This window comes from Carassius gibelio, chromosome B25 (assembly GCF_023724105.1).
Source record: "Carassius gibelio isolate Cgi1373 ecotype wild population from Czech Republic chromosome B25, carGib1.2-hapl.c, whole genome shotgun sequence".
NCBI classification, from domain to species: Eukaryota; Metazoa; Chordata; class Actinopteri; order Cypriniformes; family Cyprinidae; genus Carassius; species Carassius gibelio.
Window position 1 is genome coordinate 19,368,945 of NC_068420.1, and position 70,209 is coordinate 19,439,153.

Sequence of the window (70,209 nt, forward strand, 5' to 3'; positions counted from 1 at the left end):
TCGGTTAGGTGGGGAGCTGGTGGTTACAGGGGAATTATAAAGGTGAGGATAATGGAAGATGTAAAAACCACCAAAGGGAACGAATAGATAATTAAGTATCGCTCTGATTCTGACAAGAATACTGATCTGCTCGTCTGGATCACTTCCCTTAGGTCTTGCCTACCTTCCCATGTCCCACGATTCCTTTTACCCTTACCCACATGTGGGAGGGGAGCGTGAGTCGCCACACTAGCCTTCTGTGAGGTTCAGAGATGGACAAGCCTTTTCTTTCTTCCCAATGTCTGCCTGGTTCACTCACAGATGTTCCATTTTGCAGTTTATACGTGATCCATTACCACCATGGCCACCACAGACATGCCTATTGCTGAGGCGGCCTGCTAGGTAGCACAGAAAGAAGGATCTGTGGTGTGGTGCGGCTCATGCTGATCAGGAAAAACACTCCCAATGCAGGCAGTTTTCCCTCTTCAACCAACAAATGACGCGTCAAATAACACCAGCTCAGATGAACACACTGTCTAAATGCTTTGCTAGTGATATGACAGAAAAAGATCACTCTTACCAGTTCTTTCAGATGCATGCTTCAAACAGAACAGTCAGTGAAGACGAAGAAGAGAATGATGTGTTTTCCAGGTCGTCCCTGACACGGGTCACGATGAGGTTTTCCCCATAGCAACCCCTAGAGGACACAGTTCGAAGTTTCCTTCAAAGGGAACTCTGTTTCTTTGTTTGTTAAGCCATTTGCAAGCTTAAGTTTAAATTAATTATTTAATTAAAAAAATATATTGCATTTTTATGCTTATATTCAATAATGTAATACTCATATTATGGCACAACTGAAATGTTCTACAAATGGTTAAAAAGAACTCCGTCATAGCATTTCAGTAATCTTTCATTTATTATGTATTTTTTGGTATTAAGATATTATATATGCTGCTGTACTTTTTAATGTACTCATTATTTCTGCACCTTTATACCATTTTTAATACCAGAAAAAAGCAACTTAATAATAAACTAATATTGCAATGCTAATGCATTTCTAATCAGCTAAAATGCTATTGAAATGTTATTGAATCCCATAAGAATAATATTTTATATTAATTAAAATGCAAATAGCTAAAAACTGATCTTAAACATGTCTTGAAATATGCTTATTTTTTTCAAAATAATATATTTGATATGCATTTAGTATCATACATATAATTTAAATATAGGTATGCCATATAAAACTATTTAAATACATATTACACCTGGGCTGCTGGACTATAGCAGAAGTGAAACTGGTGTGTTTCGGTCCAGATCATGTAACCAATCAAACAGTGACTTTGGGAGTGTGAGCTGAAAATCTCATTTGCATTGTCAGGGTGGAATGATTGTGATCCTCTCAGAATAGAGCAGCTCTGTCTCCAGAGACCATGTTCAAACCCCAAGAGCTTTATTTGACTAGATTTACTGCTACTGATCGAGCTCCTGAAAAACACCTGGACAAACACTACATGCATCTTCATCTGTTAGTTGAATGATGTTGTCAGACACAATTGGAGTTTGTTGAGAAGCTTTATTGAATGTTGCAGCAAACACAGCAGATTGAAAGATCAGCCAGTGCTTTGACACTAGAGCTCTCTTTCAGTATTGAGTTGTAAATGACTACAGCTGCAGCACTAGACTCATGTGAATCCTGCCTGACACAGGACACTCAGATACGCTCATCTTCAGGAGAGAGCAGCGCTCACTGGAGAAACATCAGCACTGCGAGCGACTAACAGCGACTCTTGTGGAACGAGGCCTCATGAGGAGCTCCATCATGTGTTACTCTGCAGACGTACTGCTCTCCCGCTTCCCAGCGTGCTTTGCTGAGGGTCAGGACACTACTGCGGCTGTAGCGGCCGTCCTGCTCGCTCTCTGCGCTGGTCACAACCCCCTCGGTGACCTCTGAGCCGTCCAGTGTCCAGCTCACCAGCGCCCCCTGTGGAGAGTAAGAGCTGAGCAGGCAGAGCAGTGCGGCTGAGTCTCCAGAGATCTGCAGAGAAGAGGGCGGCAGCAGAGACACTGAGGGCTTCACTGTGGGACCAGCTGCAGGAGACAAACACAACACATTCACAAACACAGAGAAAACACACTGCAGCTCCAGCACTCTTCTGCCCTGCAGCATTCACAGCATTTCAACTGGACTTTCAGCAGCAGACGTGAGGAGTGCAGTCAAAATTACACAATCTCAACATTCATGTTATTCATCATCACTACAGCTGATATATGTTTTATCACTATACAAGCTACAAAACCAATATATACAATATACACATTAAAGCAAACCTCCTAAATGAAAGTAAACATACTAAGACACAGATTGCTTTAATACCAGTACTTGTTATATCCTAACATTGCAGTTTGTGTATATGAGATATTCATCTCATCTTTTTTAGACTTTTCAGATTTCATTTTAAATACACATTGTCTGACTACAAGTTAAAATATATTACTGTTTATAATTAGAAAGGAACTTAATCAAATGATTTTTTTAAATGTACCTGTAAGCAATGTCAAATGTTCAAAATCATATTGATCTACAGAAAATTGCCACATAAATTTTTTAACATCAAATCTAAATTTTCCATGTGTAACGCATACATTAAATAGGTTAGCTATATGTGAACAAAGAGTAGACATGAATGAAATAAAAAACTGATAAACTGATGAAACTCATAGTGAGATATGAAAGTCTAAAAAATGTTTAGACAGGATTTTTATTGCTCAGACTAATTGTTCAGACTAATTTTATATTCTTCAGACTAATTGTTCAGAATGTTCAGAATAATTCAGTTCTACTCCATATCAAAACAATCCAAAAGTTTTAGAGTAAATATTTGCTAACACTTTATTTTGATAGTCCACTTTAGACATTCTACTAACAGTTAGTAACTTTGCACCTACATGTCAACTAAGAGTCATTAGAGTATTACTAGACTGTCTGCTTAATATTTATCTTTTTTTTTCTATTTATGTATTTTTATTTATCTAACACTTTATTTTGATGGGTCCACAACATAAAGACTTTGAGAAACTTTGCAAATATGGGTCATCTTATTCTACTAAATCTAAAGCTACCCAACAGTCTAATCTGAGAGGTAGTGGACATGTAGTTAGTAGAATGTCTAAAGTGGACCATCAAAAACCAAATATTTATTATAAATATAATTGTGTTAATTGTTATTAAAAAAATACTGTACGCTATTATTTTGTTGTTGTTGTTTTTTTCAAAACATTATTATTATTTTTAAATAGAGAACTAAATAGACAGACCACTCATCTATATATAATGACCATTCTCTATTATAGATAAGTGAGACAGACTTACATTTCACCACAAGTTTAGTTCCTCCACCGAAAGTCCACCACAGTGATACAATCTAATGAAACACTCGTACAAAAACCTCTATTCCACTCGAGTGAACACACACTCCAGCAGAGAGAGAAACACTTCAACACACTGAGAGTAGAAACATCTCAGCTGTTGACAAAAACAAACAGTTTACTTATAATTTGTTTTAAAACATAAAATGTGTTGTAACAATGTGTCGATATGTATGAGATAGGTAAGCTGACCGCTTTTTATGAAATATCATATTTTTAGGACAATTTTTTTCTTGTTCAAGGTAAGCCCAAAAGGCAATGCTAAATATTTTGTCCAGTACAGATGTTAATTTTAGGCAGAAATATGGTGGATAATTAGACACATCTGCAGGAACAGTTTAAGTTTTTGACCAAGACTTTGGGATCTGTCTCTCTAGAGATCAGTATGGCTGAGATTACTTGTTAACATTTATTGTTGTAAGACCTCATCAATTCAATGTATGACTATTTGGCCTTTAAGGATTAATAATGTAACATTTAAGACAGTAACAGACTTTAAACTGCAAGAAAACACAATGCTTTAGCAAAGTTGTTTAACCCTTAAACACATGAATGTTGCACCAGTCATTACATATCGGGAATGTGAAACTCTCCTGATATTTTAATAACAATTACAAATGAATAAAATAAAGCATATTCTGTTACCTTTTAAAACTTGGCAGGGTTAGGTCTGAGCAGATGATTTTACCATCACTATCATCATCAGAGCACACTAGTCAACATCTGGCTCATATTCACGATCACAACTATATTCTCAAAACTATCATTTTCAGTGTCTTCAAAAACATTTTGATTGCTATTCACCACATCAAATGACCGTGACACTTATATTTCTTTGCATACAGTAATTGCTCTGCAGTAAAGCAATATGAGTTAGTTCAGTTTTGGCCAATGATTTATATATATATATATATATATATATATATATATATATATATATATATATATATATATATATATATATATATATATATATATATATATATATATTAATTCTTTGGTCATTTTGAGTGAAACATTAGATCATTAAATTACCTTAGTTGTCATTCACAACTTTGAAATATAAAAAAAAAAAATTCCTGCAGAGCAGTCCAGCTACACGACAAAGAAAGTTGACCCTGATTGGTCCTCTTGTGTGCTTTCGAAGTGCTGATTGGCTCACAGATAGAACCATACAGAACCAAGATAGATTACGACTTTTTATATAGAACCTTTTTCTAAATAAAAAGTCCCAAAATGTAAAAAAAAAAAAAAAAAAAAAAAAAAACTTCCATCACATATCTTAAATATGTTGTCACAGAATATGAATGTGGATAATTCAGTTTTGACAAATGTCAGATAGAATCTTATAATTCCAAGGTGACGAAAAGCTTTTCAAAAGGACAGAATAAAACTTTCATATGAAATGCCTTCAAAATGTTTGTTATTAATGGAAAAACAATTAGTTTTTCCACTCCCATTAACAATAGGCATGATTTATATTTACTTTGTTTCATTCATTCTCTTGTGACATGTTATTACATATTATAAAGAAATGTTTTGATGAGTTTTACCTTTGACCTCTTTTATCATGGATGGTGTTGTGGAGTTTCTCATGCTGATGTTTCTGTTTTTTTTTCATATGTAGCTCAATCAACATGATTCACAGTAAAACCTGTGGCTGCAAAGAAACTGACCAAAAAGTGTATTTAGAGTCCTGATGATCTTTATATATGACCTTTTTTAAGGAAATTGGCAGCAATTTAGGAAACACACTCACACAGTCATTTTCAGACCTTCTTAATGTTTGTGAATTAAACAGAAATGTAAAAAATACAGTGTCACATAGTATTGAGTGTACAACAGTCATTAATCTTTGTTTGAAACTATTGAAGTGATTGGATGCTGCTAAGTCTCAGCTCTGTTGAATTACAGTAACTGGGGCAGCCGAATCTTCTGTTTCTCTATAGTGGAAGACATGATGAGATCACATGACCAGCTGAATGTTGTTCTCCTTTATCTCATTCTCTATTATTAAACACTGCTGTCTGCAGAATGAATAAGTGAGAGCTACTGTATGCCTGTGAAGAGGGAATTTGGTAACACTTTATTTTAAGGTGTCCTTGTGAGACATGTTACATTATGCATAATTACAGGCAAGTAACCCTAAGTCAAACCCTAATCCTATCCCGTAACCATATAGTTAGCACATGTAGCTAATTAATATTACACAGTACTTACATATATAATTACACTGTAACAAAGACACCTTTAAAAAAGGTCTAAACGGATATTTCTGTATATGTGTCATGGTTCATGAATTCTCTCTCTCTCTCGTCTAGCGTGCTGTTGTGTGTGTGTCTGTGGGCGTGGTCACTGATCAGCAATGATCAGCAGCGCCAGCTGGTTTCAATTGTTTGTCTCCTATATTAGTTCAGTAACTTGTGTTACATGTTGTCAGATCGTTGTTTCTCCCGGGTGTGCTCCCGTACCTGTTCCTGTGTCCCTAGTACCTGCCTGAGTCTTCCTGTTTCATTGTTGTTTCTGGATCTTCACCCAGCACTGGATCACCGAGAACCGTCACGAGGATTATACATGCACCGGGATCATCACGGGACCGAGCACCATCATCTGTTGTCCACCGAAGTCCCTGTGTCACCGTTCCATCAGCCTTGTGTCCGCCCACCTGTGTTTTCCCTGTGATTCATCGTGCTTTTCTGACCTTTTGTTGTTTGTCAATAAACACGCCTTGCGATTACATCCTGTCTCTGTGTTACGTAACAGAACGATCTGACCATCATGGATGTAGCAGGTGCTTCCACGTGGGACGAGTTTGCGGCTCGAAGCATCGCTAGAATGGACACCCAGGAGGAGAACATCTCAATCACAGGGAGGGCGGTCCAAGCGCTTGTGACGCAGGTGTCCGAGCTCACCCAGCAGATATAACAGCTACGAGTCTCCACTAAACCACCCACACCGCCGATTCCACCCCCCCCCTTCCAGAGCCGCAGCCGCGGCGAGAAACGAGACTGCCGACACCAGAAGGTTATTCAGGTGAATCAGAGTTTTGCTGAGCTTATCTGACCCACTGTTCTATGCACTTTGCATTACAGCCTCAGACGTTCAACCAAGAACGATCCAAGGTGGCGTTTGTGCTGACGCTACTTTCCAGCAGGGCGGCTCTCTGGGGAACAGCGGTGTGGGAAAATCAAGACCCATACTGCGCCTCGTTCCAGGCACTCTCCGAAGAGATGAGGAGGGTTTTCGATGGGGTGGCGATGGGTAGGGAGGCGGCCAGACTACTCGCCGATCTCCGCCAAGGTCACGAGTGCCTGGCTGCAGAGTGCCGATGGAACGAGGAGGCTCAGTGGGACAGATTCCTGAATGGCTTGGCTGATCCAGAGGGAGATTTATATGCTGGACCTTCCCCCTAGTCTCAATGGACTTATAGAATTAGCACTTCGAGTGGATGCTCGCCTGAGCAAAATTGGCCGTTTCCAACAAGACCATCCAGTTCGTGGCATGGAGACCAGACGTCCGGAATTCCTGGATACGGTCAGTCCCTCTTACGATCTGGAGCCCATGCAGGTGGGTAGAGCTCGGCTTTCCCGGGAGGAGAGAGAATGGTTTATCACCTGCCAAACGTAATTATGACATTGGTAACAGAGAGTTGTTGGCAGTCAAGTTAGCACTGGAGGAATGGCGGCACTGGTTAGAAGGGGTCAGGGGTACCTTTTATCGTTTGGACCGATCAGAAGAACCTAGAATACATTAGAACTGCTAAAAGACGCATCTCGGTGGGGACTTTTTTTTTGGTCATTTTGACTTTTCTCTTTCGTACTGCCCGGGTTCCAAAAACATCAAACACGATTCTTTATCTCGTGTTTTTGACCATTCCGAACGCCCGTCCAGTGTATTTTACCCGAGACATGAATGGTCTCCACTCTCAGATGGGAGGTCAAATCGAAGGTCATGAATGCCATAGAAGGGGTGACGCCTCCGCCCAATTGCCCACCGAACAGGTTATTTGTGCCTGAGAAGTATCGGTCTGAAGTCATTCAGTGGGGTCATTGCTCCAGTATAGCTTGTCATCCAGGAGTTAATCGTACCAGTTTTTTGGTTAAGCAACGATTCTGGTGGCCGTTAATGGCTCGTTTTATCCGTAGTTTTGTTTTGGCTTGCTCTGTTTGTGCCACTGGTAAGACGTCCAACCGACCCCCTGATGGGTTACTACAACCGATGTCAGTCCCTTCGAGACCCTGGTCCCATATCGCGCTAGATTTTGTTACCGCCCTCCTGCCCTCCCAGGGCAAGACTGTCGTTTTGACGGTCGTGGACAGGTTCTCGAAGGAGGCTCATTTTATCGCCTTGCCCAAATTACCTTCAGCCAAGGAGACAGCGGTTGCTGTCATAGATCACATAGATCATTGGGGGCAACGGTTAGTCTCTCTTCGGGGTTTCATCCCCAAAGCAATGGTCAAGCAGAGAGGGGCAACCAAGATCTGGAGAGAGTATTTCGATGTTTGGTTTGCAAGAATCCTTCCTCTTGGAGCCAACAACTTTCTATGGTGGAGTATGCACACAACTCGTTACCAGTGTCAGCTACGGGCCTTACTCCGTTTGAGTGTAGTTTAGGTTACCAGCCACCAGTTTTTGCCAGTACGGAATCCGAAGTCGCGGTCCCCTCCGCTCACGCCTTCGTCCAGAGGTGTCACCACACTTGGACTACAGCACGTGAGACTCTTCTCCAAGTGGGGGGGCGCGCCGAGGCCAAGGCCTATCGCCACCGGTCAAAGCCTCCCGTATACATCATTGGTCAAAAAGTGTGGCTTTCTGCTAAGAACATTCCTCTCCACTCCATCTCTAATAAGCTTGCTCCCAAATTTATTGGCCCGTTTCCTGTCACCAATATCATTAGCCCGGTGGCAGTCCGCCTCAAACTTCCTCCTATGTACAGGAGAATTCACCCGGACTTCCATGTTTCAAAGATCAAACCCGTGTTTTGGGCACCTATTAATCCACCTGTCCCAGTTCCTCCCCCGGTGCGTCTCATGGATGGGGAACCTACTTATTTGGTTAGTCGTATTCTGGACTCGAGAAGGAGGGGACACGGATTTCAGTACCTGGTGGACTGGGAGGGTTACGGTCCGGAGGAGAGAAGTTGGGTTCCTGCTAGAGACATTCTGGTTTACTCTCTGAACGATGATTACAATCGTCAGGTAAGTCCGCCAGGGAACGGACTTTTGATAGAGATTAATTGACCATTTGTAATAGAATTTGATTTTACCTAGTTTAATAAAAATGTACTGAATTTTATTTTACTTGTTTTACTAAATACACTGTATAGTTAGGGTTCTGATTAAAACAGTGTAACTGGGGTCTCTGAAAACACTGCTTGTGAATAATCTGTTGATATTGTAAACTTTCATTTCTATACATTAAATAAGTGTTTAATGAATAGTGTTGTGCACTGTCTCAACCCCACTGTTACTGAACTGTAAAGTGAAAATATTTTACCCTTGGGTTGTGTCTCTAAGACCCCAGTTATAAACGTGATTAAATGTCCTTTTGACAGCCCTCAAACCTTTTTATGAACCAGGTTGTATCATGAAGCACAAGTTTTTTCAACCAGCTGTATTGACCTTCGATACTGCATGACGTTCAAAGCATTAAACGTCATCAATCACATGGTGTTGATCAGCACGGTGTGTGATGCAATTGTGCTTTGAAAACTGCGTCTGAGCATCTGAGCTGCGGTAACAATTGTACCATCACTAGTTAAATGTGCTCATTGCATGTGTGTTCCCGTGGTAGCAATTTTACAAGCTTATATATAACTAATAAATTCATTTACATTTATCCAAAGTGACTTACAGTATATTAAGGCTAACAATTATTATTTTAATTTTTTTATCTACCTAAATCCTGCCCACTTCTTTGCATCGTCAGCTCATGCTTCAGTGCTCTGAGAGTGTTTTTAAAGCTGTGAGTTTAACACTTCATGACTGAGAGCAGAACAGAACACAATCTTCATCATCACACAAGACACAACAACAACAATGAACAACATCATCATCCTCATCTGGATCACTGCAGCTTTTATTCAAGGTAAGAAATAAACAATTTGAAACTAATTTTGCTGTTTTGTAAATATATATATATATATATATATATATATATATATATATATATATATATATATATATATATATATATATATATATATATATAAAATGTGATGTAGTTTTAAACACTAACTGATTTTATTTTCTCTTCTTCAGAATCCAGAGGAGTCACTCTGACTCAACCTGAAGTTATAACTGTCCAGCTAGGTCAAACAGTGATAATAGAGTGTCGTATAGATGTAGGAATATACAGCAATTACTTATCCTGGTATCAGCAGAAACCTGGAGAAAAGCCTAAACTCATCATAGATGGCATAAACAGCCTCCAGTCAGGAACTCCATCTAGATTCATTGGCAGTGGAACTTCCATTGTTTTAACTCTGACCATCATAGGAGTCCAGCCTGAAGATACAGGAGATTATTACTGTCAGAGTTACCACTACATGGGTACTAGGCTGTTCGCACAGTGATAAAGAGTCATACAAAAACCTGCGTCAGTCAGAGTCACAGTGACTGCACCGATACAGCTAAGAGACACTGCAGCTGCTGATGAGAGGATCACAAACAACACAATAAATGACAGTGTATCAAATATATATATATATATATATATATATATATATATATATATATATATATATATATATATATATATATATATATATATATATATATATTTGTCTCATTGTTTATACATACCTATAAATACATAGCATTTACAAGCGCAAAAAGTTCATTTTTGGTTTTATTGATGCTAAAACATACAATTTACACATATTTCAACATTTAAAACATAGAAATCATTACATATTTTTAGCTAAAAATATTTACGTATATTTATATAATTAAGAGTTTTGTATCAATGCTTTTATCATTTGGCAAGGCGAGGCAAGTTTATTTATATAGCAAATTTCGTACACAATGTTAATTCAAAGTGCTTTACTTAAAAGAAAGTAAAATAATCATGAATATCAAAAATAAAACAAGCAATTTTAAAACTTTGAAAATTATAAAAAAAAAAAAAAGATTTAGATCTAGAGTCAAGGTATGCATTCACCTTGAAAACGTAATCTTTGTTTCCAAATGCAATGACTTCAGTGTTTTTCTTGTTTATCTGAAGACAATTCTGGCACATCCAACTATTAATTTCATCAATGCATTGGCAGAGGGAGTCAATGGGGCTGTAGTCATTTGGAGATAATGCTAATGCTACTATGACCTGAACCATTTGAGTACCATCCCAGAAAGCCCGACCCAGTTTTCCAGTCTCTCTAGTAGTATGTTATGATCGACAGTGTCAAACGCAGCATTGAGATCTCGCAAGATCAGCACCGATATTTTGCCAGAGTCGCAATTTAAGCGAATATCATTTATTATCTTAATGAGTGCTGTCTCTGTGCTCTGATTCAGTCAAAAACCAGATTTAAAATTTTCCAGGTATCCATTTGAGTTTAAGTATTTATTCAGCTGATTAAAAACGACCTTTTCTATAATTTTACCTATAAAACGAAGATTAGATATTGGTCTATAATTGCTCAAAATTGTGTTATCAAGATTGCTCTTTTTCAGGAGGGGCTTAACAACTGCAGTTTTTAAGGAGTTTGGAAATGTCCCAGAAAGAAGTGAGGCATTCACCACTTCTAAAAGATCTGCTTCTAAACAGTTAAGCACACTTTTGAAAAAAGATGTGGGAAGTGTTCCAAGACAGCAGGTTGACGATTTTAGTTGCTGCACTATGTCTTTTTTTTATTTTATTTTTTTTGCTATCAATTGCTTCAAAAATAGACATAGTATCTTGTTAACTTTGATATTTTGGCTGAATCTGTCTGACCTCTGCATTACTTTAAGGGTATGCTAATCGCCTTCCTGATATTGACGATCTTCTCAGAAAAGAAGGAAGCAAACTCATTGCATATGGAGTCTGAGAACATTTCACTGGGAATCTGACTTGGGGGGTTTGTCAGTCTCTCAACAGTGGCAAAAAGAGTATGAGTGTTATTTAAGTTACTGTTTATAAGGTTTGAGAAGAAGTTCTGTCTAGCTGTGGCTAGTTTCAAATTAAAATCATGAAGGATGTCTTTATAGATGCTATAGTGAATTTCAAGTTTTGTCTTCCTCCACATCCGCTCTGCTTTTCTGCATTGTTTCTTCAAAGTCTGAACTGTTGTTGATCTTCTCCAAACTGATTTCTGTCTGTTTGTTTTCTTACTGACTATTATCGGAGCAATATCATCAATAGCATTCTTAACTTTTGATTTTAAGGAATCAAGGAGAATATCAACAGAGTCTACAGAAATGCTTTATGTTGAAGATATAGCCTCCGTTATCGTTGATGCATCTTCTTCTGACAGAGACAGATCTAGTGTGAATAATAATGAATGCAGATTAGATGAGTTTGCCCTTCGGCTTGAGATGGCTTTAACTTTCTATCACGTAAGCTCTTGGTTTACAGCTTGCTTCTTTTTAAGTCCTGTTAATTTTATTTTTTTATTTTTTTTTGCATATCATTTTAAAAACCAATCATTATACAATTTATATGAGAATTTTTTTTTTTTTGATAATGGTGATTGGTCAGTTAAGCATTTGTAAAAAAGAAAAAAAAAATATATATATATAAAGGTAATAAAGATCTATGATTTTTGTATGGGGTAAGCTTATGTTAAAATATAAGCATTTTAGAAACAAGATAATTTAATGAATATTGCTGTAAAACAACATGAGTTGTTTTAAAGGTATGATCACAACAGACTGATGTTGTGCTAATTGTGTATAGTGTTTTGCAAAATGTGACTACAGATTGAACAAAGGGATGTTAGCAATTGATATATACAATTGATTGGTGATTACTTGGAGTTTTATAAGAACTGCATACTTCAAAGTTGTTAAAACTTAGTTGAACATTTGCTTACATTTCTACAGTTAAATGAACATCAACAGTAAATAATAATAATTATAAATTATACATTTTATAAATGTGGGATTGTCAGGATTTTACTAGCAAAGAAGTTGGCAATAAAATACTTCTAATCATTCTAATTTCTGTAAAATCAATTACAATATTATACAGCAAAACAAATGACATGTAATTGCTTTACACTAAGTAGACATCGAAAACGCCTCTTTTACCGCCGCGGGTACCGCCGCCGCAGCGTTTGTAAAGTGCATTTGCAGCTTTTGACCGCTGAGTGGCGCTTTAACCACAAGTTATCAAACAAGCCATCAAAGCACATTTTCGCAAATAGACGTCAGTTTTGCCTTGCTGATGTGTTACATTTTACTGCTTCAGTCACGGAAAATAAAAAAAAACACTATAGTTTAAATATTTAATATATTTAATATTTAATATTCACAAGTTTGGTATTTATGAAGTTATGTGCATTTCTTAGAACATATTCAAGCAGGATAAATGTCAAGCCTGTGCCTGAGTCTGTGCTTATATTTTCTAAGCTACATGGTATTAAACCATATTTTAGATTTGACACATTTAAAAGGTGTGCAGAATTATTTATATTATATTAATTACGCGTTATATTATTCAAAAGAAATTGTGGATTACTTTGCATCGGAGCATAAAAAGTGGGAGCCTATTTTAGGGGGGTAGGCTACATGGATTAATATGCAAAATGTCAATATTTTAATATATCATGCCTATATTTTAATTTAAATTTAAAATATAAATATATTTTTTCCTTTAATAAAACAACATGCATTTATGTTATTCGTTACCTGTCCTTTATTTTGACATAACTTATTGGCAAATTATTTTGACTTAACTTATTTGTCTGTAAACTGATTAAGAAATTGTTGCATGTTTAATTGTGAAATACTGTATAATTTCGTTCCCATTATTTAGGCCTAATTTGCCTAAAACAATAAACAAATAAAATTAAACAGGCACAATTAAATCTTTGAATCTCTAAAGAATTAATACAACATCCTCACGATTAAACTCAAGTTCTCTCATTATAATCAACAACATTCACACGATGTAAAAAAAAGCTTTAGTAATTGACAACTTAAGTGATTTTAAAGGGAACCTTCTTTACTTGCTTTTAAATAAATCAATATTAAAATGACGAAGACATTTTACAAAACAAGTTTTAATATACAGTAGTTCTTTATCATTCATTTAGCAGTCAAATTTATAACTGCAACAAAATAATAAAAAAAAAACAGTACTGTTATACCTAAATGCTGGAAAGACCTTTATTTTTTTATTTTTTTTTATTTTTTTAAAACTAGCCCATCATGCATCTAACCACTGTGTCAGTGTCATGGACGGAGGACCTGTTAATATATTTTCTAGTTTATATTTCCATCTCGTTATGCCACTGGTTTAGATTTTTTATTTATTTTAATTTTATAATATTTTTTTTTTGAACTTGTTTGTAAATAGAGCAGAAACTTTCTGTGTGTCTACACCGGACGCAAAAGTCGTCATCTGTGCCCCACAGCGAAAAGTGTGTCTAAACTTGATGACATCACACTATAGTGTCAAATCATCTGAACACAGTGTCAGAACATTTCATCATAAACAGAATGAGCATCAGTTCACTGATGGGGATCGTGTCCAGTGTATCCATCACTGTGTTTTGTCGTCTTTTGTTGGATCGCTCCACTCGTGTCCGGTGTAGACCTGGCGTGCATTTATTAATGGGTTATGTTACAGCCCTGTTTGTTTTAATGTTTTTATTAAATATCTGTATTGACGGTCATATTATCAAATTATTTACTGTCATGCAACCAACAAAAGTAAAGCTTGGCGAGTCGATGAACGAGCATTGCTGCAGGTTGATTTTTGGCGGATGTGCTGTGCTTGTGTTCCCTCGGTCGTCTTCATTTCGTCGGGTGAAACATCTCTCTCACTCGCAGCAGAGTCTGTGAGCAGCAACAACTTCCCCTCCGCGCGCACTGATACCAGAAACACGCTCCGCCTTCACTCCGTGAATAAAGTATTTCAGTATGTTTGAAATGTTATGTTCATAACATAGCATATAAAATAATAATAATAATTTAAAAAAATAACAGGTTTCAAAGTGGCTTAAGTTTTTCCCTATATCACATGCCAAACTAATAACTGTCAGGGTTTGCAAGGGAGGAACTCAAGTGCAGACAGGGATCGGGTTACACACAGGATTTATTAATACAAAAAGGGGAAAACAAAACCCACGAGGGGGAAAACAAGGACTAGGGCAGATACAAAAATAACTAAACAGGACTGATTAGACAAGATAAACAAAGACTCAAAACTAGAGAACACTAACTACAAGTAAACACTCACGGTTTTACAGGACACAATATCTCAAAGGGGTTACCAGGGTATAATCACAAGTGAGGAACAATCACAATGAACCGACGCAAGACAGAGCACACTAGGAGATCTAAATAGGGGGAACAATTAAGACACGACAGGTGACACAGATAGGACAATCACGACACGACTAGGATAACAAGGGGGGCGGGGCAAGGGAACGAGACAACACAAGCACATGGCCCAAAGACAAGGCCATGTGCTTGTACACAAAACACGGGTCTGTCATGATCCTGCCTCAAGACTAGGAAAAATCAAGGACACGAGGGCAGAATCATGACAGAACTCCTCCCTTAAGGAGCGCCTTCCAGACGCTCCTCAAGGGAACATCAAACACGGGACATGACAGACTGGGACACAGACACAAACCAACAAGACATGACAAATAATAACAACGGCAAACATGAGTGCACAACGGCAGGGTTAGGGTGACAAATCAAAAAAAACAAACAGGGAAGGCGAGGGGGCGGGACCACAAAGTTCATGGGGGACAGACCAGGGTGGGTGGGTGGGGCAGGAGTTTTAGGAGGGCGGGCCGAAGGCTGACGACAAGGGGTCCGGGCAGGTCTGGGTGGTGAGGGGTGGGAAGGGGTCTTGGGACAACTGACAGAGGACATGACAGGAGGGGTCACAGGACGAGGGACGACAACAGCTGGACGAGGGACGACTATATCAACGGGACGCGGGGGGACAACAGGACACAAGACAACATCAGCTGGGCACGGGGGGACAACAGGACACGGGGGGACAACATCTACTGGGCACGGGGGGACAACGGCTGGACACTCGGGACTTCTGGGGACAGGGTCTGGGGACAAGACAGGACTGACGGGGACTTCTAGGATCCGGACAAGACTAGACAAATAATCTGAAAAGGCTTTAGCAGCTAGGATAATTGGCATCTCCTTACGAGATGAGACAGACTGTACTAGAGTCTTTGCTGCAGAGTCGGCCGCGGCACTCTCCTCCGCTCTCACGACTGCAGACTTGCATACAGCTCTCTTCTTTGCCGGCTCGGGCACGCCAGCGCTCACCGCTGCTGGCTCGGGCACGCTCACCGCTGCTGGCTCGGGCACGCTCACCGCTGCTGGCTCGGGCACGCTCACCGCTGCTGGCTCGGGCACGCCAGCGCTCACCGCTGCTGGCACGGGCACGCCAGCGCTCACCGCTGCTGGCACGGGCACGCCAGCGCTCACCGCTGCTGGAGGCGACAGAGTCGCAGGACCGGGAGACCCCTTCTTCCTCCTCTTCCTTCTAGGCCCCCAGGGTTGCCACGGCCAGGACACGACCCTCTGGAATCGTTGGCAGGTGGGTAGGTGGAGGGGACCTCTGTGGCTCCTCCTCTCGACCGCTTGCTCCGGAGCGACCTCCCCTGGTCCCCCGGAACACCACTAGGCGAGAGCCCTCAAAACCATCCAGCTTGCTGGCTGATGACATCCAGCATTGCCTCCTGTCTGCTGAGTTCCCTTTTGGTCGGTTCATTCTGTCAGGGTTTGGTAAGGGAGGAACTCAAGTGCAGACAGGATTCTCAACACAAAAGGGTTTATTTACAAAAGGGGAAAACAAAACCCACGAGGGGGAAAACAATAGCTAGGGAAAAGACTAAATAACAAAACAAGACAGGGCAGACAAGATAAAGACACTTAACACTAACTATAAACAAACACTCACGGTATTACAAAAACTTCTTCAGGGATGACAATCACAATTGTGGAACAATCTCAGACGAGGAAACAATCTCAGACGAGGAAACAATCTCAGACGAGGAAACAATCTCAGACGAGGAAACAATCTCAGACGAGGAAACAATCTCAGACGAGGAAACAATCTCAGACGAGGAAACAATCTCAGACGAGGAAACAATCTCAGACGAGGAAACAATCTCAGACGAGGAAACAATCACAAATCACAGTCACAAATCTTAGGGTACAAATCTCAATGAACCGACGCAAGACAGAGCACACTAGGAGATCTAAATAGGGGGAACAATTAAGACACGACAGGTGACACAGATAGGACAATCACGACACGACTAGGATAACAAGTGGGGCGGGGCAAGGGAACGAGACAACACAAGCACATGGCCCAAAGACAAGGCCATGTGCTTGTACACAAAACACGGGTCTGCCATGATCCTGTCTCAAGACTAGGAAAAATCAAGGACACGAGGGCAGAATCATGACAATAACATTGTAAGCATTACATCTTTAATTGCTGCTTTCTGCTGTGAAAATTTTGTTTGTGAGGAAAATAACATCTTTGCCAGTTATTTTGTCTAAACAGATCAATTAACTTCTTCAAGATTTCAAAATCAGATAGCATGCTGATAATGTAGTAGCACTGTAAGATTACATTTGTTTGAACGCATTATTGCAAAAGCGATTGAGTGTGAATCTGTTTAAATCATGCTTTAACACGAAACTTTTCAGTAAAAGAAACAGACTAACTCTTAACATCCCGCTCGACTCTTGCAGTCATTGCAACCTTCTGATCAAGCTAAATATGTTTAACATGAATACTTGCTGAATATGCAGTTATATGGCTGTTGGCATGAATTTTATACTCATGATGGAGCGCTCTTGGAGGTGGGTGAAAACCACGACGCTCATATTCAAGTGTTTGTGCAAAAATTATTAATGTGCATTAAACAGTTTATAAGGAACAATCAAAGTTTCAAAGCTGAATTTTTTGCATCATTGCTCCAGTCACACACTGATTTTCTACAAGACAAAAAATATATATATATTGTTGTTGTTATTATTATTATTATTATTATTACTATTATTAATAATGTGGAATAGAGCTGAGAATATTTTTTCAGGTTTTTATTTTTTATTAATTGAAAGAACAGCATTGTTTGTTATATTTGTTACATTTACATTTATTTGTTACACTTATATTATTTACATCAAGCTTTATTGAAACTTCATAATGTTTCAGTTGATTGTACATTTAGTCAGGAATAGTTTAACTAGTAAAATGTTTACATGTTATGTGAAAAGTAGTAAAAAATTATATAAATAAATAAAAATAGACTTACTCATATTTATGATCTTTGCTGAATAAAGCGCTTCATTCTTTTTTTCTGTGGAAATCCAAAACTCAAATCCTGAGGTAATCCCCAGCACATCTTTTTGGGGTGAATTATGTCTTATTCCTCTCATCGCGAAGCAAAGAGTAAAATAAAAGAACTTCAAGAACTGTCTGTGTGGGCGTATTCAAGCCGTGTGCTTCAGTTTGAAACATTAGAATCTGAATAGAGTATTCCGCGCAGGGGCTTGGTCACATTAGAAGATAATGAAGGGAGACGTGAAAAATGGACATCGCATTGTTTTCATATGGATTACTTTATCACAGAATATTTCTTTTCAGCAGCACTTCTTTCATTTAAAAGTAGACATGTCAAGCTTTCTATAGATATATCTCTCATGTCTCTTCATTAAGTATTGATAAGCACATAAGCACATTGCTATCTTCAGTGCTCTTTTAGCAAACAACATTCACCCTTTTTAAGCAAGGCAGCAATTAAGGACAATCAGCTGAATTCATTTATCTCAAAATCTCAATTGTCTCAAGTAGAATTACAAACAAGTATATATACAGATTTCAAATGAACAACTTCCAATGATAATACAGTATTACAGACACTCACAAAGAAAGAATATGTTTTGCAAAAAACAAGAAAATTCAAGTTCTTCATTCATACCCTCAGGAAATGAAGATTTAAGTTCAAAGATCCAAAAAGCCTCCCTTTGCAATAATTGTATATCTCTATCTCCACCTCTCCTGTGAGGTAGAATCCTCTCGATGCCCAGGAACTTCATGTCAGACAGAGACAGGTTAGCAGACTTAAAATGACGAAAAACTGAAGATGTATCATCCTGTCTCCTAATGGCACTTGTGTGTTCAATCATTCTTGTGCGTAACGCACATGTAGATTTGCCAACATATAGTTGTGGACAAATGATAATGTAAACAACATATGTACTCTTACAGGTAATCAGTTGTCTAAGTATGAGGATGTGTAAATGATTTACTTCTGACATGCTTAGTACAAGAAGAGCAATTGTGACATGGAAAATTACCCTGGGCATCGACAAGAGTAGTTGGAGAGGAGATATGGGTGTCAGCAAGGACAAGCTTTTCCCTCAAATTAGAGCTCCTGGAAGAGACAAAAAAAAAAAAAATCACTAAATAAATGTAATAACTGGGGATCACTTTGAATAATGTGCCAATGATTCTTGATAATGGTTTTGATATTATTACTCAGTGAACTAAATGTGGATTTAAAAATGCATGACAAATTCTTACTTTCCTTTTTTCATAGTCAAATTTCTCTCCTCCTGTTTTTGTAAGATGGAAACCTTCTCAAGTGCAGTATCAAGCCACTGGTTGGGATAGCCTCATGATTTAAAGTCCATGTACAAGCTCTGGGCTCTAGACTCAAAGTCTTCTCTCCCAGAGCAAATGCGGTGAAGTCTCAAAAATTGGCTGTAAGGTAAACCTCGTTTTAAAGGCATTGGATGAGCACTGTTAGCATGAAGGAGACTGTTCTTGGCTGCATCTTTTCTATAGAGAGAAGAGACTATTTTATTATCCACAATTGATATAGAAGTGTCCAGGAAATTGACATCAGTGAACCCCACATGATATGTACATTTAATGGAGGGCCTAAGACAAGTCATGTACAAAACAAATGTTTCAAAATCACTTGCAGAACCTTTATAAATGACAAAGCATTCATTAATGTATCGCTTAAACAAAATAATATTGTCCAAGAAAGGGTTGTTGTTGAAATGTTTGCTGGTGTCTATTCTGTTTTTAACCCACATGCACTTTGCACCTTTTTGCACGATGCAATTTTAAAAATAAAATAATTTTTGTAGACTCTCAGTCTTAAGAACAAAGTAAAAACATCTATGTCACAATAAGTGCATTGTGTCAAATGATTTATTTAAATAAGTGCAGAAGGCCACTTAATATAAAGTGGGACCTAAGTTTGAATTACACCCCTCTTTGTCTGCTCAGCCATGATTTTGTTTGTGATTTAATATTTAGATGCAAGTTGTGAGTAAATGTTGTCAAAGATAATATATACATCAGCAGCATACTTCAGCAGACATGAGCATTTGGCAAATATAGCTGATGATCAGATATTTTCAACATATCTCTTTAGATAACGTTCATACAGACAAAAATAAAGGATGGAGTACAGTACATATTCCTTGATACAGCAAAGCATAATATTAAGACAGCTGAAGTTTCAGAAATGTTTAAAATTGTGAAATCTAAATTGGAATATAAATGACAAAGAGTGACAGAAAGACCTTAAACACATTGAAGAATATAGCCTGCCTAAAGCCTGTTTTTATCATTGTTTAGTGTTTGGTCAAGAAGCTTCACTGACTTCATGAAATCACAATTTAAACATCTCCCTCCTATTTTATTTATTTTATTTTTTTGTAATCATTAAATTATAAATTCATATTAACATCACCCTCAGTGATTAAGTCTCTCAGTTTAATTTAGTAATAAAATGACACATTCAGTCACCTGTAGTCTCTGTAAAGACTGAAGATGGAACACTGTGGCGTTAGAAATGGTGTTTTAAAAGTCTTTGAGAGGGAACTAGACTTCAGCTAAATGATTTAAATAGTGAGAATCACTTTGCATGGTCAGCACATGCTTCAGTGCTCTGAGAGTGTTTATAGAGCTGTGAGTTTAACACTTCATGACTGACACTGTTTATCATAATAACAGACACAGCAACTACAATGACATTCATCTTTCTCTTGATCTTAGGAATGCATTTTCAAGGTAAGGCATCGTTCTCTTTAATTATCTTCTTTGAGGTTTTCTGTAAAAAGCATCTTTTTTTTTTCAGTTCAGAAATTTCATGTGTTTTAATTGTTCTTCAGACTCTTCAGGACAGGTGACTGTAATTCAGACTCCAACAGTGACACATGTTCAGAACGGACAAACAGTCACTCTGACCTGTAAAACCAGCAGTGCTATTGGACGTCAGTCAGACGGTTGGTGTAAGAACTGTTTCTCCTGGTACCTACAGAAACCTGGAGAAACTCCTAAACTTTTAGTGTACTACATTAAAACCCTTCATACTGGAACTCCATCAAGATTCAGTGGAAATGGAGCTGATCATGGAACTGATTTCACTCTGAGCATCAGTGGAGTCCAGTCTGAAGATACAGGAGATTATTACTGTCTATCTTTAAACTACATGAATAATAACTGGGTGTAAACACAGTGATAAAGAGTCGTACAAAAACCTCCGTCAGTCAGAGTCACAGTGACTGCACTGATACAGCTGAGAGACACTGCAGCTGTTCTACAACACAATCACATAAACAACATTGATTAGTGAACAAACACACACAACACAAAATTAATAGATTTAGGTTAGAAAATTTTATTGTCAAACAAAATCAGAAAAGGTGAGACAGACCATTCAAAATTTCGACCATTCAGGCCTCATTACATAACCTTTTACACTGATTAAACAAACCAAATTAGATTTAGATGACAAAATGATGTGGTTGCATCTTCTAACACACTTTTTCACCACTCAGTTGTCATTTCACTTTGGAACTGCTGTGATACATGCAAGAAGACTCATTATATAATTATAATATAATGTAGCACAATAGGCATGCTGTTATCTATCCGTCTCTCTGTCTCTCTGTCTGTCTGTCAGTTCTGAAAATGGACTCAATTAACCACAGCAGACACCACTACAACATAAGAGCCCATCTGTGAAGTCCAGAAGTGGTCCTCAGTGGTCATCAGGTGCATGCTAGTTTTTTATGGCATGTTGCTAGCCATCGGAAGTATAGTTTTGTATGTAGTTGAATAAGTGTTTGTATGTTTTAGCATGTTCCTAGCTATTTGTATCATGTTGTTATGCGTTGCTAGCATGTAGTTTGCAAATTATCGTATGTTTATTTATGCTATTGTAGACTGAAAACGGTTTAATTTCAATAAACATAAGTAATTTATAAATAAATAAATTTGGAGCAAACAAAGAATTATTGCAATTTTATATAGGCTACTTAATTTCATTTTATATTACTGCGACTACGTTGATGAGAGTAATGTTCACTGTGAAGCTTACACTGCGATGTACCTGAGAGGAAACGGAGTTGAACATCACAGTTGTATATGACATGAGAATAAGGCCTGAAGTTAGGAAGAACACTTTAAGGAATTTAATAATTATATTATTATATTTTCATGATGATTATTTCTTCTCAAATCATCACTTCCCACTGATAGTTATTTACCATCACATCCTTTCTTTTTCTCCCAGATGTAATCGATCTAAGAGGTTGAATAAAAATATTAGGACTTTATTTTTTTAAATTAACTCAACTTAGCAATAGCAAGCTTAAAAGCTAGACAGTTAGCATCAGCTAACAATATTTAAAACTTCCAGTATGGTTATGAATAAACATTCACATCTGTCTACTTGTCTAGTTAATCCAAACAATATAAAAGTGTATACCGTTGATAAACAGTATAAAGAAAGACATTACATAGGGCATGCTAGCATTTTAATTAAACTGTTAACATTACGGCAGCAGGGAATTTGAACTTGAATTGATGTGTCTGCATCGTCTGCATTCAGTTCGGTGGGCTTTAACAGATCAATCTTTACAGCAGATTTTGTTCACAAACATCTGACAGTTTTGACCTAAATATGATTTTCAGTTACAAAAACGAATTAAGATTAAATCATCACACTGGAGAAACAGATGCAAACCAAGTAGATACTGTATCGAGATAATCTCAGCACATTTATTTTACGAACCGTAATTTATATAATTTGTCACTGATGATTAACAATTAACACTGAGCCATACTACCTGATGCAAAAAGTTGAGTGCCGCCGGCATTGCTGCCTCCAACTTCATTGGATATTGTCACAAATCGGTCAGGCTCTTCACCCAGCCAATCACAGCGCACCCCATCTCCTGAGTATTAATCACCAGCACCTGTTCATAATTCACTCACCCATCAGCCACCACATTAAAGCACACACTTCAGTCTCACTAACTGACTGATCTCGTGACTACACAGTGGATTCCTTCTCTGTCTTTGACTTACCTAAATACTCTTCTCCAGTGAGCATTCCTTGTAAAACGATTACAATCATCAGTCTGTTACTCCATCGCTAGTGTCTGTCTCAGTTAAGGATCTACTCCCATTTCATCTCTCCCTCTGCCACATCATACACCTTTATTTCAGTAAAGCTTCTGAGTTAACTAACCTTCTGTCTCCCAGTCCACCTTCTTACAGATATATGAATATTCTGGCTTACAGTATATATGTGTGTGTGTGTGTGTGTGTGTGTGTGTGTAGGGATAAAAAGGATAAAAAAGGAGACAATCAAAAACACAATTATAAAAATGTCATTATACATACTTTATTATTAATGCAACACTGTTAAAAATCAGTTTCGAAGTGTAAACAGAGGCATGATAAACCATCAACCAGGCACGTGCACAGGTAGGGCTCAACCTGTGCAGAGCACATGCCCTTTTTTCCCTTACACTCCGAAGTGCCCTTTTTTTAGTGGTGATTTTGGCCAAATGCATTTTACCACAGGAAAAACTGAGCGCTCCGTTTATATAGCTACAAAAAACTAGTTTGTAACCTGTAGATGAAAATGTAATGTGATGCCGGCAGGCGCCATCGCCATTTTAATGACGAAAAAAAAAAAAATTAATTCACATTTGCACACATATTGATAAGTAATAGAACAACATATAATTTGTTTTTACCATCGGAGAAACATAACAGGTGCGCCCCCACGCTGTTTCGTACTGGAACTTACACAAAGCAACGAGTGATCCTCGTCACTTAGATGACATATTTCTAAGAAATTTCTTCTTTGATTTATGATTGCTGATACACTTAATTGATTAACATTTAGGCTAATCATGTTATAGTATACTCTCCGCTCGTCCTCACATGTATAAAATTAAGTAAAACATGGTTTTACTACAGTGTATGTAAAATGTAGTAAAACTTTTTTTTTCTTTTTTTTTTTTTACAGAAGATCACTGTGAAATCTTTATATTTTATCATGCAGAATGTTATTCATGATTCATTCCAAGGCTTCGTTTATTTGATCCAAAATACAGCAAAAACAGTAATATTGTGTAATATTTTTTTAAATTTAAATAAATTTAAACATTTTCTATTTGAATATATTTTAAAATGTATTTTGTTTTTGTGATCAAAGCTGAATTTTCAGCATCATTACATCAGTACTCTTCAGTGTCACGTGATCCTTCATAAATGCTTTTCACTGCAACTGTACTTTTTACACCATTTTTATTTATTTTTTCATTGCTGGCTTATTTTAGGGAAAGTGTAGTGAATAAGAAACCTTCAAGAGACCAACATCCCTGGTCCACCACAGTATCAAATTTTTGCCAGGTAGCCGGATACATGTTGGATATATTATAGTTTTTTTATAATCTGGAATTGAGTTGGACATAATTACTTAAATTATGTTTCAAAAAAGTTTGTCAAAAATACTTGACTCATTGCTCACCTTCCCCTCTTCTCAGTGTCATTCATAATCATGTTAACCAAATAATACAAATTAGCTTATAAAACCAAACAGAATAGCTAAAAAATAATATATATTATTTTTTTCTTTGCAAAGTTCATAAAAAAGTGCACTGTAAAAAATTACTCTTGAGGGTGTTAAATACAACCCATGAAAATCAGTTATAGTTTACTTAAGTATATGAGTTAGCAAGTAAAATTAAAAATAATGGGTACTTTGTACCTACACTATCTATTTTTAACAGTATTAACTGCAAGCCTAAAAAAAATAAGTAAAATTTACCCCTAAATATTAGCTTTGGCACTGCAAAGTGCGCATGCGTCAACATCCAGGCGGGAATCGCGGGAGTCACCATTTTCCTTGTCATTGGCGGTGGCTGAACATTTATTGGTGAACCTACAGGTACTTTTTTATTCAACTTGTTGATATCATCATCATGAATGCAAATGTTAAGTTGTTTAACGGTAAAATGTACCAGAAGAATAGTCATTTCTCGTTCTCTGTTGACGCACCATTTGGTGATAGATCGACACGTTATAATTTGTTGTTAGTCAAGTTAGGATTGGAAGCGGAATACATTTTCCAACGTTACTTGCCCCTGCGAATGCGAGCAAACATCTACGTTTGTGATTGAAATATAGCTTCAATTATTGTAATGTTACATGGCTGAAATTCGTGAACAGCGAAACTGTTACACATGAGTGCTTGAACTTGAGCAAGTGATGAGAGAGAGCAATGGATGGCTGATGTTACGTTACTATACATACGACAAGGCATTCGGAGCAGAAAAATAGCAGTAAAGCTGTCGATGTGGTATGCTAGATAATTACTTTTAAAGTTTTCTTGCATTTATCTGTTGATATTGAGTTTTGTGTTAGAAGGGATCAATTTATAAAAGCCATTTTATTATTATCATCATTTACAGATTTATACTTAACGTTTGCCTTTTCCCGTGTGCGTTTTTAAATTATTGTCTGTTTAAAAATGTGTTTTGGGGGTTTATACGATCCAAATTTATTGTCAAGTAACGTTAATCAGCCTATGTTTGAAAATCGTTGTTTGTATAAGTGCGTGCATCTTCCAATTCCTATGTTTGAGTAATGTGCTTCATTCGTGATAATTTATATTAAGTATTTCAAATGCAAAAATGTCAGACTTTTACTACTGTGTTGTAAATAATTCTGTGTAACGTTAAACTACTAACTGTGTGCTGGTGCCTAAGTGTTAAGTTTATAAATTTGCATTAGAGCTAATCAGCCTCCCACTGAGCACATGGTTAGCATTAATATGCAGCGATTAGCATGTGCTCTGCTAACGACAAAAAGCAAAGGATTGAAAATATGTAATTTTTTTATGTTCCTTATCTGATCTGTAACATAGGCCTAACAGTTGTAATGTTTTTATAATTGATTTATGTGTTTGAGTTAACTTGGATTTTCAAATACATTGTACTAACTTCTGGTTGGTGTAATTATTAAGAAAAATATGAAAAATGTAAATGGATATGAATATAAATTATGTACAATTCATTTTACAGGAGTGTGATAATTAATAATTTCAGTATCCTGTTTCTGACACATTTTTTTTCTGCTGCAGAAAGATCTATATGAAGAAGAAAGAAGAATTCATAGCAGTTATCAAGACAAATTAACTTCAGGTACCCAAACTAACCACTGGGTCAATGGATGTTCTAGCTTATTGGAAATGAATTGGCTGTACAAAATATGTAACTTTACATCATCCAAACGATTGGATCTATTAAAACACTACAGATTACAACATGGGCATTTTAGTCAAAGCCAGTCCATACCCTGTCTCCATTCGAATTGCCCATGCATTTATATTGTATTTATTTATTGCTTTATTTGTTGTTAACAATTTGATACCTATACTTGCCTTGAGTAGTGAGATTGGTTCCTAAACTTAGGTCTGCCAACAAGTCCTGAAGAACTGATTTCCTGTCGAGTTTAGCTCTAAGGATGCTTTAAATTTTTGTTCAATTGCCTGGTCCAAACAGCAAACCTTTCCAAGGAGTGTTTAGCATTAGTATCCACTGAATACTTTTGTTGTCATTTTTTAAATCGAGCATTTGTTGTCGGACTAATAATGTTTTTTTTTATATATAGATTTTTTTCATTTGCTTGTTATTTGTCTGTTTGCATGTTTTCCTAAGTTGCAGTGCCGAGCTCATAGAGTCACTGTATTGGCTCTAAAATGCATGTCTTTGTAGTTCCAGAGTATTGAGAAAAAAAGGGATGCATGCATCTGTTGCCTCATTGAGTATCTTGGGGAAAATCAAGAAGAGCTGTTCCAAGAGTGTCAGGTATGTTATTACATAATTCATAATTTCAAGGTATTCAAATGGATACACATTGTTTCATTTCCCTTATTGATCACTGTGATTTAGCCAGTAAACCAACACAATACCTAGCCTTTGATAAATAGTCAGTAGTGCATTTAAAAATATATTTGTGTATGTATTTATTTACGTATTGTGATTAGAAATATTTTGTCACATATGAAATGTTCAGAAAATGCAGACTAAGGCCATGACACACTGGCTGCGTGGCGTCTCTGCTGCGTGTCAGGAGCATGGTGGCTGCCAGTAGCTTGCCTGGCCTGCGGCATAGAGGGAGACCGCTGACAGACCAGGATCTTGTCTTCATGACAACAATATCAACTTTTTTTTACACACCTACACCTACGCCTACTGATAAAGGACACCGTCAACAGTATTGACGGCAAAATATGTTTGACAGGTGAAATATTTGAAAATCGATAATTATTAATTTTTTTAGTTACATTTATATCTGAATTTGTCAACCTATACACTTTCAAACATCAAAGTGTCATGAATTAATATGTATTTGTATACAAAATGACATATTAACATATTTTCCTATTATATTTTGCCTGGAAACGCTTCCAACACGCGTCGGTTCTATTTCTAGCATGCACGCGTTTTCTGCGCGTTTTCTCACGCAGGCAGTCTGCAAGCTCTAACCTGTTAACATGGGAGCTGAATTAAAACAGACACGCCACGCAAACAGTGTGTCGCCGGCCTAAGGATGCTCAGGTCAAAGATCATGTAATTCATTATGGGATACTCAGGTGAAGAATTTGTGTTTTGATTTTTGTTACTCATTTTTATTTAAATGCTGATTAATACAGAAATCCTGCGTGTGAGCAAACAATTGGCATTAACCAAGAAAACGACTGTAATCAAACTTGCTAATTTGCTTGAACTAACATAAAACCTTTTTTTTTTTTTTTTTTCAACAGGAGGATGTACTTGAAGGCCACACAAATGAAATAATGAAGTTGGTGGTTATTCACAATCCTGCAGTTGAGGAGGACCCAGCAGATGTGTGTGTTGTAATCGAGGGCTGAATGGTTGTGGAAACAGAACCACAGCGTGCATACTGTTGATGGGATTGATATAGGCCCTCAACCTTGAATATCCAAAAAAAAATAAGTACACCTTTGAAGTCTTCCAGAAACTTTTTTTGAAACTTGACGGAGCAAAACTGCTGAAGAAGGTCCAAAGCCTCAAGTGTAAACTATTGGAATGAGCTGTTTGTACTGTAAGTTCAGCCTCAATGAAAACTGTTTTATTTGCAAATGGTAAATGTTCAAGAAGTAGCACGTTATATGTAATGTGAGTTATATTTGAAGTTTAATCTAACTTAAAATGTATTGTTTTACTTTTAAATAGTAATTGTTCAAAAAGTTAAATGTAATGAGTTTTATGTAATATGAAGTTGTATGTCACTTAAAATTGAATGTAAGAGCATTTTTTGCACTTAATTAGTTTTAAATGAAGTTTAAATGTTTGTATCGATGTAGAATGCTAGACTTTTGAGGTAAATGAGATCATTTCAGTCTCCTTTTATTTTCTAGAGTTGCAAGTATTGTAGCCACACATTAAATCTAAACGCATATAGTTTGAAATGGTTACGTGAAGAAACAGTATTTTCCTCTAATGTATGTTTTTTCATCTTATTTTTGAATGTAATATATTAAAAAAGCTTTGTCACATTATGATTTTGTATTTCACTTGAAATTTATTGTAAGGGGCTAAATTGTACTTTAATTATGTAATATAGTTTTAAATGTTTAAAAATACAAAATGTTATTGATCAATAAAATAAGCAATTGATGCAATCTCCTGCGTCTGACCATTTTTATATAAATTCTACCTTCCCTGAATAAGTAATATGTAATTTTTCCTATTGGCTAATCATTATTAATAATAATTAAGTAGATGCACTGTTGCTCACTTACAACAGGGTTAATATTACTAAATTTTTATAAGTAATTAGTTATTTGATGTAATGAGAAATATTAGGTAGACCTTACCTAATCTCTTTTAGTCTGCCATAGCTGTTTAATTTAAGTATACTTTACTCAAATATATAAGATAGAATCTACCCAAACGAAGTGAGTGCAAATTGTTACCTCAATTTTATTGAGTAGATTCTATAGGTTGTTTTTTACAGTGTGCATAAAGTTCAATAAAAAAAGATTTTGGTTTCTGTTTGGTTTTATAAGCTAATTTGTATTATTTGGTTAACGTGTTTATGTATGAGTATTTTTCGTTCTCTATACATGCAATTTAAAAAAAGAGGGAGTACACAAGAGGAATTCACAAACACAGGACCCTACAAATATTTATGTTTATCTATATTATCGTATTATCTAATATTATTATTATTGTTGTTATTAATCATGAATAAATCTAAAGCTTTTGAGACTATTATTTTGTGTTATTGAATTTGTCATGAAGATTTGACCATTTCTTCCTTTTATGCAGGCTTACTAAATAATCTTGATATAAAAAAAAGGGAGGGGGGTGCCCCTTTTCAGATTCAGCACATGCCCCTCAAAAGGTCTGTGCACAGCCCTGCCATCAACACACTGTTTTCTTAAGTGGCCAAATGCATTTACTACTAAGAAAGCTGAATAAATTAATTGAGATTTGATTCTTGATGCAAACATTTCTTATGACCGTTTCTGCAAGGATTCTTATAAGTGCTAGATGATCTGTCAAATACCAAATAGTGCTTGCAAGACATTCTGAGACACTTTCACACTGAATGGTTTCTCTGTGGAAATCTTAAAACAAGTATATCATTGCTGTCACAGTTGTCTAAAACAGTATTTGTGCAGGCAGATCCAATCTGAGGTGCATAAGGTTAACATAAGTATTTAAAATGAAGTGAGAATTTTCCTTATGTCTGACATGAAAGCAGCATAAGGTAATAAAAAAAACTTTATGGCAGGAATTCTCAACTCTAGCTCTCAGAGTACACTTCCTATTTAATTTAGCTCAAATCTCAATCAAACTCCCCTGCTTCTAACTTTCTAGTAATTGTAAAGATCTTGGTTAGCCTGTTCAGGAGTATTTTATTAGGGTCAGATCTCTACTCTGCAGTAAAGTAGACCTCAAGGGCTATACAGTCTTCAGTACATGTGACATGTGAGTGATATATGTGACATACAGCCAAATATGGTGACCCATAATCAGAATTTGTGTTCTCTAGAGCAGTAGGCAACCATTTATGCTGCGGCACCTAGGGAGCAGTTGGGGGTTCAGTGCCTTGCTCAAGGGCACCTAAGCCATGGTATTCCCGGTCCGAGCCTTAAACCCACAACCTAAGGGTTAGGATTCAAACTTTCCAACCAGAGAAGTAGAAATGTATTTTAGTGAAGTATTCAGTTTAAATTCCACTTGAGGTAAGTACAAACCCCCCCAAAACAATATTTAATTTCAGTAACGTTTGTGAAATAAGGTAACTCTTTACATTTAATGATGCATAAAATGATTGTCTTCCGTGTCTGGGCATTCAGCACGCTGTGTGTGACCATGGCAACGCTGTGATCGCGTCTCTCCTTTCTTAAAGGAAAAGGAGCAGCCCACTCTGTTACTACCCCTCTGTCACAATCCTGCAAACTAACCAAGCCAAGGCTTTAACAAATGCACGAGGGTAGAACCAACCCGAGGTTGATGCAGGAGCTGCGCACGGGTGACAGAAGTCACGACACAGTCCCTCGGGAAGGCGATGTCCACTCTAGTGGTCCAGTAGTGCCGTTTCTGGTTCAGCCTGGTCTGTATGAGAGACGTTGATAAAGTACACTTTCTCGATTCTCCCATCTCCCAGGCTGTCCTGTTTGGCGACGCTGTCAGGGGCTGTGCCCAGCAGTTCACTGACAGAACAATAGCAGACTGAGGCCATACAGCACATTTCGCCACGACGTGATCCTCCGGTTGCCACCATTCCGTCGGGGGCAGTGCCTCAGCCTGTTCGTCGCCGTGGGCGCCCCCCTGCATCCTCCACACCAGCTCCGCCCCGTGCTGAGAGTTCATCGAGGCTGGCGCGTTGAGCCCCGTGCAGGAGAGCGGTGCCCCCCATGTTACTTTCGGCTGCGAAGACCTCTAGGAAGACGACTAAGCGGCCCTGACATGGGCAACTCGGAGATGTGGGAGACTGCTCTTCAGGAGCTGGCGGAGACATAGCCACTTCTTCCCCCGGAGGAGGGCCGGGTGGAGAATCCTCAGTTTTTGTTTCTTTCTGTTCCACCGCTGGTCCAATGGCCGGTGGCACCCACTTTTTCATAAAAGAGCAATTTCCCTTTCCGCCGAGTTGCCAGGCTCGTGGGTTGACGATGAGCGATGCACTGCCTCTTCATTCTCACCCATGACGCCCCCTTTCGCCAGTGGTCAAGAGGTCGCCTCTACACGAGTCTCTGGCCAGTTCCTCATGGAACAAGAGGAGTGTGGCTGTGATGACTCGGAACGCGATGCCTTCTGGGCCATCTGACACAACTCCCCATTGCTGCACCACTGCAGGTATGTCGACTATCCCTTTCGTGCCACTTGTACAGAGTTTGGGAGCATGGCTTGCACTCCCCAACGCGTCACGCTGGCTCGTTCGGACAGTCCGACTCGGTTACGCGATTAGGTTCGCCCGGCGACCTCCCAAGTTCAATGGCGTGCTCAAGACTTCGGTGACAGTCCGGGATGCCACTGTTTTGCGCGAGGAGATTGCTGTCCTGCTGGCAAAGGATGCAATCAAGCCTGTCCCTCCAGCCAAGATGAGGACAGGGTTTTACAGCCCTTTTTTTCATTGTACCCAAGAAAAGCGGTAGCCTTCGGCCTATCCTGGCTCTGCGAGTCCTGAATCAGGCCCTGCACAAGCTCCCGTTCAATATGCTGACGCAGAAACACATTATCAAATGCGTTCAGCCCCAGGACAGGCATTTTCAGAAAAATTAATACAAGATGTAGTCAACCAGACGATGAACATTACAGGGAGTGCAGAATTATTAGGCAAGTTGTATTTTTGAGGAATAATTTTATTATTGAACAACAACCATGTTCTCAATGATTCCAAAAACTCATTAATATCAAAGCTGAATATTTTTGGAAGTAGTTTTACGTTTGTTTTTAGTTGTAGCTATTTTAGGAGGATATCTGTGTTTGCAGGTGACTATTACTGTGCATAATTATTAGGCAACTTAACAAAAAACAAATATATACCCCTTTCAATTATTTATTTTCAGCAGTGAAACCAATATAACATCTCAACATTCACAAATATACATTTCTGACATTCAAAAACAAAACAAAAACAAATCAGTGACCACTATAGCCACCTTTCTTTGCAAGGACACTCAAAAGCCTGCCATCCATGGATTCTGTCAGTGTTTTGATCTGTTCACCATCAACATTGCGTGCAGCAGCAACCACAGCCTCCCAGACACTGTTCAGAGAGGTGTACTGTTTTCCCTCCTTGTAAATCTCACATTTCATGATGGACCACAGGTTCTCTATGGGGTTCAGATCAGGTGAACAAGGAGGCCAAGTCATTAGTTTTTCTTCTTTTAGACCCTTTCTTGCCAGCCACGCTGTGGAGTACTTGGACGCGTGTGATAGAGCATTGTCCTGCATGAAAATCATGTTTTTCTTGAAGGATGCAGACTTCTTCCTGTACCACTGCTTGAAGAAGGTGTCTTCCAGAAACTGGCAGTAGGACTGGGAGTTGAGCTTCACTCCATCCTCAACCCGAAAAGGCCCCACAAGCTTGATGATAGCAGCCCAAACCAGTACTCCACCTCCACCTTGCTGGCATCTGAGTCGGACTGGAGCTCTCTGCCCTTTACTGATCCAGCCACGGGCCCATCAAGACTCACTCTCATTTCATCAGTCCATAAAACCTTAGAAAAATCAGTCTTGAGATATTTCTTTGCCCAGTCTTGACGTTTCAGCACGTGTGTCTTGTTCAGTGGTGGTCGTTTTTCAGCCTTTCTTACCTTGGCCATGTCTCTGAGTATTGCACACCTTGTGCTTTTGGGCACTCCAGTGATGTTGCAGCTCTGAAATATGGCAAAACTGGTGACAAGTGGCATCTTGGCAGCTGTACGCTTGACTTTCCTCAGTTCACGGGCAGTTATTTTGCGCCTTGGTTTTTCCACACGCTTCTTGCGACCTTGTTGGCTATTTTGAATGAAACGCTTGATTGTTCGATGATCACGCTTCAGAAGCTTGGCAATTTTAAGAGTGCTGCATCCCTCTGCAAGATATCTCACTATTTTTGACTTTTCGGAGCCTGTCAAGTCCTTCTTTTGACCCATTTTGCCAAAGGAAGGGAAGTTGCCTAATAATTATGCACACCTGATATAGGGTGTTGATGTCATTAAACCACACCCCTTCTCATTACTGAGATGCACATCACCTAATATGCTTAATTGGTAGTAGGCTTTCGAGCCTATACAGCTTGGAGTAAGACAACATGCATAAAGAGGATGATGTGGTCAAAATACTCATTTGCCTAATAATTCTGCACCCAGTGTATTAACAGCAATTATTATATGATGCAGTCACACTTGTAGCAATATTTGTTAGTTCTGTTTGTTGATTCAGGGTTAGCTAAATCTGGGGTCTTCTGACCCCCCTCGGATCTCTTCTCAGGTGTTCTGGATCCAGGGCAAAACAGGGAAACAAATAGAGACAAAATTAGCGTAGCTGCTGTTCCAACAAAGTTTGTGATGTAAAGAGATGTGTTTTTAATCAAGAATTAAACAGAGAGAGTGTGTCTGAACACCAAACATTATCACAAAGGCTATTCCAGAGTTTGGGAGCCAAATGTGAAAAAGCTCTACCTCCTTTAGTGGACCTTGCTATCCTAGGAACTACCAAAAGTCCAGCGTTTTGTGACCTTAGGAAGCGTGATGGATTGTAAAGTGGTTGAAGACTAGTTAGGTACGCAGGAGCTAAACCATTAAGGGCCTTATAGGTAAGTAATGATAATTTGTAACTGATACAGAACTTAATAGGTAGCCAGTGCATAGACTGTAAAATTAGAGTAATATGATCATATTTTCTTGACCTGGTAAGGACTCTAGCTGCTGCATTTTGGAATACCTGTAGCTTGTTTATTGAAGATGCAGGACAACCATCTAGAAGTGCATTACAATAGTCCAGTCTAGAGGTCATAAATGCATGACCTAGCTTTTCTGCATCATGTTTCTGCAAGACCTCAGCTGCTGAAAATACAAGTCACACTCAAAGAAGTGACAATCCACTTGTGTAAAAAAAAACAAAAAAGAACAAACATCTCATGTGTCCTCTAGGGGTCGCTATGGGGAACAGTATACCAATGCCGCCCACTGAGGGGAGTGCAGGCCAGAATCATGTTGAATATTAATTACAAACTCTACCATTTCCATGGGAGTTGCCCCTGGGACATTTAGACGGCTGTCCGTGATATTACCCCTTACAGCCAAAGGCCTAGGCTACATACCTGACTTACTTTTTAGGGCCTCGACCCATGGTAGAGCTGAAGGTTTGGAATAAAAAAAAATTCCTTGAAAGAGATACAGCAAAGAACCTAGAATTTTATACTAAGTCTTGCCTGTCACACAGGGGCTACTGCTTGCTCTAGCATAAGCTTGCTGAAGGAACTGTCTCAACAGATCCTAGTAGCAACAGCCTGTTTAGATAGGTATCCGAGGATACATAGGTGGAGTGGCGCCCAAGATGAACAGGGCTTTTACCAACTCAAGAAAGGACACGAAGCAACCGCGCAAAGCCCTCACCATATAGGATTTTAGAAAGAATGCAGAGCACTAGCATGCAAACTTACAACAGTGTGGATTTCAGAAAGTGTGCAAAGATTTCACATGCACACTTACCACAGCTTGGCAGAACACAATGCAGGCAGCTTGCCTGCTTCAACCAAACAAATGACGCAAAGATCGTGTGTCATCGGGTGTCAAATAACACCAGCACAGATGTACACACTGTCTAAATGCTTTGCTAGTGATATGACAGAAAGATCACTCTTACCAGTTCTTTCAGATGCATGCTTCAAACAGAACAGTCAGTGAAGACGAAGAAGAGAATGATGTGTTCTCCCGGTCGTCCCTGACACGGGTCACGATGAGGTTCTCCCCATAGCAACCCCTAGAGGACACAGTTCTAAGTTTCCTTCAAAGGGAACTCTGTTTCTTTGTTTGTTAAGCCATTTGTAAGCTTAAGTTTTAATTAATTAATTAATTAATATTATTATTTTTTTGCATTTTTATGCTTATATTCAATAATGTAATACTCATATTATGGCACAACTGAAATGTTCTAGAAATGTTTAAAAAGAACTCTGTCATAGCATTTCACCGATCTTTCATTTATTATGTATTTTTTGGTAGTAAGATATTATATATGCTGCTGTACTTTTTAATGTACTCTAGTTTTTTATGTTTAATCATATATGTTACATTATTTCTGCACCTTTATACCATTTTTAATACCAGAAAAAAACTACTTAATAATAAACTAATATTGCAATGCTAATGCATTTCTAATCAGCTAAAATTCTATTGAAATGTTATTGAATCCCATAAGAATAATATTTTATATGAATTAAAATACAAATAGCTAAAAACTGATCTTAAACATGTCTTGAAATATGCTTATTTTTTTCAAAATAATATATTTGATATGCATTTAGTATCATACGTATAATTTAAATATAAGTATGCCATATAAAACTATTTAAATACATATTACACCTGGGCTGCTGGACTATAGCAGAAGTGAAACTTGTGTGTTTCAGTCCAGATCATGTAACCAATCAAACAGTGACTCTGGGAGTGTGAGCTGAAAATCTCATTTGCATTGTCAGGGTGGAGTGATTGTGATCCTCTCAGAATAGAGCAGCTCTGTCTCCAGAGACCATGTTCAAACCCCAAGAGCTTTATTTGACTAGATTTACTGCTACTGATCGAGCTTCTGAAAAACACCTGGACAAACACTACATGCATCTTCATCTGTTAGTTGAATGATGTTGTCAGACACAAATGGAGTTTGTTGAGAAGCTTTATTGAATGTTGCAGCAAACACAGCAGATTGAAAGATCAGCCAGTGCTTTGACACTAGAGCTCTCTTTCAGTATTGAGTTGTAAATGACTACAGCTGCAGCACTAGACTCATGTGAATCCTGCCTGACACAGGACACTCAGATACGCTCATCTTCAGGAGAGAGCAGCGCTCACTGGAGAAACATCAGCACTGCGAGCGACTAACAGCGACTCTTGTGGAACGAGGCCTCATGAGGAGCTCCATCATGTGTTACTCTGCAGACGTACTGCTCTCCCGCTTCCCAGCGTGCTTTGCTGAGGGTCAGGACACTACTGCGGCTGTAGCGGCCGTCCTGCTCGCTCTCTGCGCTGGTCACAACCCCCTCGGTGACCTCTGAGCCGTCCAGTGTCCAGCTCACCAGCGCCCCCTGTGGAGAGTAAGAGCTGAGCAGGCAGAGCAGTGCGGCTGAGTCTCCAGAGATCTGCAGAGAAGAGGGCGGCAGCAGAGACACTGAGGGCTTCACTGTGAGACCAGCTGCAGGAGACAAACACAACACATTCACAAACACAGAGAAAACACAAACACTACATACATTTCAATGAAACCTAAAAAATGAAACAAAATATATTAAGATATTTTACTGCTTTAATCCCAGTAGATTTATATCCCTAAATGATGTCTTTGTATCGTAGTACACTGAGAAATTCAACTCAAAACACAATTTCACGGATATTGTGTGACTACAAATGATACTGGAATTAGAAATTAAGCAACTATGTTCTTTTATATATATATATAATGAGCTTTTCTTAAATGCACTGAATTATGAGCACAACATGAGCAAAGGAGATTCAAAATCATTGACTGATCTATAGAAAGTAGCTCCATTTACATTTTAAAGTATTTGTATTTTCATTTTAAATCTTTTTTTTTTTTTCCATGTATACGATATGTGATAAATAATACAATCAAGAGTGAGCCACATTATGAAAAAAATTATAATTCAGTTGAAATCATCTGAATATCTGAACAACACAATATTTTTGTTTAAATATTTATTGTAAACTATATTTATAAAATGTGTAACTTTGCAGCAAGGTTCATAAGTTAACGTTAATTAATGCATTAATTCATATTAACTAACAATGAACAATACATTTGTTAAAGTATTTATTAATCCTAGGTAACAATGATTAATAAAGGTTCAACTGTTCATTGTTAGTTCATGTCAACTCGGGTCCATTAATTAATATTAGCAAATAAAACTTTGGATTTTAAAACTGTTTTAGTAAACAATTAATATGGGATAGACTGAGATTAATAAATGCTTTACAATCATTTTTCATTGTTATTTCACAGAAACTAATATATTTGACTGAATAAATAAAATAAAATACATAAAATTCTGGTTCAGATAAAAAAAAAGATAATAATAATAATTGTACACAATCTGTATGTTTTTAATGGAGAATTTTAACAGACTTACCGAGCACCAGTTTAGTTCCTCCACCGAAAGTCCACCACAGTGATACAATCTAATGAAACACTCGTACAAAAACCTCTATTCCACTCGAGTGAACACACACTCCAGCAGAGAGAGAAACACTTCAACACACTGAGACTAGAAACATCTCTCCATTTTTCAAATGTAAAACTCTATATAATATATATAAATATTTTTTTACTTTTGATTTCTGACATTAATTTATATTAACTGTGCAATCTTGTAATACATTTATTCAGTTGAAATCAATTCATCAGTGTCAATGTGTAATTCATCTTGATTATTATGTTTCATAAAGTGTTTTATTCTTCTTATTCTCACCCTTCACTTCAAAACTCACTCTCAACAGAAATGGTGTAAAGTACAGTAATGAGATGAAGAGTTAAATCAGAGGTTTAGATATAGCTGCTTTATTCTACATAATGGTGGTCCTACCTCGTGAATATCATATGATATAATATAAATTAATATAATAAATGAATCAAGGGTGATAAATATTTCTGAAGAGGGTGATTCTAAAAAGGGTTTTGTGTCACATTGCATTCCGTGTAAAGTTCTTATTTTAATATGCTATACTTTATTTAAAGGTGATGTTGCAGTGTAATTACATAAATACTGAGTAATATTAATTTCTATGAATGTATGGTTAGGGTTTTGGATTATGCATAATTTACTGTTGTTGTTAGAGTAAGTACATGTAACATCTGTAACAACATCTCTTTAAAATACAGCTGTTGTGAATCCTGCCCACTTCTTTGCATGGTCAGCACATGCTTCAGTGCTCTGAGAGTGTTTATAGAGCTGTGAGTTTAACACTTCATGACTGAGAGCAGAACAGAACACAATCTTCATCATCACACAAGACACAACAACAACAATGAACAACATCATCATCCTCATCTGGACCATTGCAGCTTTTATTCAAGGTGAAATATTACGTTTGATATATAAGCTTGAATAATAAGCTATTGTTATTGTTGTTATTTTACCATTTTAATATACCAATATTCTGCTATAAAGGTGATTTACTGACAAACTGACTTTATTTTCTCTTCTTCAGCCTCCAGAGGAGTCACTCTGACTCAACCTAAAGTTAAAACTGTCCAGCTCGGTCAAACAGCTACAATAGAGTGTAACATAGATGTAGGGATATATAGTGACTACTTAGCCTGGTATCAGCAGAAACCTGGAGATGCTTCTAAACTCCTCATTTATAACATAAACAGCCTCAAGTCAGGAACTCCATCTAGATTCAGTGGCAGTGGAACAGCGAGTACTGGAAAAGATTTCTCTCTGACCATCAGTGGAGTCCAGACTGAAGATACAGGAGATTATTACTGTCAGAGTAGACACTTTATCAGTGGTAGCTGGGTGTTCACACAGTGATAAAGAGTCGTACAAAAACCTCCGTCAGTCAGAGTCACAGTGACTGCACTGATACAGCTGAGAGACACTGCAGCTGCTGATGGAAGATATTTCGGTCACACTTTATTTTAGGGTCCAATTCTCACTATTAACTAACCATTAACTATGATTTTTGCCTCAGTTAACTCCTTATTTGCTGCTTATTAATAGTTTATAAGGTAGTTGTTAAGTTTAGGCTATTGGGTAGGATTAGGGATGTCATGCGTTATATGTACTTTATAAGCACTAATAAACAGCCAATATGTTAATAATAGACATGCTAATAAGCAACTAGTTATTGGTGTGAATTGGACCCTATACTAAAGTGTTACCGATATTTCTTATAACAGTCTCATTTACTCAAAAAAAGTCTTATACTGATTTATGAATCTTTCTGGTTCTTTAATGTGTGTTTCACTCATAACTTCACCATGGATGTATTTCATTCATCATTTAAAATGTTCCAGCATTAAACAATCCAATGTAATCTGAAGATACTTACAGTATTCAGGGAAACAGTCCTCGTGTCCTTTCAATCCAGAATTACACAAAATAAGTTAATCATAGCAACTCCTTTTGCGTGTCATAGAACATTAAACTTTCATTCCTATTATCTTTTTCTTCTTCTTCCAAAGTGAAAATCTCAAATGATGTATTGTGTTAAGAATCATTCTGTGAGTCAGTGGTGAAAATTATGTTTTTGGATTTCCCACAATCAAATGATATTTTCACACTTTTTTCATAATTAAAATTATAACTTGATTGGAATATTTTCTGCTTATAAGTTATATTAACCTTTGTTTTTCAATTTGACAAATGTTTTGAATATATATATATATATATATATATATATATATATATATATATATATATATATATACACACACATTTTGGTGAGCTACAAGACTTGTTTGCAACAGTTGGTCATACTCCAAACAACCAGCACAATTTGGAGTCTACATCACGTCATCTCGAGGATCATATTTCTAGTCTTGCAACATTCTTAGCGGTTATGGGCAGTCATGGTCAACGAAAGTAATTTATGAATCTCTTAGGGAAATGTTGGCTGAAATAGTCCTCCAGGTAGAAGCTGATACACAAGTGCATGGTAGAAGTGCACATTCTGCATCACAGAGAGGAAGGCTGAGGTGAGTGATGATCATTTATTGTACTTTAACCTCTTTGCAAGTTGCAAACAAAATAATTAATACGTTATTAATATAATTTATACGTTATGCATTAACACTTTGTAAATTAGGATTTTATTTGTATTTTTTTTCTCGTTTGAGGTACAACATATCAGCTGCTCTGTTGATTCACATGCGGGACTTAGGATTTAGCTGGATGGCCATATCACGAATGTTGTCTGTAAACATTCAAACACTGTACAACCACCGGAGACAACTTGGTGTAGTGGACTATGGGAGTTTCATTTCAAATGATGATCTAGATCGTCATATTACTGAGGTTCTTCAACAAACCCCTGGATCTGGAGAGACCTACATCACTGATGGTTTGAGAGGAAGAGGGATGCATGCATGAAAATAGAGATAACAATACATACAAAAAAAGTTAAAGTATAAACATGAAGGGGGAAAAAACATTATTGAGATTTATTTTTTATTTTTCACAAAAGCTTTTTGGCAAGAAAAAGACACAAAACTTACACTTTGATGTAGATCCAATGTGGTTAATAATAATAGAAATGATTCTTATTTCAGGCATATTGACACAAACCACAAGTTAAATCCATGGGGAGTTGTGTTTAACGGTGGAGTTGATGGCTATAGCCGCTGTATCACCTACCTGAGATGTTGCACAGAAAACAGAGCATCAACTGCTTTGCAACTTTTCCAAAATGCAGTGGATCTGTTTGGACTCCCACATCATGTCAGGGGTGATGCAGGTAGTGAGAATATTGATGTTGCAAGGTTTATGATTGAGAATCGAGGGACAAACAGAGTAAGCTTTATGGTTGGTTGTAGTGTTCATAATTAATGCATCGAAAGATCGTGGGCAGAACTTAACAGGGTGGTCTTTTCCTTTCATGGAAAATGTTGGCATTTTCAATCAGCATCGGCATCAGCAACAACCCACTTCACATTACGGCTCTTCATCATGTTTACCTTCCAAGAATAAACAGATCTGTTGATGAGCTTGTAAGCCAGTGGAACCACCATAGTTTAAGGACAATGGAAAGCAGCTCCCCACTGCAACTATGGACAGCTGGAATGCTCCAACTTCCTGAAAATGAAGGACCACTCAATATTGTGCATGTGCAAAGACCTTATGATCATCGCTGGTGTCATCCTGATTTAATCACAGTAAATCCCTTGACTGACGATGGAATTTTTTTTTTTTTTTTTTTTACAGCATGTAACTTGCTTAAAATAAATACTTAGTCTGCTAAGTAATTTTGCTAATGTTTATCATATTGAAGTTATTGTGGTGACAGAAAAAGGCATTAACGTAAAATTATGATTTAAACACAAAATACACTTTTCTTTCTCAATGAACCATTGAACATTATCACCATGTAATGAAGAACTTTGATTTCTTTTATTGTTTTTTCATGTGTTGTACAGTAAATACAGAATGTTGGTATCAATGAATAACAAAGTGAAATTACATCGGCAGCATAAACAATCTAACATAACTCAAACTCTACATGCCTCAAAAATATTCCCTCTGTATAATATATACACTGCATGAACTGGAGTGTAGTAGAAGTGTAGAAGTGTAGTAGAAGTGGAGTGTAGAAGTATTGGTCACTGGAAATCGGGAACAGGTAATGAACTCAAGTCTTGGCTTTGGAGAGAAACCCAGTGCTGGAATGCTGTCACATCCAGTGAAGAAAACAAGAACATCCTCCAGAGAGAGTACTACAATTAAATGATGACTATGTTAAATGATACCACTGGAGTAATGCAACATTGTTATAAGAGTAATAATATATATGAAAGGGTTGCTCATAATGTCACATGCAACACTAACAACAGTCTGGTGATTATAAAGAGCCATTTAGCAGAATAAAAGATAGGAGTTGGTGAAGACTGTAGCAAATAATCTTTCTCCAAGCCTCTGTGTATAAGACAAGGTTACAAAAGAAATGATTGATTGAGTCAGTGTGGAAGAACTCGACTGGTCTGCATAAAGCTAACTCCAAATCCCAGCTGAACATCTCTGGTGTGTTTTAAATGTAGACCTTGAGCCAAAAACTCATCACCAAACACCAATGACATGTACATTCACTATATGGACAAAAGTAGAACAGAAAAAGGCACTTCCAAAACTGTGGCAACAAAGATGGAAACATAATTCATGAATTTAAAAGTTGATTGCCGTCTCTGTTGCAACAGTTTTGGAAGCGTCTGAATGAATGTAGCCATATATACAAGTCACTGGTGTTTGGTGATGAGTTTTTGGCTCAGGGTCTGCATTTTAAGTCACACCAGAGGTGTTCAGCTAGGAGGATGACCCAATACTTTTGGCAAAATTAGCTTTAAATGTTATATTAACATTTATTAACAATATTTATTAATTTATAGTACATAAACACCACTTCAAACATTGCAATATAAATATATATTTTTCCACCATTGTCATGTACCATTATGATGGAGCCAAAAACAATTTTGAATATGTCTTGCGTTGGAAACTGTGTGAAATACTAAACTTACTTTCAGCATCCTGAAGATAGTCTTGCCAGAAAGCCAGGGTCCGGGCCTCTGCTTGAAATGCATTGGTCCCTCGTTCGGAATGAATGATTCGGAAGAGATTCTCCACATCATTTGCGGTTATGGCCTTTTCATCCTTCACAAAAAGGCACTTTGACTGAACAGGATAGTTTTGGAGAGCATCTAGGACACCCGGAGACGTTAAGCCATCTCTGAACCTAATAAAAAGGAAACACGCTGTAATGTGTAGTTTATGTGATTTCAAACATGTAGCACTAGTATTTCTGATTTTTAATTAGATGAGGTTCCACAATGAATTATTATGTCCACCTGTACTGGTGCACTATAACATGGAAGTTGAGGTCAATTACTCTTAATATTCTTATACTGTAGACACACTTTGTTAGCAGTATAATATGTTACATGCTTTCCTCTTCTATCTCTTGTATTTCTGCGGTTTTAAAGCCATAAAACTATATTAAATTTTTCTGACAAAGTACAATTACATTATGTGTTCAGATCAATCAATCAATCAATCACCTTTATTTATATAGTGCTTTAAACAAAATACATTGTGTCAAAGCACTGAACAACATTCATTTGGAAAACAGTGTCTCAATAATGCAAAATGATAGTTAAAGGCAGTTCATCATTGAATTCAGTGATGTCATCTCTGTTCAGTTTAAATAGTTTCTGTGCATTTATTTGCAATCAAGTCAATGATATCGCTGTAGATGAAGTGACCCCAACTAAGCAAGCCAGAGGCGACAGCGGCAAGGAACCGAAACTCCATCGGTGACAGAATGGAGAAAAAAACCTTGGGAGAAACCAGGCTCAGTTGGGGGGCCAGTTCTCCTCTGACCAGACGAAAACCAGTAGTTCAATTCCAGGCTGCAGCAGAGTCAGATTGTGCAGAAGAATCATCCGTTTCCTGTGGTCTTGTCCTGGTGCTCCTCTGAGACAAGGTCTTTACAGGGGATCTGTATCTGGGGATCTAGTTGTCCTGGTCTCCGCTGTCTTTCAGGGCAGTAGAGGTCCTTTCTAGGTGCTGATCCACCATCTGATCTGGATACAGACTGGATCTGGTGGCTACCGTGACCTCGGAATAAGAGAGAAACAGACTAATATTAGCGTAGATGCCATTCTTCTAATGATGTAGAAAGTACGGTGTTATGTGAAGTGTTTCCGGTTCCGGTTTACCTAATTAATGCAGCCTTAAAATCCTTTAACGGATTTGGATATTAAAAGCATATCAGTATGTTATGTGTAAGCCAGGTTAAAGAGATGGGTCTTTAATCTAGATTTAAACTACAAGAGTGTGTCTGCCTCCCGAACAATGTTAGGTAGGTTATTCCAGAGTTTAGGCGCCAAATAGGAAAAGGATCTGCCGCCCGCAGTTGATTTTGATATTCTAGGTATTATCAAATTGCCTGAGTTTTGAGAACGTAGCGGGCGTAGAGGAGTATAATGTAAAAGGAGCTCATATAAGATATAAACATACCTTTCAAATGGTGCACGGGCCCGCTGAAGGACATATCAATGAGCCAGATCCAAAACAGGCTCCTGTTTGTTTGCCAGTGTTATGCGAACATTGTGACCAGCAAGACTGATTAAGCTAGCTGCCTGTGCAACTGCATCTTGTAGTTGTGAATCAGTCTGGGCCTGTAAGATCTAAAAATAAATAAATAAAATAAATAATAAAAATAATAAAAATAAAACATTTTTTGAATGAAGATATACAACTATAAGCTGTAACTTCAATGTTTATGAGTGCATGCAAAAAGAATAATTTATATCAAAATACAATATAACTAAGGTAAAATATGCCTACCGACTGCAACTGTGACCTTGTTTCTTCATCGGGAATATCTTCAGTTTTGACCTTTACATTGTCAGGGCCCTTTTGAAGACACTCATACATAAGTTCAGACAGGAAACATGGACTCTGCCCCCCATGGGAAAAAGACATTGCCATGATCTGGCCAGCATAGAAGTATGCATTGTCTTTCATCGCTATTATCAAATGAAATTAAAACATCATGTCACAATGCCACCTATCTGTGTGAGGCTGTAAAACCTTTTTTTTTTTTTTTTTTTTATTCGAGGAGTGAACTTTAAAATGTCCTTTCTCAAATAAGCATTGTAAGTACAACATTTGACGATTATTACATTTCCTACCAAATCATTTCAGGTAAAACATATTTAAGAATTCAAAAGAAATCCTTTACTTGACATCAGTATGAATTTATAAGTAGTGTACCTTTGGAGTTGCATGTGAAGCCTTTATCATTAGATAGTCCTTCAAAGATGCCATTTTTGTCCTTGATTTCATGTAGACAGAGTCAGAAAAACTCCCGAGTAGGTCCTCCATTGTCCACAGCACCCTCAGATGAACCATAGTCATCAGAAAACTTAACATCCACCTTCTTCTCGGGTGAACAATCGGATCTGCCCATTGCTCTGAATATTCCATCCCACACATTTCTTCTTATGATATTGAAGCGTACAATGCTGTCATCATTTACTCTAGAACCAATCTGCTCCATTATTCTCTCTAAAGTCATCCTTGAGTCACTGAAACAATAATAAACAATAAAAAAATACAACAATTTCAATGATAACTCGCCCATAATGTAACATACAAAAAAGTATATATTTTTATTTTATATATTTTATACACTTTTACACCATGATTTAAACAACAATTTATTAATGAAACCATTATAAATATTGTTGAAATAATAACCACAGAAAAGATTTGATATGAGATAAAGAAAAAAACTATATTGTGCACACATAAATATATTTCTGAACCATTTAGGTGGTAGCCTGTTTATTGCTATGAGTCTATAAAATTAAAGGGGGGGTGAAATGCTATTTCATTCATACTGAGTTTTTTACACTGTTAAAGAGTTGGATTCCCATGCTAAACATGGACAAAGTTTAAAAAATTAAGTTGTACGTTTGAAGGAGTATTTCTGTTCCAAAAATACCTGTTCCGGTATGTCACAAGTTTCGGAAAATTTTTTTTCGAGTATGGCTCTGTGTGACGTTAGATGGAGCGGAATTTCCTTATATGGGTCCTGAGGGCGCGTCTGCCGGAAGAGTGAGCACTCTCGTATAGCAGAGCACTGAGAGCACAACAGACTTCACTGATCAGAGCGAGAGCGTCACGAAATGTCACAAAAGGATTGTGTTTTTGGTTGCCAGGGCAAGACAACCCTGCACAGATTACCAAAAGAGAAACAGCATTAAGGGACCAGTGGATGGAGTTCATTTTTACAGAGCATCAACGGAGTTGTGCAAGTGTTTGTGTTTGTTCCCTGCATTTCGAAGATGCTTGTTTTACAAACAAGGCCCAGTTTGACGACGGATTTGCATATTGTTTATTTCTTAAAGATAATGCAGTCCCAATGAAAAAGGGTCACGATCGTGTGTTGGAACCGCAGGCGGTGAGTAAAACTGCTTCAAATATCTCTGTGTTGTTAACTTAGCTATCGGCGCGTAAGCACATCAAGTAAACAACATGCCATGTTGTCATCAAACTGCACTTTCCACATGTACACCTAAAAAAAAAAAAAAGACGACAAAGTGGAACTTAGTCATTTTCCAAAACCGCTAAGCAAATATATACAGTTTCAGTACATACCACATAGAGACGTCGTTGCTGATGCTGCACTTGTTAAATTTCAGCCTCGGGATCTGATTCTGGATCATAAATATACGCTGAATCTGACTGTTAGCCATTGTTTGTTTTGGTTGGTTTTGTCCTCAAGCTTCCAAACGCTCTCAACGCAAAAGACTACTGGCGCTCGTGATTCTTTAGCTCCGCCCACACGTCACGCCTCCAGCCGCTCGTGTTTTTCCAGGAAAAATCGGTGCAGACTATCTTTCTCTTATGAAAATAATAAAACTAAAGACTTTTTGGAGTTATGAAGGATGCAGTACTACTCTATAGGTACTCAAGATTAACAGGATATTGAGTGAAAACGAGCATTTCACCCCCCCTTTAAGCTATTGCTATGATACATTAGAATTAAACATTTCTACATAACATCTTCTACTGACCTCTCATTTGTGCTGGACTCATCAGAGAGGTATTCTTCCTCAAATAGGTCAAGGTATGTACTAAAATATTTAATATATCAATATTTTATAATGAACAATGTTTAAGTACATATATGACGTTAACAGAAATAGCTGCATTACTACAGGACAAATAACATCCTAGATGTAATAATAACATTGTCTACTGCTGAGTAACTATTCTAACACAAAACTGTAGTTCTACCAGAAAGACTCGGGAGATAGAAGAATGTACGAAGCATACATTTATTGACAGCTCAGCGAGCACAATTATACATTTCTTTGGCGGAAGGCCCCGTCCATGGTTCGTAATCCGAGGGTAGCGAATCTGCATTTCCTGCCTGAAGACGCAGGCAGGGGCACAGCAGACCCCCCTGGAAGGTAAGGACAGGACAATCCTGGTGGTGGTGGGGAGAGTGGAGGTTGTTGTCGCGTCGGCATCTGCGAACTCAAACATGTGTAAGTACGATCTTTTATACAGGAGTATAAAGACGTGATTGGATAATGATGAAGGTAATTGGTGATGAAGTGATTGAGTCTTCCTGGCAGAACTTAGGCTAAAGCTTCCATTTCAGTTCAAGTAAACCGATCATCTGTTACTTTCTGTTTAAAGATAAAGTACAACTTATCGAAATGTATATATGCCTCATAAATAATATCGATCAATCAGTCATCAATCAAAACAGCAGGAGAACAATTATCACAGACTGTTACATTTACCTCAAGAAAGCCATTTAAAGACCATAGCAGGTTAGTTGAGAAAAATAGCCATAAGAAAGGAGTTTTTTGCTAAATATGTGCACTATAGCACACATTTATTATATTTTCATTAAATAATGGTTATTTTAATGAAAATTGCATTATATTTAATTATTTTTAACATTTAATAATACCAGCTGATGCTCTATGTCTCTGTATATTTACAGCATTTATGTGAGATATATTTTTTCAATTTGTAATCAATTGAGAAAAAAATCCCTTAAAGTGCCAGACAGAAACCTTATACCTACTGTCGGTCTGTGTCATTAATGTGAACAAAAGACAAAGAAAAAATAACTCACTGCTCGTGAATAACAGCTTTAACAAGGATATATATGTATGTATGTGTGTGTGTGTGTGCGTTAAGTATTTTACATTTGATTATGCAATATCTGTACCTGAAAACAGTGCTATTTATGAAAATTTTTTCTTATTTTATTACTGACTTCACTTGTCTTCATTAATGTTTGAACTTAATACTTAGTGTTTATTGTGGTATTGAAATTGGAATTGTTAAATGAGATTGCAGCTTATTTACAAAGAAAACAATAGCAATTTTATTTTTATTTATGTATTTATTTTTGGCAAGTACAGTTTTGAACCCTAGTATTGAGCTCTGCATTTGAATATAAGCCAGTCTAATTAAAGGAGTTTTAAAGGCCTTTGGGCCTACAGCAGAATTTTTTTAGCAAACAATATTTTTATCAGAATAATAAGAAGCACATAAATTAAGACCTTTAGATATTTAAAATAAAGCCTGATAAAATCATTTGCATTTTCTTTGTTTATTATTTTAATAGTTTTTTTTTTTTTTTTCTTGGTTTTGATAGTAATGCATTCTAATCAGTATATTTACATGCAGATTAATGTATGTATAGACATGTAGTGTGTATGTGTGTGTGTGTGTGTGTGTGTGTGTGTGTGCGTGCACATCTTTATATGCATAGTGGGCCGGTCTGGATGAAGTCCAGGGCTGATTTTTTTTGTCCCAGTCCAGCCCTGTCTACATGTATTTATGTATGAATTTTTGGAACCACATTTAGCAACTGCAGAAGTGAAACAGGGTCTGTGTAATGCCAGTGTATCCTGATATTGGGGAAGAGTGTAAGTCAAAGGATCTAAATCCTAGTCCTGACCCTGCTGGAGATGATGAAGCTGTTCTCCTGCATTTGAGTCTCAAGCAGGACGAGAAAATACTTCTTTGAAACAGAGACGGACACATCATGGGCCTCCCCTCAGTGATTATTTCTGGAACCTGGTTGATTCGCATTTATTGTATAACTATATATACAAAAACTACAAAATACAAATTAACTAAATAAAATAGTTGAATAAATGGATATTTACACTTTAAATACTTAACTAAAATAAGTACTAAATAACAAAATGAATTACTAGAGAAGACTGACTATAATCAGCTTGCTTCCATTTAGTGAGAAAAGTCTTCTCTTCACCTGAATAAAAAAAAAATATATATATATATATATATATCTTCTGGTTTTCAGTGATGTGAGGACAACGTTTGAGCGTACACACAATATCTGAGCGAGAGCAGAGCCAATTCATAAGAGAACAATGTATATTTAAAAGCACACATCCAGTTTTGTGTGAGTGAAGGTTATCTGGTTGCAAGTGGAGAGATTTGTGCTTGCGCATTACATGGAGCATGTAACATTATATACTTTCGACATTTGTCATTAAGATCACATTATAGAAACAGCCTAAAATTTGCTATGAAGAGAAAAAAAAGCGTCCCTGGGCAGCTGTCTACACATGTGAGGAGCCGACACTGCCAGATGCAGATAGACATTTACTACAAACATGTGGGGGGGGGGGGGGGCATGGTGCACAACATAGACACACCCCTGGAGCTCTGAGAGTGTTTATAGAGCTGTGAGTTTAACACTTCATGACTGAGAGCAGAACAGAACACAATCTTCATCATCACACAAGACACAACAACAACAATGAACAACATCATCATCCTCATCTGGACTCTTACACTGTTTACTCAAGGTTTGTGTGATGAAATTTGATAATTATTATTAATTCTTTAATATTTGAAATGTACATCGTCACATTTGTCTAAATATTATTCTTGTTCTTTCTTTCAGAGTGTAGAGGACAGTACACTGTAACTCAGAGTCCATCATTAATAACAGCAGCTCAAGGACAAGAAGTCAGAATAAACTGTAAAATCAGCAGTAGTGTGTGTGGTAGTAATTACTTACACTGGTACTTACAGAAACCTGGAGAAGCTCCTAAACTCCTCATATATCAGACATCAAACCATTACACCGGAACTCCTTCTAGATTCAGTGGCAGTGGATCGGGCAGTGATTTCACTCTGACCATCAGTGGAGTCCAGTCTGAAGATACAGGAGATTATTACTGTCAGAGTTACCACTGTTCTAGTAGTGTTGTGTTCACACAGTGATAAAGAGTCGTACAAAAACCTCCGTCAGTCAGAGTCACAGTGACTGCACTGATACAGCTGAGAGACACTGCAGCTGCTGATGAGAGGATCACAAACAAAATGAAATGACTTCAAGTTACACATTTTCCAGAGATTACGGCATACGGACATTAATATGAACTGTATTTATTTACCTACATGAACATTTAAATATCAGATTCATCTGCTCTAGTCTTGTGTGCTTGAGGACTAAATGTCTGGAACAATGTGCTCTGGACAGAAAAGTCAAAGGTTGAGCAGTTTTCTGAAACTTAAATGGAAATTTCAACAGGATAATGACATTAATCATTCAAGAGGATTGATTGAGAAGAATGAAATGGAGAGTTTTAATAACTGTAGCGAATCGGGAGGAGTTTCAAGTGAACGCTAGACATACATTCTTTAGGTAGGACTTTACAGCAATAACAGACGTTAATACATTAACTATGTTACATTTTCCTGATTGGTCCAGGGGAGGAAGGAAACAGCATAAATGGATGGTGGTGAAATGAATGTGCATCAGCATGAAGCCACTCCGTCTCCAGACACAGAGTCATTTCACAGTAACCACATAGTCATCTCATTAAAGAAAAATAGTTTTATTTACAAATTAGGCAAAAAGAAAGAGGGGTGTCAAAATTAGTAGGAGGTATTGCTAAAACACCAAACAATCAGTCTTACTCCTTATTAACCAAACTATTTAAACTAAAATAAAAGTACAGCAAAGTAAGCGAACTCCCTTACTAACATAAACAGGAGAAAAAGGTCAAATTCAAAATAAATAACCCCCGCCTCCCTACTTACCCCAAAAATAAAGAAATAACTGTTTAACAAGCAAACTTAAAAAAAAAAAAAACAAGAGAAAACGGTCTCAGGTTACGTATGTAACCATGGTTCCCTGAGTAGGGAACGAGACACTGCGTCCTCTAGGGGGCGCTTTGGGGAACACCTCGTCGTGACCCGTGTCTGAAGCATACAATGAAAAAACACCAACTTGTTGGCCGTCGACAGCCTCCGACGTCACTACCGGCGCGACTATAAATCAGCACCGGGAGAGCACGTCTTTCTCTTCTTCGTCTGAAGCTTGCGTCCGAAGCATGGCAGAGAGCTAGAGGACGCAGTGTCTCGTTCCCTACTCAGGGAAATATGGTTACATACGTAACCTGAGACCGTTCCCTTTCGAGGGAACTTCGAACTGCGTCCTCTAGGGGGCGCTTTGGGGAACAGTATACCCACGCCGCCATGCTGAGGGGAATGCAGGCCAGAATCATGGCGAGCACTAAGTACCAACTCTACCATTACTATGGGAGTTGCCCCTGGGACGTTTAGACGGCTGTCTGTGACAGTACCCCTTGTGGCCAAGAGGCCTAAGCTACATACCCAACTTAATTGTTAGGGCCTCGGCCCTGGGTAGAGCTGAAGGCTTGGAATCAGGAAAGATTCCTTTAAAGGGATACGGCTAAGAACCTAGCATTTGTACCAAGTCCTGCCTGTCACACAGGGGCTACCGCTAGCTTGCGCATAAGCTTGCTGAAAGAGCTGTCTCAACAGTTCTCTAGTTGCAACACCCTGTTTAGATAGGTATCCGAGGATACATAGGTGGAGTGGCGCCCAAGATGAACGGGGCTTTTACCAACTCAAGAAAGGGCACGAAGCCCTCACCATATAGGATTTTAGAAAGAACGCAGAATACTAGCGTGCAAACTTACCACAGTGTGGATTTCAGAAAATGTGCAAAGACTACACGTGCACACTTACCATAGCATGGATTTTCAAATACTGTTCTAAGGAGGGGCTCTCGTGGCACTCTGATAGAGCAGCTCATAGATGGAATGTTGCATCTTAAAACAGTATGATTGAGAGTCATCAACTCGATCTATGGAAACAATACTGGAGCGCTCTGGGAAAAAAACAAAGAACTCCGTCTCGTACGAGAGGAGAACTCCGAGCTCAGAGTAGTGCACTCATAGGTGACCCTTTTTTGGAAAAAGGGGAGCGCTGCTAAATTACCACGAGAATCACCCAAATAGCCCCTAATATTGAGAAAAGCGATGCTTGAGGTGTATAAACAAATACACACTGGCTGAATGGAGCCCAAGGAACCAAGGTCTAATCATCTCAAGAAAGGGAACGAAGCGTTACCCCTCATCGTACAAGATTTCAGAAAGTTTGCAGAGTCTTGCATGCAAACTTACCACTTGTGGATTTTTAGAAAGTGCGCAAAGCGTTCACATACACACTGACCACCATGTGGTTTTGAGAAAGTACACAAATCTTAACGTGTGTACTTAAAGGTTCCTAAGCATCGTAGAGGAGCTGAATCTCACGGGAGAGGCAAGCTCAATTTTACAAACCTCGGGTGAGGGGAGCATCACCTGAGGAAGCATATACAAGAAGACTTCTGTAACTGCCACCTCCACTTCCCGGTAGATACGACAGCACCCCTAAGCGGCCAGGAGACCCCTCGGGGTGACCTGGCCAGACATCCATGAAATTCCCTGCAGTGCTGTGCCAGGCCTGATGATCACGGAGGCTCCCTCAGAAACCTGTGATCTCAGCCGCCTAATACCGGAACATGAAGCCGGATGGCTGCTGCTGACGAATGTTTAGTAAATACTGTAACTGAGCACTGCAAAGGAAACTCAGACAGAGTTTATTAGTAGACACGTAACCACCAGCAATTAAATACACATAAGTATATACAGAGAGGGTTACATTTACTCACTCACCCTCCTACGCCGGAGCCCCGCTCAAGGGGTACCTCCTTTTAACCTGGACCATCAGTTTCAGGTTGGTTGCTATGGACATAGAACCATAAAAAAATTATTATAGGTCCAGCATAGGAGACTGTTATGCGGGAGGTTTCCACCTAACCTCGATCAGGTGGAGAGCTGGTGGTTACAGGGGAATTAGGAAGGGGAGGATAAAAGCAGAAGTTAAGCTTTTGAAGTCGATTAACGCATATACGCGTTATGTCTTTTCTTTTAGTAGATACCTCGGTATCATTCTGATTCGGACGAGAACGCTGCCTCGTCTAGATCATACCTCTTAGGTTCTGCTTACCTCCTCGTGACCCACGATTCCTCTAACCCCTGCCCGCAGGTGGGGGAGGAGCGCGAGTTGCGACACTAGCCTTCTGTGCCCATCTTTGATCCTCAGATCGAGACAGGCCAGGACCCCTATGTTGTTTGGGCTCAGACCTGGACCTGCGCCTTCGTCTCCCTGAACTTTTCAAATCGCCGCCTCAACGGAAATACCGAAAAGTTCAGAAGGCGAAACCTGAGCATCGAGCAGAAAGCATTTTCTTTCCTCCCGATGTCTGTTCATCCACAGATGTCTCTCCGCTGCCACCATGGCCGCCATAGTCCTGCCCCATGGCGGAGGCGGCCTGCTTGGTAGCATGGAGAGAGATCCGTGGTGTGGCGCAGCTCAGCTACCAGACCGGAAAAAGGCCCCAGCTATATCCAGGTCTCTTAGCAGATCAGTCTGATATGCTTGAAGCACCAGCATTGTGTGTAATAAAGCCACAGCCTGACCTGCTACTGCGTATGCCTTGCCATTTAAGCGAGATGATTTTCTGAAGGGGCTTAGATGGCAAGGAGGGAGATTAAGAGAGGAGGTTTCCCCTGCAGAAAGAAAACATTTTTCACATATAAAAATTTATAAATTATTTATAAAATGTTTAGCTCTTTCTACAGGGGCATTCCCTCCTAGCCGCTTTCACGCATCACCTCGATGTCGGCAGATTACTTTAATGCCAAAACCGATGGATGCAAAAAGAAAACGGCATCTTTCATTTCTTTTTAATCTCTGTATGGAGATCATGCACAAATGAAAGGCTCACCTGAGCTGGAGGGTTATGGTCAAAAGGTAATTTTCGCTCAATAACCCCCAACAGCTCTACATACGCAGGGCAGGAGAATTGAGAAGGCTCAGCCTCAGCTTCTTCACCATCCTCAAATATCTCCTGCTTTTCCTGGGTAAAAACCCAGCAGAGCACTAACCTCAGTATGAGAAAGTGTTAAAGATATAACATCATTTTCCCGAGGCTCTCTCTCGTCCGCCGCCCCTTTTTTTTTTTTTTTAGGATCTCGAAAGGGAAAGTCCCTCTTTAAACCATTCAGACAGATCCATCTGTATTCTCACGAGCTCATTTTCTTTCCTGCCTCAGCGTGGACAGATCCTGAACCGCGGGAAGCAGATGGCTTGCCTTTTTTTTTTTTTTTTTTTTTCAGAAGAGAGACGAACGAGAGCGGAGCTTTTTCCATTGAAAAAACGCTCACAGTGCATGCAGATTGCCTCCTCAAAGACATCGCGTGCGTGCTCTTCACCCAAAAAAATGACGCAAAGATCGCGTGTGTCATCGGGTATCAAATAACGCCGACACGGATGCACACAACGTCTAAACGCTTGCTAGTTGTCGCCATGATAAACAGAGAAAGATCGCCCTTACCGGTTCTTTCAGATGCATGCTTCAAACAAAACAGTCAGTTGAAGATGAAGAAGATAATGACGTGCTCTCCCGGTGCTGATTTATAGTCATGCCGGTAGTGACGTCGGAGGCTGTCGACGGCCAACAAGTTGGTGTTTTTTCATTGTATGCTTCAGACACGGGTCACGACGAGGTGTTCCCCAAAGCGCCCCCTAGAGGACGCAGTTCGAAGTTCCCTCGAAAGGGAACCAGATTTATTAAATCAAACAACGAATAATCATTAGAGATAACACTCACTTCTGCCTTTTGAATCTCAATCATAAAGTGTAATAGAAAGAGATTAAAGTGAGAAAACTCCTTCAATAAGCAGCACACACAATATGAGGTAAAGATACATGGTTAACTACTGGCTTCAGCAAAGTATCAGGTCTGGGGTTGAAGATGGGAACTTAAAGCTGCTTCACACAGTCAAGCCACCACCAACATGGCTGTGATAGTATTACATCTTAAATACTCCCAGCATCCAATCACAGCAGGGCATTAATTAGCTGAACCAGGTGGAAACCATTTCTCCCATGAAGAGTACGTAATATATATATACATATATATATATATATATATATATATATATATATATATATATATATATATATATATATATATATATTGAAACATTGTTTTTATTAATTTTTTTCAATAATAGGGTAAAAATTTAACAGGCTTCTCTGATTCAAATTTTTACACACCTTTATCCCAAGGTATATGATAGATGCGGACCATTTAAAACGATTCAGTTCGATTTGGTGAACTGAATGATTCGTTCACGAACCGGATATCCAGACTGCTTTGATTGGAAATCTCTCTCACAACAGACACGGAAGAGAAGACAATGCTGAATAAAGTCGTTGTTTTTGCTATTTTTGGACCTAAATGTATTTTCGATGCTTCAAAATATTCTAACTGACCCTCTGATGTCACATGGACTACTTTGATGATGTTTTTCGTACCTTTCTGAACATGGACAGTATACCGTACACACAGCTTCAATGGAGGGACTGAGAGCTCTCGGACTAAATCTAAAATATCTTAAACTGTGTTCCGAAGATAAAAGGAGGTCTTACATGTTTGGAACAGCATAAGGGTGCGTTATTAATGACATACTTTTGATTTTTAGGCGAACTAACCCTTTAAGTTGTTTTATCTAGGATAAGTTAAATAGTTTACTCACCCTTAAGCTAATCCAGTATTTAACTTCAATTAAATTTGGTTCAGAGACATTATGACAATTATGAGAGACGTTTAATTTTTGGGTAAACCATTCCATGAAGGTGAAAATAATTGTATTTTATTTTTTTCTACCATTGGCTAATTTGGTAGGCATTTATTAGCAGTGTTTTGTTTTACACTGCCCATTTTAAAGCAGTTTTTGGCCCAAACTTATTTTAACTTCAGAAGAATTTAAAAGGTTTGATTGTGTAGTAAGATTGACAGTTCATGGAAAGATTGCATGTTTCTCTTTGAAACCATAACTGATTCTTATGGTGAATTTATCCAGTGTGTCTATGTTTAACGACACTAAAAACTGTTATACAGTATGTGTTTTTATATCAATACTATACACATTGTAGATATATTTTATGATTTAAAAAAGGTCAAGTGTATGATGTCTACATTGATAGACAGTTTGTATTTGTATCAGGATACTGCACACATTGTAAAAAATGTATGACAAAATAAATTGTCAAAAGTTTGATGCTTGAAGTCATTCATCTTAGATGATAAAATTACACATTCTGAAAGTAAATAAATTTGTCTGTATTATTTTACATAACATTACTATTTTAAATTGTATTTGGTTGGATATTTGGTTAGATGTAAAGTAAAAGAATTAAGTTAATACAAAGAGAAAACATTAAGACAAGGTATAATTTGAGATTTCATTAAACCTAAAAACTTTTATTTGATTCAAAGATACTTTTTGCTTTGGCTAAGTAATGGATTGTTAATTCTTTTCAAAGTGAAAATTTTAAGTTGATAAAAAGTAAAGTAATTAGATGTAACAAGTTGACGTAAATTTTTTACTTTGATCCAATGAAACGCTTTTTTCAGTGAAGGAAAGAGGCATATGAAATTAAGTTATTCCTTATAAACCTTTTAACTGCATTCCAAAGTTTTTGCGGATCATTGAATGAGCCTTGGTTTATTTCAAGAAACTCAGCAAAATTATTTCTGAATCGACTGAAAAAGTTTTCATTTTGTAACAATGTAGGGTTAAATCACCATCTAGTTGCATGAGATGGCAGAGTAAAACAAAACATAAACACGTTTCCTTGAACTATGGCAGATCAAACCAAGAACAAACCTTGATCTGCAAGCACCCCTTAATAAGATCCGTGCCGTCAAGAAAAACCTCCACATTACTGAAGCACCAACATCGGCCCCAAAGTCACATACTGAATAAATAGTATCTCTGCTGAAAAAAATAATCATAATAAATAAATAAATAATAACAAGAATAAATACATAAAATAAAATATAAATACATAAAAAATAAGAGAGAAGGAATATAACTAAAACAAATATTATACCACCCTAATCATAAGTGATACTGTATGCTCAATGAAATTATCTAGTAACTATAAGTTCAGAAGTAAACATTAGCGTGAACAGTGAACCATTCAGAGCATCTCTTCTCGATTAGATAGCAAATGACCAACTGAAGTTCACTGAGAGTTTGTGGGTGAATGGGATCTGAGAAAAACTCTTGCTTCTTCTGGGGAGTTTAACAATTTGGGTTCGCCTCGATTGAGAATGACCTTCAGCATTGCAGGATAGAGAAGAAACTTCTGGATGCCTGCCTATCTCATTTCCTTCCTAACTGCCTAACTGGAAGCTTCTATTAAATATAGCTTCTATTAGATATATCTTATAAGAGATAGAGATCTTTCCAGAAGAAATTAAACTGTATTGAACCAAGCCGTTTTGTACTTTATCACCAAAAAAAAAAAAAAAACACACACACACACACACACACACATATATATCTATATATAAACATATCATTTGTGATCAAATATGAATGCAAACATTTTCTGTATTTCAGTTTGTGCAGTTTATGTTTATCAAAAAGTATTACTGTTTTGTTCCAGCTGCTTACACACATTTTCAAAACTTTGCCTTTTTTTTCAAAACTTTACACACAGACATTCAAAACATCACAAACATTAGCAAACACTTTTGCCATAATATTAATTCCTGTTATTTCTGTGTGTAACATAGATAATTATGTTGTGTTTTGCAAAAAGTGTTTTATAAAATTGAAAACTGAGTCAAAGGCTGAAAAATAGTTTATGGTTTTGCAGATTTGGTGAGTGTCAGCTTTCAGAAATTGTAAAGATTTTGTGTGTAAGTAGTTGAAAAAACTATAAAGCTTCAAATGTTTTGTAGAACATGAACACGCCATAAAGAAATTAATCCGCGGTCTGAGACTGACAGCGGTCTGTTCCGTGTACGAAGAGCATTTACATACAGAGACACTTTGCATGAGAGTGTTTATAGAGCTGTGAGTTTAACACTTCATGACTGAGAGCAGAACAGAACAATCTTCATCATCACACAAGACACAACAACAACAATGAACAACATCATCATCCTCATCTGGACTCTCTGTATGTGTATACAAGGTAATGTTTTTATTAAAATATTAAATTCAAATTGTATAATATTATTATCAAGAGTGAATGTTACACACAGACCCTGCTCTCTCTAACTCTAACAATGTTTTTAGGTTTCAGTGGACAGGTGACTGTGACTCAGACTCCTTCTGTTAAAACAGTTCAGATTGGTGAATCAGTCACTATAAACTGTAAAACAAACAGAGCAGTGTATGATGGCTGTCCAGGTTCATATACTTGTATGGCCTGGTATCAGCAGAAACCTGGAGAAATTCCTAAACTCTTGTCTCGTTATTCAAACCAAAGAGAGTCAAATACTCCATCTAGATTCAGTGGCAGTGGATCGGGCAGTGATTTCACTCTGACCATCAGTGGAGTCCAGTCTGAAGATACAGGAGATTATTACTGTCAGAGTTTTCACTGTCCTAGTGGCTATGTGTTCACACAGTGATAAAGAGTCGTACAAAAACCTCCGTCAGTCAGAGTCACAGTGACTGCACTGATACAGCTGAGAGACACTGCAGCTGCTGATGAGAGGATCACAAACAACACAATGACTTCAAGTAACACATTTCCAGAGATTATGGCATACGGATATTAAAATTAACTGTCTTTGTTTACCTAAATTAACATTTGAATATCAGATCCATCTGCTCTAGTCTTGTCTGCTTGAGGACTAAATGTCTGGAACAATGACAGAAAAGTCAAAGTTTGAGCTGTTTTCTAAAACTTAAATGGCAATTTCAACAGGATAATGATATTAATCATTCAAGAGGATTGATTACGAAGGATTATGTGGAGGGTTTTATTTATTTTCAGACAGACCTGGCACCAGGACACATGACATGGGGGGACTTCAATTTTTTTAATGGGGCCGAAAGGGGGGTGCGGGTCAAGTAAACATGATTATTTATTTATTTATTTATTTTACTGCTGTAAAGTTGGGCATTTTACCATCGAGAATCTATGGGACTTACTCCCTTTAGCAGCCAGTCAATTAATAGGTTTTTAGGTTCAGTGCCTTGCTCAAGGGCACCTGAGTCGTGGTATTGCCGGCCCAAGACTCGAACCCACAGACCTGGGGTTAGGAGTTATCCTCTCTAACCACTGTAGGCCATGACTTCCCCACATAGTATGTATAAATATGCCTACTATTCGCCTTCAAATTAGATGTAAGGGTGAACCCGTGAAGACTAATAATTACATGTGTGTACATGCAGTTTTTTATTTTTATTTTATTTTTTTATTTTTTTTCTAGTTATTACAGCTACATAGTTGTTCATATATGAAATTGAAGGGTTTATGTACAAGTACTATATTGGTCAGCATCGTAGATCATTTCATACTGTACATATGTACGGGGGGAAGTCAGAGAGTTTGACTCCTAACCCTAGGGTTGTGGGTTTGAATCTCGGGCTGGCAATAACACGACTTAGGTGCCCTTGAGCAAGGCATTGAACCCCCAATTGCTCCCCGGGCGCCGCAGCATAAATGGCTGCCCACTGCTCCGGGTGTGTGTTCACAGTGTGTGTGTGTGTGTGTGTTCACTGCTTTGTGTGTGTGTGCACTTTGGATGGGTTAAATGCAGAGCACGATTTATGAGTATGGGTCACCATACTTGGCTGAATGTCACTTTCACTTCATATAGCTATCAGTTAACATCAAAGACATTTAAGAGCAGTTCAGTTTAACTCACTTTCAGACAGCAGCAAGTGTTTGAAATAACTTCTGTTTGTGATCTAATGTGGATTCTGTTCACCAGATAAGATGAAAATATTTATATTAAATGCAAAAGATCTCCATATGGATCATACTGACTGTTGTGAGACTCCTTGTACATACAAAAAATATCACTGGATTATTACAATTAATTGCAAAATGAATGTTTGGAAATGTTATACCGATATTTCCTACTCACACACTACAGCAAAATATATAAATAATTAGCTTTTCAGTGTGAAAATACTAACATGACTAAGACTTCTGCACAGTGTTATAAAATAATATTAATCTTTTTTTTTCTTATTCAGTTTGCAGCTGTGACAACAATCTATAAGGTTTATCTAAACCATTTTGAATAACTTTAATATACAAGTATAACTAAACATGTATGTTTTTGTTTCAACAGCTTCCCCTGGAAATCCTTTCTGAAATCCTCAGTGAAGTTAATTTGTCAACAGGTAGCTCTGCATATTTTACACTTTCTCTGGTATGCAAAACTCAAGAAAAGCAGCACACTTTATCAGGCTAGACAGTAAGATTTGTTTTCTTTCTCGCCCTATTCAACGCACATTCTCCAATTTAATCTTTCACATGACATGTTTAAAGGTACAATTTGTAAGATATTTGCAGTAAAATATCCAAAAACCACTAGGCTAATGTTATATAGTTTGTCCAGCTGATTACTAACATTATCTCTAATGTTTTCAGCTACTTGTAAATCATGATAAAATTCCCATTCTAAACAGTGACACGGGGCAGTGCAGTCGCCTGTCGATGACGTTAGGTAACCTTTGTTACAGCCTTTACTGATTTAGAAACCACATGACAACATTGTCGTGGACAAATGCGGAAGTAGCTTAGCGAACAAACTTCAACTAGAAAGAGATGCCAATCTTGCTTGTGTTTTACTCGACAGGTGAGTTGTTTTGATTCGTATCTTTATAGAAAACATATGCTATTATAACAATCAACAAGATTAGTATTATGGGGCATACACGGCAAATGCGGGGCATTGCTTGTCTAGCCCCGCGCGAGGACGCGTCTGATCCATCGTCTGATCGCGTCTTTGCATTGACTTTGTATGTAATCTACTCGCGCAAATCATTGAACTTGTGTTAAATCCATGATTTATTTTTCCATCTGATTGATGGCCGTCAACAGTTCGGTAGAAGACAACAAATCTCATCATTCCACGCTCCTTCTTAGCATCATCAAACCACACGATTGTTATAGTTTTGGTAGAGCGCCCTCTAGTGTCAGGTCCTACAACCTGTACCTTTAATCAGATCTTGAGAGATTTAAAGACTTATATCTTCAGTTCATCAAAGGCTGTGGCTGAAGAAAGTTATAGTTTCTGTTTTTATTTCTGTTTCTTTTAGTGCTTGTTCACAGCAGGTGTTTGAATGATTGAATGTTTCAGGAACATCATACTAAACATCATACTAAACTTTAAATAACATTCTACTAACATTAAGGAAACTGGACTTTTGTATGTTCTGGGAATGTTAAAAATCAATGTTCCTAGAATGTTGAATTTAAAATCTAAATCAAAATGACAGATCATTTGACGAACATCATACATCATGTACCTTTTAAAAGTGTCCCTCTAACATCAAGAAAACTGGACAATTTTTATGTTCCTAGAACTAACACTGAATATTTGGAGAACGTTCTTGTAAGAAAATTCTCTTAGCGGGGTCTCTCCGCCCCATAGTCCAGACTGCTTTCTGGCCTACTACAATGAAACAATAAAACATCATCATCTAAATAGTTGTTACTCACAATAAGATCTTCTGTAGACATCTAACAGAAATAAAGTCAGTCTGGTTGGTAAAGAGTGAAGCTGATGAAGCTGTTTGAGGAGTTGTTTAATCTTCAGTTGATTTCATCTAAGGCTGTGGCTGAAGTCAGTTGTAGTTCTTGTGTTTGTTGTTTCACTTTCCATCAGTGATTCTGCTTGTTAACAGCAGCTGTTCATCAGTGTCTGAGTTCACTCATTAGATATCATTCGTTACTGTTCTGATTACTTTATTTCAAAAGTAATAAGTAATTAGTTACATTACTAGTTGCATTACCTTTTTTCTCTATGAAATGTATGAAATCCTTTTGATTTTTTTTTTTTTTTTTTAACTAAAGCAAGTGGCTGCTGCATGCATGGTTTGGCAGAATGCCAGCAAAGAGTGCTGCATTTATAATCTCTAAAATACATCTCAGTTCATCACAATCTCACAAATCTCTGTTATAACACAATAAATATATGCATAATTAATATTTCATAATGTCTACAATTTGTGTGTTATAATGAGAAGAAACGTGAGCATGCAAATTTCAGTACTGCAGTGCTCAACTCTGCAAATGTGATAACGTGTGACCTTGGCTTGTAACTATACTCTAATTACTAAGTTACTAAAAAAGTAATCAAATTACAGTAACGAGTTACTAAGTAATGCGTTACTGCCCAACACTGCTCACCCCCTTCCTTTAGAATGTGGATTATGGACATGATCTCTTTTATTCAAATGGAAAGACTCAGATTCTTGACTTATTCCATTGAAAAATTTTCCTCTGTTTGGGGTCCATTTCTGGGCCATTAGGACAAGTAAACCGATCAACCAGCGCCTAGTGGCTCCTCAGGTTAAAGCTGAACATCTTTCAGGGCTCCTTGACTGACTGTTTTGCAGGTTTTTACTACAGTACTTCTGGATACTAGACTAAATATTTATTATCATTATGATTATATTTTTTTAGTTACTTTATTATTAGTACTAATTTTTTTTTTGTTTCACTTGTGTAGTCCAAGACACTGCTGTTTGCCTGTTCTGTGTTTATGTTAGAGAAGATAGATAGTAAAAAAATAGTCAAACTTCAGAAATTTGTGAACTACAGTCTTCAGGTGAATGATTTAAATATAGAGTCACTTTGCAATGTCAGCTAATTTTTACTTGTGAGAATGTAAATGCATTTGTTCTGTATCAATGTACATGAGTTTGTTATCAGCTCAGTCTGTTGTGAATCCTGCCCACTTCTTTGCATGGTCAGCACATGCTTCAGTGCTCTGAGAGTGTTTATAGAGCTGTGAGTTTAACACTTCATGACTGACTCTGTTTATTATAATAACAGACACAACAATTACTATGGCATTCATTATCTTGATTTTGATCTTAGGGATGCATTTTCAAGGTAACACCTTTATTTTAGATCATGCAGTTAAAAAAAAAAAATGTTAAAACTTTTTTTTTTTTTTTTATTTCATGTGTTTTCCTTGTTCTTCAGTCTCTACAGGACAGGTGACTGTAATTCAGACTCCAACAGTGAAACATGTTCAGAACGGACAAACAGTCACTCTGACCTGTAAAACCAGCAGTGCTATTGGAGACCCTTCAGATGGTTGGTGTAAGAACTGTTTCTCCTGGTACCTACAGAAACCTGGAGAAACTCCTAAACTTTTAGTTCACAGCATCAAAACCCTTTATACTGGAACTCCATCAAGATTCAGTGGAAATGGAGCTGATCATGGAACCGATTTCACTCTCACCATCAGAGGAGTCCAGACTGAAGATACAGGAGATTATTACTGTCAGAGTAGACACTATATCAGTAGTAGCTTTGTGTTCACACAGTGATAAAGAGTCGTACAAAAACCTCCGTCAGTCAGAGTCACAGTGACTGCACTGATACAGCTGAGAGACACTGCAGCTGCTCTACAACACAATCACACACACAACACTGATCAACACACACACACAACACTGATCGACACAATCACACACACAACACTGATCGACACAATCACACACAACACTGATCAACACACACACACAACACTGATCGACACAATCACACACACAACACTGATCAACACAATCACACACACACGACACAGACCGACACAATCACACAAACAACACTGATCAACACACACACACACACACACACACAACACTGATCAACACAGTCACACACACAACAGTGATCGACAGAATCAAACACACAACACTGATCGACACAATCACACACACAACACTGATCGACACAATCACACATAACACTGATCAACACAATCACACACACAACACTGATCGACACAAACACACACAACACTGATAAACACAATCACACACACAACACTGATCGACACAATCACACACATGTAGCACCCTGCAAAATTGACATATTGTGTATTGTGTTCTGTTAACAGAACTGGGCCAGTTCAATTGTTCTTGGTGTGTAATATTTTTTGTATTTGTTTGTTTGTTACAAGTATTTGATATTAATTCATATTTGTTATTGAGTTATACAATTGTAAGGGGTTGAAATATCCTCTGTTGTGATTAACCTTTGAACCCTCTGTCATTTTATTTTGCATTGGGTGGCTAGGTGTCAGTTTTTTTTTATTATCCAATCAGTGCCATCCAGAGAGCAGTTTGGCAACCTACCGGATTTTTGAGGGGGCGGGACAAAAAGAAACCGGGAGAGACGGAAAGAAGGGATGGGAAAAAATTGGGAGAGCTATGAGCTAATTGCAAGTTCTGCACGATTGATTACTGTTAATCAAAGTTAAGAGCCAGGGGATTGATTTATTTATTTATTGTCATTGTGTTACCCTGTTAAAACGGGAGAGTGAGCTTTGTTTTGGAGCTGGTAAAATCGGCCACAGAGACTCTACTGAAGAGCTAACGCCATAGCCATGTGCGAACTGTTACTGCATAGCCATGTGCGTCGGATGCGGCCATACATGTGGCTGTAAGAGATGTGCTCATGATTCGCGCTGATTCCGGAGGTGTCTTGTGTTTGCACATGGAAGGGACGGAGGTTCAGGACAGCTTCATTATTTATTTATTTGGCAAATAAGGGTTATAGAGTTTAAGTACATGTGCATGGGAGTTTTATGCTCACAAGAAAAAACAAAAACAAAAGCAAATGCAGTATAGCTATATTTAAGCTAACCAGGCCTCTCTACACTCTAGCCAGAGTCAAACACCCAAAGGTCTTATTTTCTGTGTATACATTCTGATTTTATATTCTAGTAATCCCTCATCAATTCATTTCCCCATGCACATGATAAATCCCTAAAAAGTTAAATTGAGGAGGAGGGTTACACACACAATACTGATCAACACAATCACACACACAACACTGATCGACACAAACACACACACAACACTGATCGACACAATCAAACACACAACACTGATCGACACAATCACACACACAACACTAATAACACAATCAACACACAACACTGATCGACACAATCACACACACAACACTGATCGACACAATCACACACACAACACTGATCGACACAATCACACACACAACACTGATCAACACAGTCACACACACAACAGTGATCGACACAATCACACACACAACACTGATCGACACAATCACACACACAACACGGATCGACACAATCAAACACACAACACTGATCGACACAATCACACACACAACACTGATCGACACAATCACACACACAACACTGATCGACACAATCACACACACAACACTGATCAACACAGTCACACACACAACAGTGATCGACACAATCACACACACAACACTGATCGACACAATCACACACACAACACGGATCGACACAATCAAACACACAACACTGATCGACACAATCACACACACAACACTAATAACACAATCAACACACAACACTGATCGACACAATCACACACACAACACTGATCGACACAATCACACACACAACACTGATCGACACAATCACACACACAACACTGATCAACACAGTCACACACACAACAGTGATCGACACAATCACACACACAACACTGATCGACACAATCACACACACAACACGGATCGACACAATCAAACACACAACACTGATCGACACAATCACACACACAACACTGATCAACACAGACAGAACCTGATTTTACCAAGTGAGACATGTTCCTGGGACAACATCGTTGTTGACCCTGGAACAACATTGTGATTAACCAATCAGATTTGAAGAACCAGTGTATAGATTATGTGAAGTTTATGCTTAAAATCAGTGTTTGGTGCTTGTACATCAGTGTCATTCATCTATCATATCCTCTGATTTCAAGGATTACTCATGGTTAAGGTTAGGTTTAGGTGTAGGGATATGGTTAAGAATATATTTTTGGAGTAAAATGTTGTTCCAGGGTCAACAAAATATGTTGACCTAGGAACACATCGAACTTGGCAAAATCAGGACGTGCTCAACACAGTCACACACACAACACTGATCGACACAATCACACACACAACACTGATCGACACAATCACACACACAACACTGATCGACACAAACACACACACACCCCTGATCAACACAATCACACACAACACTGATAAACACAATCACACACACAACACTGATCAACACACACACACAACACTGATCAACACATGCACATAACGCAATATCATTACAATCAGTCTTGTATTTCTAAAGAGAGTGAGTCAGTGTTTTATTATGATCATCATACTTTACTTTACTTCCTGCTTGTTACTGCCGTGTGTATTGATTTTGAGCTCTGTCACATTATTTTTTATCAACTATTTTTATCTTAAAAATCTATTTTTTACACCATCGATTTTGTTTCTATAAGTTGTGAATATATCCTCTATCTTATTCTACAACAAAAACAATCAGAGCGTCCGGTCATCACTAGTTTTATTTTGATTTCCAGAGTCTGATATTTTGTTTATAGCGTGGTTGCTGCTAATCCTGCTTGCATTGCTAATACTCTATTCACACATTACCATTGCTTTACTAACTCACATACTTTTCTTTATCTGGACCAGCACTGGGCCAGCTCTGTACCGGATGTGGGTTCCTTTATGCTGATTTGGCCCATACGTGGGTCAGATCTGGTCAAGCTTTGTTCTGGATGTGGTCCAGTACTGTGCTGGATTCAGACCAGCTATTTTTTTTGGAAACATGCTCATGAACATATACACATTAGTATATTTATCTATAATTTTAATCATAAACATTTTATAAATTTTATTGTCTTATGCTACTGCTACTTTTCCTGTTAATTTTAACACGAAGCGTTTAGACAACAAAAAGTTGCAAGTATAGATTTAGATGTATAAACAATTACTGTCCTTTTTACACTTTTACAGTAAAATACCACCTGCTATGCAGTGTTAGTGCTATCTTAGCAGCTACTTCTTCACTGTACACATACATTGGGGAGAGAATAAAACTGGAAAGAGAAAATCGACATTTTCAAGGCCTCTGTCTTATGATTTACCTTCCATTTATTCTAGAACATTAAAACAAAAGCACAAAACAATGGTCCAAAAACTCTGAATAGTGATGCAAGAACACTTTATCTCGGAACTTTTGTAAATGCTTTTGTAAAATATATTTAAAGAATATTTTTGACTTGTACTTGTAGATTTAACATTCATCAGCCAAAAATGTGGTCTTCAGCAGAAAGGAGAGGTAAAATTGACAAAGAAATAAAAATAAATAAATACAATTATCAAAAATAAATAAATAAATAAATAATTACTTCAAATGATGAAGCATAAACACCACAAAGAACCAAACAGGTCAGGTAGGAATGGGCTTGTATTACAAACTGCTACAGACATGCAGTTTAATTTCCATGAGGCATCTGTAAGCAAAGGACCAAGAAGAAAGCTATTAGTTTTGTTTGGAGACAGACTTTTGGCTGATTGGAAATGGACTTATATAAACTACACATATTATATGAAAAATAAAAATCTAGCACAACAAATTTCTGGTGGTCTATGTTATGGTATTCTGGGACAGGAGACTGGAATAACAGGAGAACAGGGTTTATTAAGGCACAAGCAGAGGTCCCTGTATTTCCTTACCAATGGAGGTCCAGACTATACATTAGTCCCTGACTGCATGTGGTGTGTATTGCTCTGTAGTTTTAAAATTCTTCTGTAGAAATGTTTGAATGGTTGATTAGATCCTGTGGTCTGGACGAAACTAAGCCGGGATCCGGAACTACAGTCAGAAGGTACTACAGGCAAAAAGTATTGTCAGTGACATACATTTTGTGCGTTTTTTTATAAGTTTGCTGCTTAAGCTGTTGTGGTTCATTAGCATTGGTTCTAGATCATTGTGTAGAGCGATCAGATGCATGTTAAATCATTGCTAAAAGCATCATTGGCCCAAAAACATGAACTTTTCTAAAATATATATATATATATATATATATATATATATATATTGTCACGGTTTTACGCTGCCTGAAGGAAGACGGAGCCAAGGATAGATGAAATAAGGCTTTTAATATATACCATTCATGGAGCACAGCGATAGACACACGTAAGTGAGTGAGTTAGTCACAAGTGATGAGACCCGACAAAACAGAACTGAAAGGTAAAGGCTTATGTACAGAGGATAAATGGGGAAACACAGGTGGATGGAATAACTAAATTAACAGGGACATGGAACACATGAGGAAGATAATAGACACACCTGGGAACTAATCAAACTAAACACCTAAGACACAAACTGGGTCACGGGCAAAAACACACTAAATGAGTCCAGGTGTGACAGTACTCCCCCCTCCCGGCAGGTGCGTCCTCGCACCGTAGAAACAACCGAGGGAGGCGTGGGTGGGAACTTGGGAGGAGGTTCCGGTGGAGGACGGACTCCCAGGAGGGGGCCAGCAGACAGGGACCACGGAGGAAGGAGCCAGGGAGGAGACCGGAGCAGGAGGAGCCAGATGGTCCACCAGAGACCAGCCAGGACGGAGATCCAAGGTGGAGTCGACGGCGGGAGGAGCCATGGTGAAGAAGGGGTCGCCGACACCAGGGGGCCGACAGGCGGAGACTGCACCGGTGGGTGAGGAGCCCAAGATGGAGCAGCACAGCCGCAGAGCCAGGGGGACGTCGAGGTTCCGGAGGGCCTAGGTGGAGCAGAAGGCTCAGGCGACCAAGGCGGAGGCGGGGTCCTGGCAGACCGCTGTGGAGCCGGAGCGACCGAGGATGGAGGTGGAACCGGAGGGAAGGAGGAGCCTGACAGAGCCGGAGGGATGGAAAGACGAGGTGGAACCGGAGGAGTGGAGTCCCGAGGCGGCAGATGGTTGACGACTGACCAAGGTGGAGCCGGAGGGACGAGGGAGCCCGGTGGAGCAGGTGGGATGACAGGCCACGGTGGAGACGAGGGAGCTAAGAGCCAAGGCGGAGCCGCTGGGTCGAAGGACCGAGGAGGAGTCCAGGGCTCGGAAGCTGGAGGCGGAGACAGGGCCTTAACGCGCCAAGGCGGAGCTGGAGACTGGCAGTCCAGCGGCGAACCATCGCGCCCCGATGGCGCGGACTGAGGGTGAGCTGCGGGACTGACTGGCACCAGCAGGGATGACGAGGAACTGGCTGGTCGAGGAGGAGGAGAGAGGAGAAGGATGGGGGGAACGACAGGAGGATCAGGGCTGGACGGAACCAGCAGAAGTGGAGCAGAGGGACCAGCAGGTTTGGGAGGAGGTGGGAGAGGGAGGCTGGGAGGGAATACAGGAGACACAGAAGATTCAGGGCTGGGCGGAACCAGCGGAGACACAGAAGATTCAGGGCTGGCCGGAACCAGTGGAGAAACAGAAAACTCAGGGCTGGGCGGAACCAGCGGAGAAACAGAAGACTCAGGGCTGGGCGGAACCAGCGGAGAAACAGAGGACTCAGGGCTGGGCGGAACCAGTGGAGAAACAGAAAACTCAGGGCTGGGCGGAACCAGCGGAGAAACAGAAAACTCAGGGCTGGGCGGAACCAGCAGAGAAACAGAAAACTCAGGGCTGGGCAGAACCAGCGGAGAAACAGAAAACTCAGGGCTGGGCGGAACCAGCGGAAATGGAGCAGAGGAAATGACTGGAGGAGGTAGGAGTGGGGGACTGAGAGGGTATACAGGGGAGTCAGGGCTGGACGGAACCAGCGGAGAAACAGGAATATTAGGGATTACCTCCATAGACCAGTCCATCAGATCCAGAACTTGCTCCATATAACTTTCAGAGACTGCATACAGCTCACCCTCAGTCGCAGGAGTGTGGGCAGGGCTTTCCTCCACACCCTCAATCTCCACGAGGACTCCCACGATGCACGGTGTGGCTGGCTCACACACCTGGTCATTCGCGCTCTCGAGATCCGGCTCCCTGTCGGTGAATGGCTCGGGCTCTGCGGCTGCGGTGGGCTCTGGCTCCGTGTGGCGGGGTGGTGGCTGGCTGGTCTCTGGGTCGGGAGTGGGACTGGCGAGATCCTCTATCGGGCAGACGGTGAAAGGTGAGCCATTTCTCGCCAGAGTCCACTCCATGAATGCAGCGAAATCCTCCCGAGGACCATCTTCGGGCGACAACGCTCTGCACTTGGAGTTCAGGCTGGTGTTGTAGAAGGTGCAGAGCGCGTCGTCCGGGTAGCTGGTGGCATTAGCTAATAGAAGAAACTGTCTGGTATGGTCCTCGAGAGAACGTCCTTCCTGCTTCAGCAGGAGGATGAGGAATTCGGGACGATAGAGGGGATCCATAGAAACTAAGAAAAGAAAAGACGGAGGGAAAAACACGCAGTTTTATACTTTCATTTTTTAGGTCGGGTCTTTTTTTTTTTTTTTTTTTGGAATCCTAACACAAAAGGACCAGCTAACATTAATAGACTAATAATATCAGAGGCACATTTGAAAGTGTGAATGAGTACTAGTCATTTAAATTCACAATCATACTAGTTAGATTTTAAGAGCAGACC

At 38.4% G+C, this 70,209-nt stretch overlaps 6 gene segments (V, D, J or C); 5 read left to right on the forward strand and 1 right to left on the reverse strand.

The window, feature by feature from the left end:
• Positions 1-1,535: 1,535 nt before the first annotated feature.
• Positions 1,536-6,095, reverse strand: LOC128014061 (immunoglobulin lambda constant 7-like). The segment is given in 2 exon segments: positions 1,536-2,070; positions 6,074-6,095. Coding segments are annotated over 2 exon segments (336 nt in total).
• A 3,210-nt stretch (positions 6,096-9,305) lies between these two features.
• On the forward strand, positions 9,306-10,094 carry LOC128013783 (immunoglobulin kappa variable 1-27-like). The segment is given in 2 exon segments: positions 9,306-9,495; positions 9,669-10,094. Coding segments are annotated over 2 exon segments (363 nt in total).
• Positions 10,095-20,494: 10,400 nt separating this feature from the next.
• LOC128013768 (Ig kappa chain V region K16-167-like) lies at positions 20,495-21,103 on the forward strand. The segment is given in 2 exon segments: positions 20,495-20,640; positions 20,742-21,103. Coding segments are annotated over 2 exon segments (384 nt in total).
• Positions 21,104-37,963: 16,860 nt separating this feature from the next.
• LOC128013771 (immunoglobulin kappa variable 1D-13-like) lies at positions 37,964-38,732 on the forward strand. The segment is given in 2 exon segments: positions 37,964-38,207; positions 38,342-38,732. Coding segments are annotated over 2 exon segments (375 nt in total).
• A 10,424-nt stretch (positions 38,733-49,156) lies between these two features.
• LOC128013791 (immunoglobulin kappa variable 1D-33-like) lies at positions 49,157-49,644 on the forward strand. The segment is given in 2 exon segments: positions 49,157-49,223; positions 49,322-49,644. Coding segments are annotated over 2 exon segments (372 nt in total).
• An 8,054-nt stretch (positions 49,645-57,698) lies between these two features.
• On the forward strand, positions 57,699-58,245 carry LOC128013767 (immunoglobulin kappa variable 4-1-like). The segment is given in 2 exon segments: positions 57,699-57,777; positions 57,882-58,245. Coding segments are annotated over 2 exon segments (387 nt in total).
• Positions 58,246-70,209: the final 11,964 nt, after the last annotated feature.